Source organism: Haliotis cracherodii, unplaced genomic scaffold, assembly GCF_022045235.1.
Source record: "Haliotis cracherodii isolate W230 unplaced genomic scaffold, xgHalCrac1.p SCAF_4, whole genome shotgun sequence".
Lineage (NCBI taxonomy): Eukaryota > Metazoa > Mollusca > Gastropoda > Lepetellida > Haliotidae > Haliotis > Haliotis cracherodii.
The window spans coordinates 4,322,105-4,384,421 of NW_027266297.1; the positions used below are offsets into that span (position 1 = coordinate 4,322,105).

Sequence of the window (62,317 nt, forward strand, 5' to 3'; positions counted from 1 at the left end):
GACACCAAGCATCGCCTAGTTTCAGTGTTACAGATTGTCTCAATCCCTAATTATTTGATTTTATTGATGTTTACTTTTTTTAAATGATATTGTTAACTACATGCAATATGCAAATTGGAATAATCTGTAGCATCATGAGCCAAGCTTACAGCAATTCCGTTACAATGCTATAATTCCAATATAATTGCGGACAAAAAAAGACATACACATACATTTTATATTGGTAAAAATGAAACACACAAGAAGTGCTTACTCGATGGTGATGTACGCGCATCACAGTCGTGCTTTGGACCTTACATTTGCAGTGTTTCGGCGACAATGTTTTGTTGTTGTAAATCCAATGTTCAACTGTATACTTTCTTACATTTATATATATGTTTTCTGTTATAAACAGTTAAGTACGTTTATAACGAACTGACGGATATAATGAATTTATTTTTGGTCCTGGCCATTTGCTGTGTATGTGCTGTGCATATGCTTATTACGAACTACGGTCATAACGAACTAAAGTTAGTATTCCATTTGGGTTCGTTATAGCCGTAGTTTACTGTATTGCTTTCTGTGATTGATCTCGTCGACTTGATGTTGTGTCATGGAGATCTGTGGTTCAAAGTTGTCTCTTGATGTAAATATTCTTTTAAACATACAAGGAAACCAACTTCCACTCTTCTCCATCCTCGTAGTGTCTGCAGGTTTTTCTCCTTTTAACCTTGCCCTCGACATGTAGCCACGTTGAAGATAAGGCCTCTCTTGAGGTTATTCATGTCTCTTTATTACCGGCAAAAAAACATTGTTTCTTTTTTCTGACAATTATAATGCTTTGTTCCTTTCTGACAATATAACATTATTGCTTCTGATAATCATAAATACATTATTGCTTCTTTCTGACAATAATGAACGCATTCTTTTTCTGACAATTTATTAATACATAATAGTTTCTTTAATTATAATGCATTATTGTTTTTTCCGATAAAATACATTGTTTGTTCTAACAATTATTAATGAATTATTGTTTTCTTTCTGACAATTAAAATGCATTATTGTTCCTGACAATTACATGTGCATTAACTGTTCTATCTTACAAGCAAAATGCATTCAGTTTTCTATCTTTATAGAAACAATGAATATTTAGTGTAACTGGTGACTAATCATTAATTGTTCTATCATTTTAGTAGAGCAACAAGTCCCATATTAAGCACTAATAATGCAGACCACGGTGCGGGTGATCGCTGGGTGGAATTAGACGATTTCGCCCCTTCTATGCAATGATATATCCATCTAAACGTGTGTTAAAGGATGGCGAGAACCACTGGGTGACAGTCAATATAAAATTCCATCCAATAAAATCAGATCTTTTACTCCGATACGATACCTCTCTACATTGGAGGTCGCGTCAGGAGCAAGTTCTTATCTGATATTTGAGGCTTCTAAAATCTCGGTACGAATGAGCGAATCATTTAGACCAGCATATCTTATTTCTGTATCCCGAAAACGCACTAAACCAAAAGTTCCGAATGTAGATGCTGCGCCATTGGTGTGGACGGCGTTCTGTAGATTACGTTATGTCTGACATCTACACCCAAACGAACGTGCCAGCAAGCAATATCTGTGCTCAGTTTGGGTTTTCTTTTGTTAAAAAAGAAATTTCCGAATTGAGGTAAAGAAATGAAGTCGAATTATTTTAGAAGATATAATACACTTGATAATCGAGGATGACGCACGAGGATTGTTTATACAAATTCGCACAAAGTCAATGTCAAGTGCTTTACCTTGCAAGAACCTGATATAATAGTCCGTGTCAACCCCCTTTAGGTACGCAAGATAGCGACCTCTGTTAAGTGGTATTCCGGATGCAGCAGTGCAGTATGGGATGCCAGTATTTCAGTGTGGGGGTGGCGCCTCATATGTGACCACACCTTAAGCGCTTCAGATTAATTACATTGGCTTTAGGTAGTGTTTTTTTTAAGCTATTCCTTGCAGTTCGAAATATATATAGGGCTATTCATTAAATGTTCAGCGGTGAGATACAAGAGCTTATAGTGAAACGGTTTCTTTCTTTTGAAAGGAAGATATATGAATAAAGCTATTTTTATTAATTGTGTATTTGTTTCATGTTTTTGTCAATAATTCTGCTGCGGCGGATGTTGTTTACAGTCACAGTCAGCAATAATGAAGCGTCCTGTAAATAATCTGGTCTGGAACAGACAACCCAGTGGCTGACACAATGAGCAACGATCCGAGCCATCAGCCTTTTGACATGACATCAGTGGGGTGGGGTGAAGGTGAAATGGGGTTTAGTGTGTGGGGTGTGTGTGGGTGTGTGTGGGGGGGGGGGGGGGGGGGGGGGGGGGGGGGGGGGGGGGGGGGGTCGGGGTGGGGGGGGGGGGGTGTGTACTCCGAGCTAACCAGTCCTTGTTTAGCTTCTTAATTGCCGAGCAAGGGCAGGGTAACAGGGTAACAACAAGTACCATCTTTTAACGTCTTTTGGTTTGACGCGGAGAGGGGGATCGAACCCAGGACCTTCCGCTCTCGTCTCCTATCATGACGACACAAGAATCTCATTCAGCACAACAAGTATCGCCTTGATTCCTATCATGACAACACAAGGATGTCCTTGATTCCTGTCATCATAACACAAGGATCTCCTTGATTCCTGTCATCATAACATAAGGATCACCTTGATTCCTGTCATCATGACACAAGGATCTCCTTGATTCCTGTCATCATAACACAAGGATCTCCTTGATTCCTGTCATGACACAAGGATCTCCTTGATTCCTGTCATCATAACACAAGGATCTCCTTGATTCCTGTCATCACAACAAAAGGATCTCCTTGATCCCTGTCATCACAACAAAAGGATCTCCTTGAACCCTGTCATCATGACACAAGGATCTCCTTGATTCCTGTCATCACAACAAAAGGATCTCCTTGATCCCTGTCATCATGAACACAAGGATCTCCTTGATTCCTGTCATCACAACAAAAGGATCTCCTTGATCCCTGTCATCATGACACAAGGATCGCCTTGATTCCTGTCATCATAACACAAGGATGTCCTTGATTCCTGTCCTGACAACTCAAGGATCTCCTTGATTCCTGTCATCATAACACAAGGATCTCCTTGATTCCTGTCATCACAACACAAGGATCCCCTTGATATGTCATCATGACACAAGGGACTGCTTGAATCCTGTCATCACAGCACAAACAACACACTCGATCTGCAAGATTTATTTCTCATTTTCTTTCAAAGGTAAATCAATGAAATATGCTATTAGTTGCATTAATCAAAATAAACACACAATCTATCACACCTGGTGGCTGAGGTTCAGTCCTCCCTCCTCTCCATCCTCCAAACGTCGTCCACAGCACAAACTGGACTAAAACACCATTCAACAAAATAATACAAACAGTTCCACCCAATACTTCACCTCAATGACTCCAGCTGTACATGGAATGTCAAAACTCTCAACACACTTCATGTGGTTAGTAGGTAATAATCCACTTTGGTCACAAAAAACATCTTCAAAATATTGGTGAATACTGCCATACAAATATGATTTTTTTGATAACAACAAATATTTAAATCTACATTGAATTCTGTATATCTACATTTGATTTCCTGTCAACTTAAGTGGTATCTGCGCCCTCAGCATCTGCAGTCAACTGTTTGTTTGTTCGTTTGTTTAACGCCGCACTCAGCAATATTCTGGCTATATCACATCAGTCTGTAAATAATCGAGTATGGACCAGACGATTCAGTGATTGATATCATGAGCATCGATCCATGCAATTGGGATATGATGGCATGCATCAACCAAGTCAGCGAGCCTGACCACCAGATCCTCTTACAACAAGCATAGACGCCTCTTATGAGCAGCATGGGTTGCTGAAGACCAATTCTAACCCGGATGTTCATGGGTGTCCAGTCAACTTGAGTCCCAACCTCACAAGTAGACATTATTAGCTGCCATAAAACACCTGTGCTTTAGGGGTGGGGGGAACTGTGCAGCACAGGTGAGGTGGGAGTGCAGGTAGAAACGTGTGTGTGCGCGCTCAGAGGTCAAAGGTAATAGATCACTCTACCTCACTAGTCTCGTCAGTGTGTGTGTGTGTTTGTTTTTTAACGTTGCTCTCAGCAATATTCCAGGTATGAAACATTGAAAAATAAAAATGAAAAAAATAAAATATAATCCAACTGTATGATGGCAGTCTGTAAATAATCGAGTGAGTGGACCAGACAATCAGTGATTGATATTATGAGCAATGATCTATACCGCTATCAACCAAGTCTGATCCATTAAGTCATGTCTAACATTGGTTTGTTTGTTGTTTTACGCCTCACTAAGCAATATCCAGCTATATGACGGCGGTCTGTAAATAATCAAGTCCTAGACCAGACAATCCAGTGATTAATATAATGAGCATCGATCCACGCAATGGGGATCAATGACATGCATTAACCAAGTCAGCGAGCCTGACCACCCGATCGCGTTAGTCGCCTCCTACGACAAGCAGTCGCCTTTTACGGCAAGCATGCACCTCTTACACCCAGCAAAGGATGATGGGACCTCTTCACCCTTCATCCCTACAGATTCGGTCCTCATCAGAAATGAAGGAAAGGTTGTAATATTCATTGCAAACATTCACATTGGTGGGACTACCCAAGGTATCCATTGTGTATTAAGATGGTACACTTACCAAATATATAAGTCCAGTGGACAATTACAGCCCCAAACTGGCACTTAGAACAGTACGTCTTGAGATTTTAATAAAAACACATCTAACTGATCAGAAAGTGCATTTGTTTCATGGGCCTTATAAATATAAGTTTAACCTTGATAAATACATGTTTTGTTTCTGCCTGCCTACCCTGAGATTGCCCTTGCCACTAATGCATATTATCTTAAAGAAATGACATTCTTGTATTCAGCTTAGTTATTGTATTTGAACCTGATTCCAACTTTTTTCTCTCCATTCCATTCCTAACGAGAAATAAATTAAATAATAATACATAAGATATAAAATAAAATTTAAAAAATGTCAAGAACAACACAGCTAACTGAAGTTAAAATAAAGAGCTTCGTGCATACTAAAATAAAGAGCTTTGTGCATACTTAAATAAAGAGCTTTGTGCATACTTAAATAAAGAGCTTTGTGCATACTAAAATAAAGAGCTTTGTGCATACTAAAATGTCATATTGTAACAAGGATGAAATACTCATATCCCCTGCCAATATGACATGTCTGGTTGTGTGTAAGGGTTTAGCTCTCCAATACAAAAGCACTACCACCTTTTTCTGTCTAAGTGAAAGTCATTGCCATGGAAACCCAAACTATCAAAAGGCACCAGTTCACCATTAGACCTACCTATGTGGCAAGTTTGGTTAAGATATCTCTCACGGTTTTTTAGTTCTGCTCTGGAAACGAAACGTGATGGACAGACTGACAGAAGGACGGGAAGACAGAAGGATGGAAAGATGGAAGGACAGCACCCATTCCTATATCCCCCTTCCACTTCATGGCGGGTGATAGTAAAATGCACAACTAAAAGCATATTAAAATCATACTGATATGTATTTAATTAAAGGTATACTTTCACTAGATTATGCAAACAAAACAAATATAAAAATTCTGTTATTGAATTCATCTGACCTCTGGTACTCCCACGTAATGCCAGACTAGTCCATCATCTGTGTCTGATCTTCATTGTCAATACACCAAGAGGCAGAATGTACAATACAAAACACTGTCTGGCAGGACTTGATGTTAATTTCCTAAATAACAATTTTCAAACAAAATAAATTTAAAAAAGGAAATTTACAAACACATTTCAATTTATATTTATATTGCAATGAAAAGATGAATTGAGGTTGTTCCAGTTTCGCAACACAATATTGGGTATGACTTGACTCGTTTCATACATGAGTGAATTCAACAAAGTTGCACAATGATGATATCATATACATTCCTGAGCCGAAAAACATAAACTGGAATAAACCATTGTACAGACTTGTGTCATGAGGTGAATGCTGATTGGGTGCTGACATATAATTAAGTTTTTGGCCAATCAGTTGGCAACAAAGTCAGGTGACATGTCAAAAATGTGTCTCCCATCACAATGTTGTCAATTACTTCGTATGATAACAGCAGCTGCATTTCGATGGAGCTTGACAATGACCACACCTGACATATTAATAACGCTTTGAGTTGCATATTATAGACACTATTCATAAGACAATTACCATGTTTACTGTGGACATGTTTACTCACGGGGAAAAAAACAATAACAAAGGCAACAACCAGTCCGGTGAATTGCGTTAGATCAGTGCCCCTTTAAGACATCCACCTCTGATCCTACTGGTAAATATTATAATGGTACCAGTACCAATCTATCAGCAGTTAAACATTACAATATTTCAAACAGTAGTCTAAGAGATTAAAAATTACAAATACAAGACTAAAAATATATTTCTCTGCTTTCTGCACAATATGACACATAATTTAAATGACAAAGTTTCATAAATCACAGCTGCAAATGCAAAACCCTTATGGAGTCCAAGACACTTTGGTTTTATCACAGTACTAAGGAACAAAGTACTAGGCAATCCCACCTTCAGTCATCATCTTTATATACTCAGTTATCTCCCTTGCCTCAGGAGGACCAATCCTGTTTGCAAAATTAAGGTCACTTATTGGAATGGTGCACAGATATCTTAGACTTTTATTAATAAGAGTAACTATCACTCTTGGCATTAATGTAAAAAGCTTTAAGAGGGATTTTTGTTTTTGTCCACATTACTAAATTGTAAGGTCGGTGGATCAGAAACAAAGTCATAGACAATAAACCACTTATTTTCCATGTAACAGATTACAGCAACTCGGACAAGGATTTGTACAGAGACAGGATAGGGCTATTTGACATCCTGATTATAAAACATGAAGCATGGATGAAAATATCAGTTAAAATATAAAATCTCTACAGTAGTAATAAAACACATTGTTTATACTTCTCACACAGATCATTCATGCACTCTATCACAGTATCCGTGGTAACGAGGTCACAGACCCACCTTCAGAATTTGCTGCAGTAATTATAACAACGCCATCTTGAGACAATAAGGAACATCTGGGATAGCATAAATTTAGTAATTTCAAATCAGATATTAGTTCTCACTACCGCTAAACAAAGATCTGAGAACATCCTATTACAGGCCATGTCAGAATGACCTTTCACAAACTTTCACCGACCAATGAAATGACTAACAAGAAGTCAACATGAGCCAATCAGAAAGGAGCTTTCTTGAGCTATATGGCACTAGTTTCAAAATGGCAACTTTTATTCCAGTCTACGCTTTGAAAAACATCTTGACAAAACTCTTGACTCAAAATTTGAAAACTGAACAAAAGAACATTCTGGAATATCAAAAAGATGGCCATGATTGTATGGCAGTCCTTCCCAAGGTCAAAGTCCCCTCCCTTCAAATGTTTATCCTTTAGAAGTGAGAGATAGACAATGATTTTGAAGGAATCAGTTTACAGCCTGTAAATACGATTCGGAATATCCCATGTTAACCTTCTCGAGATGTCATGATTCGGAAACAAATTTCGACTGTAACTTTCCTGATCTGGTAAGAAACGCTCTGATTGGTTGGATGAAAGGTCATTCTGATGTGACCCATAATGGGATGTCCTCAGATCTTTGTTTAGCGGTAACGAGAACTATTATCTGATTTTAATGAGATTGTTTTATCACCCAAACTCCTCACTATCTGTAAACCTTCCCATCTCAAGGTAGAATAATTCGTAATTGGTAGTAAATGGAACGTCGCTTGTACAGAGGGCAATAACCAGTATCAATTACACACAAAGTTCTCTATAATACATTTCACTGAATTACACTGAATGCTATTGGCAGAATTTGGCAAGAAATATCTTATGATTCTGCTAGGGCTGGGACGAGTCTAAATTTACCCACCACCCTATTACCCAGCCCTACCTGGATACCCACTAAAGCTCTCAAGAATATGGTACAAAATGTCCGAAGGGAAATTGTTTTACCGCAGTCCTGGCCAAAACTATTTAGATACATGGATAAAACAATCTGATCATGTATACACTGAAGATGATGGACGCTTTTTCCTTACTCACACATATAAAAGTCAGAACAAATGATTGCATAGTCAGAAAGAAATGTGATCATTAGCTGTACTTGTAGTGTAACCATAGAGTTTTATTGTTAATGTCATTAGACATATCACATGACTAACCACGGGTCTGGGTAGTCGTGTGGGTAACCGGGTCCTACTCAGGACCCACCCGGGTTACCCGTCCCAGCCCTAGATTCTGCCCAAATGGAACTGTTTCCTCTGCTGTGGTTGTTACACTGTTTAGCTGAGTGTCGGTAGTAGGACCAACAGCCAGCTCTCAACCAAGTAAAGCCAGTCTCCTACTAGATACACACTCCGGCACATGGTACATGACTAGATAGACACTTATATCAACTTGGTAAACTTGGTCCCTTCCTTGCCACTAGTCTCAGGTCTTGTCCAGCCTTTTTAGCGACCATCTTGTCGTCGGCGTACTGTTGTAGGGCAACATGGCGGGAACGGGGATCCTCTGCAGGAAGTGGCTTACAGTTGCAGCTGGCTCGTAGCTTTATTGCCTTCAGAGAAAATGCAATATTATAGCACATACAACTGACAAGATTCCAATATGATGACCATTCACTAACTGTAACCAAGCTTATTAATCAATACTTTCAATCGATTAAATCACTAAAATAGAAAATACAAGAATTAATGTTTAAAATCAGATTGGAATTCTGGGAACAAATTTTAGAGACACCCAGAACAATATCGTATGTTAGAACATATTTACTGCTTATCAAATTACAGAATGATACATGCAAGAAATGGCTGAGTAAAGGGAAAAACTAACATTTTCAACATGGCGGGCTTGTTTAAAATCAGATCAGAATTCTGTGAGCACATTTCAGAGACACCAGAGATGGGATCATTCATAAAAAGTTACAGCTTCATAGGCCTTGTTGTTTCATAGGCCTTGTTGTTTCATAGGCCTTGTTGTTTCATAGGCCTTGTTGCTTCACAGGCCTTGTTCTTTCATAGGCCTTGTTGTTTCATAGGCCTTGTTGCTTCATAGGCCTTGTTTCGACTATGTAAAACTTGTGACAGACAATACGCCACGATAGATCTGGGATGTGTCCAAATTTACGACCCAGGTACCTGATACCCCATAACCTGGCCCCATCCAGGTACCTGATACCCCATAACCTGGCCCTATCCAGGTACCTGATACCCCATTATCTGGCCCTATCCAGGTACCTTAAAACCCAATTACCTGGCCCTACCCAGGTACCTGATACCCCATTACCTGGCCCTACCCAGGTACCTGATACCCCATTACCTGGCCCTATCCAGGTACCTGATACCCCATTACCTGGCCCTATCCAGGTACCTGATACCCCATTACCTGGCCCTATCCAGGTACCTGATACCCCATTACCTGGCCCTACCCAGGTACCTGATACCCCATTACCTGGCCCTATCCAGGTACCTGATACCCCATTACCTGGCCCTACCCAGGTACCTGATACCCCATTACCTGGCCCTACCCAGGTACCTGATACCCCATTACCTGGCCCTATCCAGGTACCTGATACCCCATTACCTGGCCCTACCCAGGTACCCGCTGCAGGTCTCAAGGGCTAGGTAAAATATGTGCAATTGGGAATTGTTTTACCAGAGGCCTGGCAAATAGCATCAAGAAATGCAAACATTTTTTACTTGTACTGTAGCCATAGCGAATTTTTGTCATTTAATAATCTACTAGTATGGCGTGACTGAGCACCTATTGGTATCTGGGTCCTACTCAGCACCCATCCCACCAGAGTACTCGAGTTACAAGTCCTGTGCCACGAAAAAAGCTCACTTGAACTTTCATTCATGTGCACTAAAGAAATTCCCGAAAGACAAGAAAGTATTGCTATGTTGTAAACTTTCCTCCTGGGATACAAACTCTGTTTGTCCATCGATCCGCCGACCTATTTCATTGAATCAGAAGGTTGTTACATAGAAAATTTGGCTGGGTGTCGACATTTTGGAGACAGCATGCTAAAGTTGAGTCAAGTCCAGATATCACCTGATGTCACCTCTCGCTTCAATCAATCATGATTTGTTTGTTTGTTTGTTTGTTTGTTGTTTAACTCCGCACTCAGCAATATTCCAATAATAATGATAATTGTAAAATACATATCGCACTGTCAGTCTGTAAATAATTTAGTCTGGATCAGATAATCCAGTGATTAACATCATGAGCATCGATCCATGCAATTGGAATACAATGACATGCATCAATTAAGTCAGCGAGCCTGACCCTCCCATCCCGCTAGTCGCCATTTACGTCAAGAATGGGTTGCTAAAGACCTATTCTGTAATGTTTTAAGCAGCTGATGGGCTGTGTCACACTAGATGATAAACGAGTGAGGACATAGTAGCGTAGACCATGCTTAATTATATTCTCTCGCTTCCATGACCTAAGGAGCATAACCCTCATGCCTCGTTACACAAAGCATACCACTAAAATACATATCACACTGTCATATACTCATGTGCTAACATGTGAACACTACATATTCTACCCCGGATCTTCACGGGTCTTCACGGGTCTTCAATCATGAAAGTACAGTGTAGATTGGTGGGAGGTCTAATCATAGCATCACGTCATTTGGACTCACAACCAACCTATAGCGGTGATGGAGTCCAGTAGGGCTGGGACAAGTCCAAATTTACTACTCGGGTACCCATCCCCCTATTACCTGACCCTACCCGGGTACCCGCTGTAGGTCTCAAGAGAAGGCAAACTGTTATCTTAAGACCCTAATAGAGGCCAGGTTTCTATTTTTTGGACACAGCGTTAATGACAGGCCAGCGTGTATTGGAGACCAAGCGTCTAATAGAGGAAATATGGTATCTAAGATGAAATCTATCTTGTATTCCATGGTAAAGTTCAGTCTACCTCTACTTGGTGTAGGAGCCGAATCCACCACAGATTTTTAATAGAGCCTTGACTTCTATTGTTTTGACAAAGCTAAAGACCCCGCATCAACTACAGGCCAGCGTGTATTGAAGACCAAGCGTCTATTAGTGGAAATATGGTACATAAGATAAAATCCATCTTGATTTACCCCGGTAAAGATAAATCTAACACCACCACGTGTAGGAGCAGAGATATCAATAACCTAAAGAACGGCATTACCTCTGGCACAAGGAAATCCAGATGCTCCGCTCGCTTCAGATTGGCAGGGTGAGTCGACAGCCATTCTGGGGTTTGAGCATCATCTCCGAAGTCTTCACTGATCTGGAATTTCTTCCATACAATGCTCCCTTCACGAACATCATAGCACGCCTGGCAGGACAAAAGAATCGATCAGTTCACGTGGAGACTTCAAATAAACTAATGTACTCTCTCATCAAAGTCATATCTTTTACTCCAAAACAATACCTCTCTGAGTTAAGATCTGAGAACACTTCCATAGGGGGGTCGTGTTAACTTTTTAATCAGCCAATCAGTGTCAAGGTGTTGAAAATCTTGGTAGGAGTGTTTGTTTGTTTGTTGTTTAATGCTGCACTCAGCAATATTCCAGTTATATAATGGCCGTCTGTAAATGAGTCTGGTCCAGACAAACCAGTGATTGACATCATGAACATTGATCCACGCAACGTGGATACGATGACATGCATCAACCAAGTCACTGAGCCTGACCACCTGATCCCGTTAGTCGCTTCTTACGACAAGCATTGTCGCCTTTCACAGCAAGCATGGGTTGCTGAAGACCTATTCTACCCCGAATCTTCACGGGTCTGGTTCGAGTAAGCAAAGCTTTCAGACCAGCATATATGTAATTTCTGTATATAGAAAACAATTATAAATGGGGAGATCTGAATGGAAAGAGCTGGTCTATTATGTTGTTGTGGATATCTATACATCCTGTAAGGTATAGCCCCATGTAATCTACACATGAAAGGGATTCTATCAAGGGTTTATTTCTGTTCTGTTTTGATCATATTTTGCTAAGATCGAAATTCTCGTTTTGAGGCGGTAAAGAAATGAAGTCGAATCAATTGATAAAGCTGACATCTGATTGGCTCCTGAACCCATGCATCCTTGATGTAGATTGGGTCAAAGTTCTCTCAGGGTTCACCTGATGTGACCTCCGGTGTCCTCGGATCTTCATGCACAGAGACCAAAGATCTCATTTTAGTGAGGTGGACTAGTGAATGTACTGGGTTACATCAAGCATCACAGCACTGTACATCTTTGGATTACTGACTAATATTTCTATCATTTTTGGTTTCCAAAAGTGATGATCCAGTCAAATTCAAATAACCGAACATCATCAAGTTGTTTTTATATCTTAGCAGTTGAATATATTTATTTTTGTCTGCTTCTGGTAGGTTGCAAAACCTATAATGTAATATTTCATTATCAAGTCTTACATCACAACTATTTGCAACATTTGCCTAAAAATGCGGAATTCATTCAATCTCATTAAAATCAGACCTCAGTTCTCGCTACTGCTAAACAATGATCTGAGGACAAACCATTATAAGTCATGTCAGAACGATCTTTCATCTGACCAATCAGAGCATCGCTTACCAGATCATGAAAGTGACAGTCGGAATGTGATTTCTACTCATGCAGCCTCGAAAACTTTACTCCGAACGATAGTTACGGGTTTAGCGACTGAATCCATACAATCTAGACATCTATTAGCCATTCCAGAATGTTCTTTTCTTCAGGTTTCAAATTTGTAATCGAGATTTTGTCAAAATATGTTTCAAAGCGTAGTCGCCAAATTCAAATTAGTGCCGTAAGGCACAAGAAAGCTGCCTTCTGATTTGTCATTCCATTGGTCGGTCAAAGTTCGCGCAAGGTCAGTCTGACGTGACCCGTAATGGGATGTCCTCAGATCTTTGTTTAGCGGTAGCGAGAACTAAGATGTGATTTTAATGAGATTGGGAATTCATTTATTTTGGAATCAGTTCAAGTTTTACTGCTAATCATGTAGTGACTAAAGTACTGTCGGAAATGCTAGAAAACTGCTTTTTGCCTGTTAAAAAAGGATATGATTTTTCACAGACTGTTGTTATTTAAATATCGAGTAACTTCCAATCGCCCTACCTTTGGTTTGAAGTATTTCAGTCACATAGACAAGTTTACAGGAGACAAATTCGACCGAAAACAGGAAGTTCACATTTATTCTGAGTCCGATGATGACTGTTGGAAACGGACTATAGAAATATGCGCATGAGACACGGTTACGTTGTCTTACATATGCCAGTCAGACATTGTGAGCTCAACCCTGTTGTGCCCATCTTGGCTAAGTGTAACAGGTTCGTGGCAAGACAAAACACATTCAAAAGTACAGATTCATATACATCATCAGCGGAGATACATGCTTCCTCAAGAAACCATCTGTAGAACAACAAATACTTCTGGATTCCAAAACTGCAACCTTCCAATACTCATTCCATTTCATAGCTCTTAACTAGTTCATCATGTTTCCAAGCAAATATATTGCAATACATATCCTAAATTGCTACCTCATCAACGCATGTCAATTAAGTACAATAACAGTAATATTTTGAGACCACCCCCAACTCGGTGACATTTGCACCTGGGAGAATGCATGGGACGGTGTAAGGTCATCACCTCAGGACAGGTGTTAGGTGATTACCTCAGGTTATAGGCCGTTTCATACATGCATGACAACAAAAGTTTATCATCATTTTACCTGTAAAAGTACATTAGACAGGTTAGATTTGGTCAATTCGCGTTATTTTGACATATGCTCTTTTGATAGTCCTATGACAGGTATTTATTACATGAAGCAAGAAAAGCAGTTTTCTCGCATTTCCGACAGTACTTTATTCCACTTTTTGTAGTTGCCAACAATGGCTGCTTCCATGCAGGCAGGAGCAGGCCATGTGCTCTTGAAAGAAAATAAATTTTACAATCAAGTGAGCCACTGAAGACTTTCTTGTATGGAACTGCCAGTCAAAACCAACCCAGACACTTATTTTCACTTTCTGTCATGAAAGAATGGAAACAATCAACTGTGTTTTCAAAAAGGAGATGTCAAATTCTAATTTGATACCTGTAAATATTTCAAATTTGAAACCTTGGGCTAATGTCGGAAATTTACAGGTATCAAACGTAGGTTAAATACCTATAAACTGTAGATACTCTCCTAAGTAAGTGACTTCACCCGATGACAATAACATGGCCTACCCTGGCAGCGAGCTGCATCCCCACTTTGTCAGCCTCCTTCTCCAGTTTGCGACTGTACGGCAAGCACAGCAGAATCTGCAACAACAGTGTCTGAGTCATGGCATGTCAGCTTAATGTGGGAGGAAAGCCTGAAATGATGTAGATCTTAAGACATTTACAACTTTGGTTAAACCTACGAGCACAGGCACTATCTCAAGGAATCATGATCAGCGCAAATCTGTAATTCCAACCCACAATCATAGGTTCCTGGAATGCCAAAGGGAGGCAACTCTGAACAGTAACACCTTAGAGGACAGGGCCACCAGTGCCCCCATCAAGAAAATAGTTAAGATCAGTTTTCAATGGGCTGTTATGTTTTCTGTGTTTTTAGATGTAAAAGTTGAAAACATAAATTTACATCAAAGCACCTATACTTGTCAAAAGATATATTTCTGGTTCCCTGATAAGAAATAGGATCAATTTTATGCATTAACAATGTTCCACTGAGTTATGCTCATTGAAACTGCAGGCTTATTCTGTACCATGACAGACATAATGTAAGTGTCGCAAGTTGATGTAACACTGTGTTGTAACTTGTCATAAATTATTCCATACTTATTAGTCGCTTTCTGATTTGAGAGCAAAAACGTATACTGGTAATCCAAATGACTTGGTAAAAGAAGCCGAACTGAGTTTGTTGTTTTATGCCAGCAATTCCCATTTCAACTGTAAACAAACCATGGCCTTAGGACTGTATCATATTTTGCTGACCACAATCATATTTGGTACACAGATTCAACATTAAAAAAAAAAAGCAATGGTGTTCGTAAATTTTTGTTGATATATTTTATTTTCTCAGTAATTTTTTTTCAAATCTAAACCTTTCTCAATGTGATACGTGTTAAGTAGCATTTGGGCTTTAGGGGTGAGCTATGAGATTGTAATCAGTATTAAGGGTATGGAGGGATTGGCACCCACAATCTTGGTAGCTACTTGAACCCAGGTCTCCCCAGGGCTCCTAGCTCACAACACAACAACCCGCTACTCACATCTAACACTCTGTTGTAGAACCACTGTGTCACCAGCGCGATGCCATCGTTGGGCATGATAGTCCAGATGGCGCCCATCACAAAGATGATCGCTACATCAAACAGCTGGGCCACGCTCATATTCTCTGCCTGAAAGAACAGTAACACTCTTACCACATCTCATAAGCATAGTCTGCGTTGATGACACAAACATCTAATTGTAGGTATTATCTTAAGACAGGGCAAGAAGTTACCTCGACAGGTTGTGTATAACGCATACACAGACACAATATGTGACGTGTGCGTGCGTACTGTCGTGTCTGGCTGTCTGCATGTATGTGTATGTAAGACTGGCACTGTCTTAAGTGTTGAGGCCCCCAAAATGGAACAGCACGACGACAATGCAAGTTATATCACATAGGCTGAACTTACCGCATGAGAGAGAAGTGTGTGCGCCATCTCGTGACCGAGGACTATTGCCATTTGGTCTTCGTTGGTAGCAATCTTTGTCATTCCCATAAACACAAAAATATGTCCATGCTGAAAGGGATAAATAGTTCCATGAATCCATGCAATATGCTTCAACATTTGAGACTATTTCTAAAAATTCATCATGAAGTTCATGTCAAAAATTAGAAACTTAATTTTAATTTATTTATAAGTTAATTACATTAGGATCCCAGATATGCATTTTTAGGGTAAAACTATCTTCTGTATCTTCCAGACTCATACCAGTTGCTTATCTCTTCTCATTCCCTAAAGGTAGTGGAAACTTCCTGTGCTGTGTTCCCCTAAAGGTAGTGGAAACTTCCTGTGTTGTGTTCCCCTAAAGGTAGTGGAAACTTCCTGTGTTGTGTTCCCCTAAAGGTAGTGGAAACTTCCTGTGTTGTGTTCCCCTAAAGGTAGTGGAAACTTCCTGTGTTGTGTTCCCCTAAAGGTAATGGAAACATCCTGTGCTGTGTTCCCCTAAAGGTAGTGGAAACTTCCTGTGTTGTGTTCCCCTAAAGGTAGTGGAAACTTCCTGTGTTGTGTTCCCCTAAAGGTAGTGGAAACTTCCTGTGTTGTGTTCCCCTAAAGGTAGTGGAAACTTCCTGTGCTGTGTTCCCCTAAAGGTAGTGGAAACTTCCTGTGCTGTGTTCCCCTAAAGGTAGTGGAAACTTCCTGTGCTGTGTTCCCCTAAAGGTAGTGGAAACTTCCTGTGTTGTGTTCCCCTAAAGGTAGTGGAAACTTCCTGTGTTGTGTTCCCCTAAAGGTAGTGGAAACTTCCTGTGCTGTGTTCCCCTAAAGGTAGTGGAAACTTCCTGTGTTGTGTTCCCCTAAAGGTAGTGGAAACATCCTGTGTTGTGTTCCCCTAAAGGTAATGGAAACATCCTGTGTTGTGTTCCCCTAAAGGTAGTGGAAACTTCCTGTGCTGTGTTCCCCTAAAGGTAGTGGAAACTTCCTGTGCTGTGTTCCCCTAAAGGTAATGGAAACATCCTGTGCTGTGTTCCCCTAAAGGTAGTGGAAACTTCCTGTGCTGTGTTCCCCTAAAGGTAGTGGAAACATCCTGTGCTGTGTTGCCCTAAAGGTAGTGGAAACTTCCTGTGCTGTGTTCCCCTAAAGGTAGTGGAAACTTCCTGTGCTGTGTTCCCCTAAAGGTAGTGGAAACTTCCTGTGTTGTGTTCCCCTAAAGGTAGTGGAAACATCCTGTGTTGTGTTCCCCTAAAGGTAATGGAAACATCCTGTGTTGTGTTCCCCTAAAGGTAGTGGAAACTTCCTGTGCTGTGTTCCCCTAAAGGTAGTGGAAACATCCTGTGTTGTGTTCCCCTAAAGGTAATGGAAACATCCTGTGCTGTGTTGCCCTAAAGGTAGTGGAAACTTCCTGTGCTGTGTTCCCCTAAAGGTAGTGGAAACTTCCTGTGCTGTGTTCCCCTAAAGGTAGTGGAAACTTCCTGTGCTGTGTTCCCCTAAAGGTAGTGGAAACTTCCTGTGCTGTGTTCCCCTAAAGGTAGTGGAAACTTCCTGTGCTGTGTTCCCCTAAAGGTAGTGGAAACTTCCTGTGTTGTGTTCCCCTAAAGGTAGTGGAAACATCCTGTGTTGTGTTCCCCTAAAGGTAGTGGAAACTTCCTGTGTTGTGTTCCCCTAAAGGTAGTGGAAACTTCCTGTGTTGTGTTCCCCTAAAGGTAGTGGAAACTTCCTGTGCTGTGTTCCCCTAAAGGTAGTGGAAACGTCCTGTGTTGTGTTCCCCTAAAGGTAGCGGAAACTTCCTGTGTTGTGTTCCCCTAAAGGTAGCGGAAACTTCCTGTGCTGTGTTCCCCTAAAGGTAGTGGAAACTTCCTGTGCTGTGTTCCCCTAAAGGTAGAGGAAACTTCCTGTGTTGTGTTGCCCTAAAGGTAGTGGAAACTTCCTGTGCTGTGTTCCCCTAAAGGTAGTGGAAACTTCCTGTGCTGTGTTCCCCTAAAGGTAGTGGAAACTTCCTGTGCTGTGTTCCCCTAAAGGTAGTGGAAACTTCCTGTGCTGTGTTCCCCTAAAGGTAGTGGAAACTTCCTGTGCTGTGTTCCCCTAAAGGTAGTGGAAACTTCCTGTGCTGTGTTCCCCTAAAGGTAGTGGAAACTTCCTGTGCTGTGTTCCCCTAAAGGTAGTGGAAACTTCCTGTGCTGTGTTCCCCAAGAAGAGACAGCTCACCTAAATGCATGGCCTGGTCACGTGGTTCCAGTACGCCTGTGCATGGCAGTTTCCACTACCTTTCAGGAATCAGAATCAGATAAGCAATCGGTATGAGACAGGATAAGGTAAAATAAGTAATATTTAAAGCATATACTGGAACTAAAAATACCCCAAAACTTGTACACCTCCACCACAGATATTCCAAAACTTCCAAAAAAGGTACTCCAAAACCTCTACAACAGGTACTCCAAAACCTCCACTACAGGTACTCCAAAACTTCCACAACAGGTACTCCAAAACCTCTACAAGAGGTACTCCAAAACCTTCACTACAGGTACTCCAAAACCTCCACTACCGGTACTCAAAAACCTCTACAACAGGTACTCCAAAACCTCCACAACAGGTACTCCAAAACCTCAAAATCAGGGAATTCCAAAACCTCCACAACAGGTACTCCAAAACCTTCACTACAGGTACTCCAAAACCTCCACAACAGGTATTCCAAAACCTCTACAAAAGGTACTCCAAAACCTCCACAACAGGTACTCCAAAACCTCCACTACAGGTACTCCAAAACCTCCACAACAGGTACTCCAAAACCTCCATATCAGGTACTCCAAAACCTCTACAAAAGGTACTCCAAAACCTCCACAACAGGTACTCCAAAACCTCTACAACAGGTATTCCAAAACCTCTACAAAAGGTACTCCAAAACTTCCACAACAGGTACTCCAAAACCTCCACTACAGGTACTCCAAAACCTCTACAAGAGGTACTCCAAAACCTTCACTACAGGTACTCCAAAACCTCCACTACCGGTACTCAAAAACCTCTACAACAGGTACTCCAAAACCTCCACAACAGGTACTCCAAAACCTCAAAATCAGGGAATTCCAAAACCTCCACAACAGGTACTCCAAAACCTTCACTACAGGTACTCCAAAACCTCCACAACAGGTATTCCAAAACCTCTACAAAAGGTACTCCAAAACCTCCACAACAGGTACTCCAAAACCTCCACTACAGGTACTCCAAAACCTCCACAACAGGTACTCCAAAACCTCCATATCAGGTACTCCAAAACCTCTACAAAAGGTACTCCAAAACCTCCACAACAGGTACTCCAAAACCTCTACAACAGGTATTCCAAAACCTCTACAAAAGGTACTCCAAAACTTCCACAACAGGTACTCCAAAACCTCTAAAACAGGTACTCCAAAACCTCCACAACAGGTACTCCAAAACCTCCACAACCATGACAACAGGTACTCCAAAACCTCTACAACAGGTACTCCAAAACCTCTACAACAGGTACTCCAAAACCTCCACAACAGGTACTCCAAAACCTCTAAAACAGGTACTCCAAAACCTCCACTACAGGTACTCAAAAACCTCCACTACAGGTACTCCAAAACCTCCAAATCAGGTTCTACAAAACCTCCACTACAGGTACTCCAAAACCTCTACTGCGGGTACTCCAAAACCTCTACAACAGGTACTCCAAAACCTCCAAATCAGAGAATTCCAAAACCTCCACTACAGGTACTCCCAAACCTCCACATCAGGTACTCCAAAACCTCTACAACAGATACTCCAAAACCTCCACAACAGGTACTCCAAAACCTCTACAACAGGTACTCCAAAACCTCCAATCAGGTATTCCAAAACCTCCACTACAGGTACTCCAAAACTTCCACAACAGGTACTCCCAAACCTCTACATCAGGTATTCCAAAACCTCCACATCAGGTTCTCCAAAACCTCTTTAACAGGTATTCCAAAACCCCCACAACAGGTTCTCAAAAACCTCCACTACAGGTACTCCAAAACCTCCACAACAGGTACTCCAAAACCTCCACAACAGGTACTCCAAAACCTCCACAACAGGTACCCCTAAACCCCACCTTCTTAAAGGCACTTTAAACCTTATCTCCACTTTGGGAACTACCACCATTTCAACTACTGCTTTCATGCAACTATGTCCTCAAAACCTCACCTCTACTAATACAGCAAAAAAAAAACTAATCTGCTGAATTAGCACCCCATCCTCAAGTACCCAGTGTACCATATCTTCATTTTCTACCTGGGTACCATTTGCTGCTGATGACAAACACTAGTACCTACAATGTAGAATCTGTTGCATTATACCATGTGATGACAAAACTTAACAAGATGAACGCCTGAGTTGGAGGTTCAGCTGTCTGCTTGGGAAAGGGAGGGGGAGTAAGGGGGGAATCTGTTATCATTCAAAATGTGTGACATGACTCCAGATATGTCTGTTCTCTAATGAGCATACCTGGTATGTCACAGTTAAACTCACCGGTACCACAAAGGCATTGACATCTGGGGAATCTACAACGCTTATCCGCCACTTATCAACATCCATCTGCATCAGATCGGGGTTACTTTCCACTAGTCTTGAGGCAATCTTGAGAATCTTCTGGAAAGCTGGGTGCTCCACAGGAACAAGCCGCTCTTCGTACCGGTCCAGCTCCTGGGAACAAAGATCACATATAAACTGTGTGGGCCAGACCATACTCTGTATCTCCTGAGCTCTCATGTCTGTAAACCTACACTAACCCCTGGATCCAATGCTGTGGTTCTCGCAAACCAAATTACGCATTCTTGATTTCCAGGAGCCAACTTGATTTGCTATGCTTCTCAGTCCAACGGACCAATCAGAACATGAGTTACAAACCAGTGTCAAGGTTGGGTTAGTGATATCAACACCATGACAGCCAGTCCCATTGATTACAGTAGAGTTTGTGTGAAATTCAACATAGAAAAACTGACTGACACACAAAATCTTTTGATGAAAAAGATATCTTCATTTCCATGAAAACCCATTTCCTTTCTCCTTCTCTCAACGTTTGATTGGTCAGTAAAATGTTCATGAAAATCAAGAGCGGATTTTTTTAGATTGCGAAAACCACGGGAATGGATCCAGGGTTTAGTGTAAATGCAAGCTCCAGAAATATAGACGATTGGGCCAGATTTGTTCAAAGGCACTGCAGCACTTTCTCAAAACTTATGTAGCAGACAGAGTGAACCAGTGTGGTCATGTGGACAAGGTGTCTGACCGTTTGATCAGAAGATCCGTGGTTTGAATCCCATCACAGGACTCCAACAAACACAGTTTTGAAGATGCCCAGATAAGTATTTGTTCGAGATGTTCCAAATATATTTTCTCTCTTTTTTTTCAGACCAGGCACTTGCATGATACTATTACAGATGACAGGCCCACTGTAACCCCTGCAAACACATGTCCCCAGCCTTTTATTCATATTCAACTGGGGACACAGTGAAGGGTTCGTCATCTCTTCTGTGTGTGCTAGTAGTGTGTCCACTGATTCCAATACATTTTGTGAGAAGAAACAAATTGCAATTACAGTAAACTACGGTTATGACGAACTCAAAAGGACCACTAATTTGTAGTTTGTAATAACCATAGTTCGTTTTAAGCATATATACAGCACATATACAACAAATGGACCACTAATTTGTAGTTTGTAATAACCATAGTTCGTAATAAGCATATATACAGCACATATACAACAAATGGACCACTAATTTGTAGTTTGTAATAACCATAGTTTGTTATAAGCATATATACAGCATATGTACAACAAATGGCCGGGACTAAAAAAAAAGTTTGTTCTACCGATCAGTTTCGTTTTAAGAGTGTTCATTATAAACATAGTTTTCTGTATTCTCTGCTTATTTCAGCAGTTGACTTAAGTAAGTCTGTTTCTTATTCTACCTTTAATCATCATCATCATCATTACTGGTTAAAAAACTAGCTGTCTGGCTATGTCGTAAAAGATGTCTTAGCTAGCTGTGATGACATAATGTTTGATGTGTCGTCCTTTGTTGTATTCATGCCACAACTGTACTTGTTTCAGCTTCGAGTTGCCATACTGAGAGACCAATGAAGGTCCCAAGTGACAGACACATATGTTTCAACAAAATAATTCTTTGGTACTTTTGAGCTTGTAAAGTTAAATTTGTTACATACAGTATTCATCGTAAAAAGCGCCTGGGTCGTTCTCAAAATTAGAAATATTTTGAGAATATAATTTTGGTGAGATAAAAAAACAGAGTTGCAAGATTGTAAATTTTGTGATTTATGCTGACAACCTAAAATGATATAAAAGAAGAATCTGTGCGTATTATACACGATAGATATATTTTTGGGAATTTAATTGCCCATAATTAAGGGTGCGTATTATACACGAATAAATTGTACATTGATCAATCGGAAGGGGTGCTAATTGGGATTGTTCACTAGCCAATATATTAGCAAATATAGCCGTGGGTGCTTATTAGAGTGGGGTATGTCAATAGCTGGGTGCACAAGCCCATCTAATCCCATTACAATCAGATCTTAGCACTCACTGGCCCGGGACAAAGGTAAGAGGACATCCGATTACAGGGCATATCAGAAAGTACTTTTGCAAACTTTGACTGACTAAGAAGTTGATATATGCTCAGAGAGCAGCTTTCTCGAGCTATACAACACAAGTTTCAAACTGGTGACTTCAATTCCAGAAAAAATATTTTGAAAAAGTTTTGATTAAAAATTTGAAAACTGAACAAAACCAAAAATCTGGAATGTCTAATAAATGGCTGATTGTATGGTTGTACTTCCCATAGGCTATGGAAAGTCTCATCCCTTTCAAATGTATATCCCATATGCTTGCTGTAAGAGGCAACTATGCTTGTCATAAGAGGCGACTAACAGGATCGGGTTGGCAGACTCACTGACTTGGTTGATGCATGTCATCGTTTTGCGTGGACCGATGCTCATCGTTCACTGGAAAGTCTTGTCCATACTCAATTATTTCAAACCACTATATTCATATAGCTGGAATATGGCTGAGTGCGGTGTTAACCAACAAACAAACAAACAAACAAACAAACCAACAAACATGATGATAACAGTTTCTACTTACCACCTGTGCTCTTGCCTTGGAGATCTTCATCATCTGATCATGAGTGAACATCATGAATCTCTTCCTGTTGGTGATGGGCGTGGCCACCATGTGGGACTGGTAGTAGTACCAGCCCCAGCCAGCACCTGCCCCACCCATCAGGGCAAACACTGGCCATCTCTGCTTCACACGTGTCCAGATACTGCGCTTCTCTTCCCTCGGTAATCTCTGCCACCACTTACGGACACCCCTGTGAAATAAATGCGTACACAAGAACACCTTTATAATCCAGAGTTTACAACTTCTAGAGAATCATGAACATAATTGTATTTTAAATATTACTTATATCTGCATCATAGAGCAACATTTAAGACAACCCTTACGACTTAAAATTCATGCACCTCACTTTGTCATTGGTAGAATGGAGATTAACATTGGTAGTTTAGAAGTAGAGCTATTATTAATTAATATCCCTGACTAGCACCATCAAATAAAATTTCAAGTAACAGCAATATAGAAAACATGTACTGCAGGCTTGATGTTCATAAATTCCTATTTCAAAATTGCAAAGACTCAAAATCAATCCAAATTCAATTCTGTATAGAGAAGAGGTTCTAGACATAACGGCAACAGTTACTTGCCTTCCAGTGAGCGCTGCCCCAATTTTCACGATTGGCTTCACCATTATCAGGAATATTGGTGGAATTGGTCTTCTTGGAGATGTCTGGAACTGGCGGACGTGGGAGAAGACAACCTGTGACCTCATCCCGAAATTGAGGCGCAGGTGCCCGACTCCTCGCGGCAAAACCGTTACCCCCGACCTCAACATCGCAACTAGAGGTAGCTAGGTCCCTCAAACCGGAGAAAGGACCCAGTTCGGCTGTTCGCCGGTTCACCTATTCGGACTCAAGTTCCTGGTAGTGGTATTGCAAACTCACGTGCAATAAAGAATCGGATTTCGTCAGACACGGATGCTAACAGTTGACGTAATATACAGAAAATATTATCCTATTAATCAAACGTGTCAACATGTCAACACTGAATAATTACACAAATCGTGTGTGGCAGTGACAACCATTCATTGCGAAATATCCATTCATAATGCCATGACTTTCATGACAGCTGATGCGGTCAAAGGGAGACCACTCTAAATTGATCCTGATTGAATATGTTTCATACCTTCCCTCACAAGGGATCAGGCTAAAACGGCACCGCGTCAAGACGGTACCAAAGTGGCCTTGCGAAGACGACGCCAGAAAAATCCATTTCACTTGTTAATATTTTCTGTATATTACTGTTAGCATCCGTTATTTGGTAGTGTAATTTATTGTTGACCAGTGATTGTAACTGTGTTACATTGTTTCCACTGTGATTCGATAGATGCTCATTCCGTTGTATATGGACGATGGCTCGCGTGTGGAGATGGTCATGAATATGCATGAGGGCGTCTATTTTTAGATACGGACTCCTGTTGTCTAGACTAACATCTAGTCTCTGAAATGAACATATTTTACAGAAAAAAAACAGTTGTTAAATTATAGATTTGCATGGGCTGTATTGGATATATTTGTTTCATGGTCTGTGTGACCATGAAATTCGATTATTTTTAAAATGACATTATTTGATTCACCTGATGAAGGAGTAAACATATACACCGAAACGTTGTGTTCCTCATAATAAAGAAGTTGACGTCCATAAATTCTCTTCCTTATGTGTATCACTTCTAAATGCCTTTCAAAGACGACATTATATGATAACGAGATTACTTCCCTGATATGTTTCCGTACCGTAAATACCATGCCTATATAGGAATAGGAAAATACATTACGTTCGCATCCTTCATATTTCTATTCCTAATATATAATATTTACGATACGAAAACACGTTCGGCTAATAATCTCCAGTTATCATATGAGTCCGTTTTCTTTAAAGCTTTTGGAACCCTTTTGGCACGGGGCCGTTTTAATCATAACCTGCCCTGGGAAAAACCACACAAACTCTACCACAGCGTCATCTCCGGGACTACAGTCTGTCGAGAGAGCAATTTAGGAGAGAAACGTCGCTGCATGAAGATTGTGGATCGCGTGCATTCCAAAAATATTTCTCAAGGGGAGTAACTACAGCAAGCACTTGTTCGGGTTTACGAAGGTAAAGGAGGTTTGTGCAAAGTCAATATCCAGGTATGTTTTCAGAATGTTGACAGACCGATCAGAGATGACCACAGATTGAAGTAACTTTAAATTAGTCTATGCTTACGCGGAACATTAATTGGCCACAGAACTGTGAATTCCGCACACGCATCTAATCATCAATTCATGATTGATCGCCACGACCAGAAATGACATGGTTTATGTCAAAAGGGAAGCATTCTATGGTATGGTTCGAAACTGAAACTGAACTAATATTATGTCTGGCAACAATGCAGTTTACCGGGCAACGCTCCGCCCGCTACAAACAGATGAATTACTGCGTTACAGCACTGTACCGTTACGATGGCTCACGCTCGAATGCACTCGCACTTGTCTCAGGGAGCTGAGACGCCTTGGCGATCTAACACCCCTCTTCGATCTTAGGAAGCTGACACGCCTTGGCGATCCAACACCCTTTTTTTGTCCTTAGGGTTAGCCTATAGTTAGGGCTAGGGTTAGCCATAAATTCTTATCTTTTCACAGTGTTGCATATAATTCAATGAGGGTCATCCTATTAGAGTAGTCTTTTTTGACCCGTTTCATTGCTCGATTGGTTACTCATTTTGATGGACAATGACAATGATTGTTTACTTAATTTCCCATGCATGTTAATGAGGTGCTAATGACCTGTTAAACAAGCACTAATTAAGAATTGACCTTCATTTTGTGTGAGTTCATTGGCGTATGAACCTTCATAGAGTGAGGGTCAAACATTGTATAAACGTCGTCGCAAGCTCCGACGTTCATAAAGTTTGGCCCTCACTCTATGAAGGTTCATACGCCAATGAACTCACACAAAGTGAAAGTCAATTCTTATAAACTTTTTATCACAATTTCTTACCTCAAAGGATGTAGGCCAAGATCTAAACACAATTATATTTAGTACGTGTGACTTCATGTTTACACTGACAGCCATACAACAACCAGCTATATTGCAGAGTAAAATAGTTCCTCAAAAAGAGAGGTGACATGGGCCTATGGATGCACAACTTGCCCTTCAGAAACATCTTACGCAGCACATGTGTTCAAATCATATCCTCATTAGATGAGAAAGGTCGGTAAAGAACTATCTCAGTAAGTCAGTCTCAATGACAGTCGTCGTAATACATGTACATCAAGTACAAGACGTCAAAATGGCCGACACGATAAACGTGAGGGGAGAGATTTCCGAAGTTGTTTATGAACCTGTGGCGGTTACATGTGTTAGTCTTCGTTGATCAACTAGCCGATCATTGAAAGGTGAATAAGGATGCGTCAAACAGACACTAAGGTAAATTCATAGATTGCTGGAGACGGTCAATGTCAGCCTAGGCATGGATCGAGTCAATACTACGATAGTTTAGATGTGGATTTCATCGTTTGTTCATTAGGATAGACCGCAGCGAGGATATTCGTGAACAATCATGCAGTCACGCTCTCTGACATTTCTCAATGTACACTGAAACGCTGAGACCAAGAATAAAGGTTCTAAATGATCAGAAAGAAAGGTTATGTATGTTTTCGTGCTAGGGAATTCACAGGGGTTTCCCCATGAATTTTACCAAGTAGTCCGTCAGTGTTAACGTCATTTCAAGAACACCGCCTAGTGAAAATCGTATGAACGTCAAATTGTGTCATTCATACACTGATGAACGTCAGTTTCGTGGTCATGTGACCGACCTCTCGTCCAATGGAAAAGCCGTATATCATGTAAACTTCAAATTAAAAAATTATTAACATGTGAATGTTTTCTTTGTCCAGTGGTAGAGCGTTGGCTAATTAGTGCAGTAATAGCGTGGTTCTCTATACATGTATTATCTTGGTAGTTAATATAAAATGGCTCATAAAGCACACTTACCAACCTATTACATATGTCGTATGCAAAATGTTTCTTGTTCTTTTTTCAACTTTTATGACACATCAATTAGGATTTATGGATGATGAATTTCTTTACTGAGTTTGGTAAGCAAAGTACCTGTCATTATCAACTAAAGGGGAGGCAATTCTAGTATATTATCACTCTATCACTATTCTATGGTTTATATCACTTCCTGTTTTGGATTATGCATAATCAGTATGCATACGACCAAAGTTGGGTCAAGGGACATCTCCCAAACAAATGGGCTCTTTTCTATCCAATTTTGAATGGAGGTGACAAAAAAAAATCATAAAAAGTTAATGTGTATACTTCCAAGTAGCTGTGACACATGCAACAAACACTGTATTCGATCAAGCGGTTGAATATCATGCCTAGTTTTGCATAAGCAAATACTCGACAGCAGATGTGGATATGAGATGTACCGACACCGCGACAATATGGAGCCCACAATAATACAGAGTCATACTATAATAGGCCCAAAATAGAGTATTGTTTCTGCCCCTATATAGTTCGGCCTAAAATGATTGGGAGGATGCAGTGTGAATGGTACAATCTTTGTATTCTTGAAGTAAATTAAGTGTGACATTACCCTGATATTAGAAGGTACTTTACACAGAGATTCAGAGATTCGCCTCCACCCCCTCCCACCACCACCGTTCTTGTTTTGAGTCTGTGCAGAGTTGCGTTCCCTAGTCAAGCCAGAAACCTATGATGATGGGTTCATATCTGAGATTCCCAAGATTATGATTCTAGGTTTGTCAGCACCTTTGGTTTGGTTTCATCAAAGTGGAAACTGTCCTGCATCACGTTAGACTTTGGAGCTGACCCACCCTGATATAACTGAAATATTGTTCAAAGTGGCTCTAAACCCATCTCACTCACACACTCTACATAATAGAACTGGGACGGTTGACTAGGGTACTCGGGTTGGATGGGTCCTGAGTAGGACCCAGGGACCCACAGGACTACCCAAACCCATGGTTAGTCACATGATATATTGTTTAATGACAAAAACCCACTATAGCTCAGTGCCTACGCAAGTTGCAAATGTTCGACATTCTTTCTGACATTGCACACATTCCTTTTGACTTGTATGTGTTTGAGTAAAGATAAAGCTACAGTCAACTTTATGCATGATCTGATCATTTCATACATGGCTGCAGTACAACAATTCCCAATCGGACAGTTTGTACCCAACTCTTGAGACCTACAGTGGGTACCCGGATAGGTTGGGTAATAGGGGATCAGGCACCCGGGTAGTAAATTTGGACTAGTCCCAGCCCTACTAAGCAAGTACATTTATTCGAATTAATATAACCACAGACTGTCGAAACTGAACTCTCTGTTAGCTGAGACTTGTGGTTTTATGCAAACTGAAGTGGGGTCACAACTCACTGGTGTTTTTTGTGAGCTTAAATGCAGGTTTGGGAAGATTATTTAGAGAAAATTGATTGTTCCATTGCCGTTGTATCTTTGTTAAAATAATATGTGTTGTATGTTTAAACAGATAGACCAGTGGATGTGATGAGAAGCATGATGCGCCTCGGCCTGTGTGGAGCTTGTAGGAACTTCCCCAACATTGGCTGGCTCTGCCAGGCACGGACATGGTCCTACTGCCTCATCCTCATTCTAACACTCAACATCATCTTCTACCTCAACAGCTGCTCCTTCTTCACCGACCCCGCAGACATAAAAAACTGGAAGCATGGTTTTGTCAATGAACTCCCAGACCACCATTTCATCTCCTTTAGGTCCCGATTGGGTGAAGACGTCAAGGACACTCTCCGAAGTTCTGTTCCACCAACTGTCCACTACTTTTGGTGTCAGACGGGAAGCTTTCAGTTCCAGCATTACCTGAGTGTCCTGAGTGCGTACAAACTGCTCCAACCCAGCGAGATAATATTCCACTACAACAGCCCACCAGAAAGAGATGATCTTGGTTATTACCAATACTTCGAAGACCTTTTGAGAGATTTGCCCAATTTGTTTCCAGAACCGTTGTCAGACAGTAGAGCCTGTCATGAAAATTCCCTCGAAGCACTGGAATATATTTCTGACATGTTAAACAAGCAGGGAGGTGTTGTCCTTGGTGTGAATGTTGTACTTTCTGAAAATATACTGCAGTTTATGAACAAACCAATATCTTTGAACCATGTGGAAATTAATTTTGCATCCACTGGTGTCCTGATGATGTCACCTAATGTGCTAACAGCCAACACCAAAACATCTATTTTAACTTCCCCGACAAACATCCAATGCTCCCCCAACTCCACCTTCAGGAACCATCATCATCCCTGTGCCGTCCTCTTGAGGGAACTCTTCCCTGTCCAGATCTTTCACCTGCAAAATGATTTTGGTGAGCTTGCACGATTTGTTGGATATGGTCAAAAGGAGTTACTGGTTGCCTCGCCTCAGAAAGACCTCATCCCAAACATTGTACACTATGTTTGGCTTGGAGATAATTACTTTACCTTCTTTAATCAGTTGTGTCTCCTCAGCGCTTTGTATATTCAGAAAGCAGAAAAGATTTACATTCATGGAAATAAAGAACCAAGAGGAATATACTGGGAAGAAGTCAAAAATCGGCCCCAGGTGCAGTTTATTTATCGAGATTTCCCTCATTTTGTGTTTGGAAACGAGTTGAACAATCCATCTCATGCCAGTGATATTTTGAGAGTTGATGTTCTACTTCGGTACGGAGGTGTCTACTTGGATTGGGATCTACTGTTGGTGAAGCCGTTGTCAGAAGGTCAGAGGAAGTATGAAGCACTTGTGTGTGTAGATTGGCCGCAGGCGGGCCATTACCCTGACACATTTAACATGGGCATAATGGCTGCTAAACAAGGAGCTACTTATCTCCAGTTCATGATGGAATCTTTCCGTCACTATGTGGACAGGGACTGGGCGTTCAATGCCATCCAGGTACCCTACAAGGTTTATGAACAACACCCGGACAGTGTCCTTCTTGACCGACACCTGCAGGTCATCTGCTTCAAAGGGTCCTGTCATCCAACATGGAGGGCAGGATACAAAGAGATCCCAGATGACGTTCAAGATGCTCCACAGTTTGACTGGAAGACAGAGGCGAACGGCATTCACTGGACATTCCCAGACCCAACTGAGTTTTCAGACAAGGAGACTCTGCTCGCCTCTACTGGCTTGTATGCAGACATAGGGAAGTATGTCCTACACCAAGTTGGTGGCTAATACTAAATACTGTATTCGACGTAATAAGCGCCCACGGCCATATTTGCTAATATATTGGCTAGTGAACAATCCCAATTAGCACCCCTTCCGATTGGTAAATGTACAAAAGACTTATTTATTCGTGTATAATGCGCACTCGTGTGTTATATGCACCCTTAATTATGGGCATTTAAATTCTGGAAAAATATATCTGTCGTACAAAAAAACATTTCAGGCTGTCAGCATAAACCATGAAATTTATCTTTCAACTCTGTTTTTTTCACCAAAATAATATTCTAATAAGAGCCCCCTATTTTTGATTTTGAGAGCGCCCCAGGCGCTTATTATGTCGAATACGGTAAACAAACATGTTTCTGGTTTCCTTGAACTCATCTGGAGCTTTTGGCCCTGAAGAACATTCTTGGTACTTTTCCTGGAGTTGCACTACGGCCGTTTTATCAGCCCTGTATTGTATGTATTTTATGCCACTTGTGGATATTTTAGGGTTGGGATGATACACCAAGTGTGCGATCCGATATGTATCGCAGTACCTTGCTCACGATCCAATATGTATCGCAGTACCTTGCTCATGATCCGATATGTATCGCAGTACCTTGCTTCACGATCCGATATGTATCGCAGTACCTTGCTCACGATCCGATATGTATCACAGTACCTTGCTCACGATCCGATATGTATCGCAGTACCTTGCTTCACGATCCGGTATGTAGCGCAGTACCTTGCTCACGATCCGATATGTATCGCAGTACCTTGCTCATGATCCGATACGTAACGCGATATACTTGCATGTGCACTTATCTGTGGTGCGTAAGCTATCTCTGTCAGAGCCAGAACTGCCAAATACCTGGCACACTAATGATTAACAGTTAGCAGTGTCAGGTATGGCGCAATGGATGAAAATATTTGCATTTTCAATACTCATTTTTACTTGTAATTAGTGTTTGGTGTAACATTTATTCAAGAAAACATTTAAAGTAAGAATCGATACTTTTTACTCAATGTGCGACTGTGATCGCTTCTTGTATCGAGAAGTCAAAAATCGCGATCCATCGATACATTGGTGTATCGTCCCACCATGGGTATATTTGTTGTGCTTCACTATAGATGAACCAGGTCAACGGATGGCCTGCCTCATCCCCATGCTCTTAGGCTCTGTTAAAGTACGATGTTAAAGTATAGCACGATCATGGTGCTAAGGTTGATTTGAGAAACAGCGCCCATGGACGCACATGCCAAGAGAGTCTCAGGACAACTGAAAATTGAGACGATCTTCAGTATTATTCTGCTGAAATTGAAAGTCATGTCAGTTATTTTGTGGGTTGTTTGAATATTCTCTGGGGCCTAAACCCAAAGGCTGTTCTGTGAACAAAGCCTATTTTCTACCCTTGCCACATCAAGGCCACTTTTCTTGGCTCGACCCTGGCACACCCTCGCATAGATCACAAGTTGTGCCTCTTGTCATGAAAACGCGATATCCAATCAGATCGCTGTTCATGTGGCAAGACTGGAAACAAAACTTCGATAAAAGGCTAGTGGATGCTCTTGCCTCAGGAAGATGGCAGTGAGGTAGAACTAGCCCAAGTTGTTATGGAGTCAAGTTCTTACAAATATTTGTAAATGTTGCTTTCTGAATATCATATCATGTATTGTTTAAGCAAGTATACACTTGCGATACATCGATTCATCGATGAAATGTGACACCAGTGTATTATAGATGTCTCCTATTCAAGGCCTAAGGCGGTAGATTGCATGATCACCAACCAATCTACAAAATGGCAATCACTAACCACTGGACAAATGTCCATCATATGATCACCAACCACTGGACTGGATGTGATGGACCATCATTGACTGTTTGTTTACTGTGGTATCCATCCTTTACAAAATGGCCACCAAGCCTCAGAAGAGAGCTTTTATTCATGGAGGTTGTGGTTACGCATGCCAACCAAGAATTTACTCCCTCTGTTCATGTATAACCCATTTGTGTTCTTCTATTTATAATATGACTACCGCTACACAAGATCTGTGGCCATCCCATTCAGGCCACATCAGAATGACCTTTCGCAAACTTTGACTGACCAGTGAAATGACTTACAGGAGGTCGACACTAGCCAATCAGAAAACAGCTTTATGACACTAGTTTCAAACTGGCAAAATCCTTTCCAGACTAGGATTTTTGAAAATATTTTGAGAAAGTTTGATTCAAAATAGAGAAATTCAACATTTGAAAACTGATCAAATGAAAATTCTGGAATGTCTAATAGATGTCCTGCCTTCTGTTTCAAGTGTTTATCTTGTTGAAGCAAGAGATAGATGATGATTATGATTGTATCAGTTGTACTGCCCATTACTGTCGTTAGGAATGCCCTGTGGTAACTTCTTCGAGGATGCAAGATTAGAAAACACATTTGAACTTCCACTCTCGTAAGTGTGACTTGTAATGGGATGTCCCCAAATCTGTGTTGCGGTAGCAAACACCAAGATCTGATTTTAATGAGATTTGGTTTACATGTTCATATTTAAAAACTTTGTTACTGTTTTGTACAATTGTATTATTTCTATTGGTTTAAATGATAGATTGCATTGGTGATGAGTTGGTTTGTGTTATCTACCAACTGTGACAACAACAATCCACGTTTCAACGCCTGGTACAAGTTTTTGTCACTTGAAGCTGAAACATTGTATTCCCATTCGTATACTGTAGTACAGAGTTGCGCCCCTTTGGCATGCCAGAATCCTATCCTATGGGTTTGAATCCAAACATTGGTCAGCACAGTACCCATCCTTCTGGGTTTCATCAAAGTGGTCAGCATGTAAGGTCTTTATCGCTTCCCACATTCTCCCAACACAAAGATGACACGCAATGATATACAAGTAACCATGGTAACTGACAAACAATTTAAAGTGTTTTTTATATCCCTCTCTCTCACTCACACTGCAGTACATGCTTAATTCAGCAGTTTTGGATCTGAATGTCTCGGAATACACAGAACATAACTATACCACTCACAAGAAGTTAAGGGTTTTATGCTTTAATATTACTTTAGTTAATATGTCATGCCATTAACTATAGTAGTATGAAAGAATCGGGTGAACCTTAACTTTGTTGTAGAAGTATATAATTGATAGGGCTGTGTATTAGTGAAACGTGTACATGCAGATCCTATTTTCTGCATACTAAAGAAAACATTTCTAATAATTTAATAAATGAACCATGGTATTAGAATTCCCCTCTCGTTTGCAAAGATGTCAAAGACAGCGTGTTCAGTCTCCGCCATTTTGTCGTCATGGATACAGTGATAATGTGAGAGCAAAATCACTGTCAAGTTTCTCAGATTTATGAATCGAATTCATAGGGAAACATATGTAAATTAGTTTCTGCTCAGATTTTAGGTTAAAAGGAAACAAATAATAATGAAACTTGTTACACATGTCAATCTCATTAAAACCCCGCTTCTGCTAAACAAAGATCTGAGGACATCCCATTACGGGTCATGTCAGACAGACCTTTCACAAATTTTGACCAACCAATGAAATGACTAACAAGAAGTCGACAATAGTCAATCAGAAGGCAGCTTAATCAAGCTTTAATCAAGCTTTACAACACAAATAACCATTCTGGAATGCCTAATAGATGGTCTAGATTGTATGAATACAGACATTGATACCCTATGTTTGTTTTTTTCAAGGTTGCACGATAAAAAAAATCACATTTCAACTGTCACTTTCATGATCTGATAAACGATGCTCTCGTTGGTCAGATGAAAGGTCGTTCTGACATGACCGCAATGGGATGTCCTCAGATCTTTGTTTGGCGGTAGCAAGAACTAAGATCTGATTTTAATGAGATTTTTACACATGTTTACCCAATATACCAGATAAAATATTGCAATATGTATCATTAAATAAGTGTAATGCATTCTTCGTTATGCCAGTTATACGTGCAGTCCTAATAATATACTGAACTGCAAAAGAAACATCACCATGGATAGATATATGAGAAACTTTATTTTTCCAAACACTGTAAACTTACTTTGAGACATATTAAAATGATGAAACTTGGCTAAACTGATCATCAAGGTTGAAATTAAAGTGTCAAATGTTCTTAAAGTGAAACACAACACTAGTCTCTGAGAAAATGGCATCACAAGTCAGTGTATCGTGTGTCTGCCATGTGCATTGATAACTGCCTTGCAACGTCAATACATGGAATGGCTCAGGTGGTTGATGAAGGCCATACACACTTGAGCCCACACACTGAGGAACGCCTGACGCAGTTCAGCTGCAGTTGTCGGCCTTGGTCGGATGTCATTCAGCCATCTTTGAATCTCGTCCCACAGGTGCTCAATGGGATTTAAATCTGGACTAAGGGTAGGCCACTGCATGGTTCTGATGCCATTCTGCTGGAGGAAGTCTCTTGTTGCTCTCGCAGTGAGGGCACGGGCGTTATCATGCTGAAACTCTTGGTTGCAGCGACATGCCAAATGAGGTATGGCATGTGGTCTCAAGACTTGATCAATGTACCGAAATGCTATGACACCATGGCCTCTGACGTCAGGTGGTGACCCTTGGTCTTCGACTATGTGGTCGGTCATCTGTAGTGTTGGTGGTCTGGTACCATTGCTGGAGCCTGTATATGGTCCTTACGTGGACTTGAAATGCATTGCCTACTTGCCGGGTGGTTTGTCCAGCTTGCAATCGTTCAAGGGCTTGGTGTCGCTGATTTCTTGTCAGTCTTGGCATGTGGTAGCAATTCAATAACGAATGGGGGCGGTCGGGTAGCCTAGTGGTTAAAGCGTTCGCTCGGCACGCCGAAGACCCGGGTTCGATTCCCGACATGGGTACAATGTGTGAAGCCCATTTCTGGTGTCCCCCGCCGTGATATTGCTGGAATAATGCTAAAAGCGGCGTAAAACCATATTCACTCACTCACTCAATAACGACTGATTGTTATCCCATCTGGGTGGATTTTTATGGGGCAAGAAATAGGGTAATGCATGTCATCTGCTTTGTTTTTTTATCATCAAATTTCATTTTTCTGGACAAGGTAATGTTTAATTTTAGAAACTTTGACAAAAATTACCCAGAAATTTAAATGACATCTTTTCATGCAATGTTACTTGGGGTGACGTTTCTTTTGCGGTTCAGTATAGATTTTACTCTTCACTGTCAGATGATATACTATTTGTGTTGTATTTCTTTGCATTCTTCTGCCAATTGTTTGTGTGGTACACTCATTTTGTTTTACATTTTCTTAACCCAATGGCATGTTGCGGCCACTAAAATCTTCCTATTCTTGTTATAAACATGATAAATATTATGATTGGTTACCTTGGTTTCATGTTGTAGTGGTTGTTGATCCCAGGTCTGATCCTGGAATGTAGTTTTTACAGTGACCTTCATCGAGCAATAAAACCATGCACCAACTTCGTTTCCTTTCTTCATTGTTGTGAGTGCCAATGTTATAAGATATTTGTTGATATTCAATGAGGGCATTGGCAACAATTGTTGGTGTACTTGGTTGGAAAATTTATGTTTTTACCCTATGTTCCTACTAAGATGTATTTATATTTTTGCACATCTCTGGTACTGTTTATTATATTCCATATGTTATTTTCTTCCTTAGATATTCATGGTTGTGAATTTTATAATGACTTTTGTATTTTATACTTCACCGTTGACACTTTGTGCCCAATTATATATTTAGCTCATGTTTGCATTGTGTACATTGTGTCGTGTTATTACAAGGTGTTCGTAACTTGTCCAGCGTTTTCACTTCGGAATTATTTATTACTATTAATTCCAATACTTGGTATTTCCAAGTTATATGTTCACTCATGTTTTATGAATCCCAATAATAAGAGGACCCGTGAAAATCGGGGATAGAATTGTCTTCAGCAACCCATGCTTGTCATAAAAAGCGAATGGGTTGTCAGGCTCAACTTGGTTGATGCATGTCGGCGTATTCCAATTGCATGGATCGATGCTGATGGAATATTGTTGAGTGTGGTGTTAAACAACAAACAAACAAAATCATTAAGATAATATTTCATTTTTGTTAACAATAGATATCAGTACAGCAATGACTGCAAACTGTGTGCCATTCTGTTTTGAGGTTTATGTAGTGTGTTGTCTGGTGGTCTTGAATTTATACATTTTGCTGAAGGAATCATTTGTTTGCTCACAATTCTGTAAATATAATTATATGTGTATCACCTACAAACAACGAATCTCACTGGGTTGTTTCATCTGATGAAGGTGAACTCCAGTCCCTTTTACTCTCTTGTTATTTTGAGCCAAGTAAATGCATTTTGTTTTAAAACTGTCGTATCGTGTTGTTTATTTATAGTTTAAGACTTTAGCTACCACAGGAAGATGATTTGCTTGAATGAACAAGACAGTTGGCTAGATGTGATCACATGACCCAGAGACTGATGCCTAGATGTGATCACATGACCTGAGTGGCTGAATGAGACCAATGGTTAGATGTGATCACATGACTCGAGTGGCTGAAGGAGATCGATGGCTAGATGTGATCACATGACTCGAGTGGCTGAAGGAGATCGATGGCTAGATGTGATCACATGACCCGAGTGGCTGAATGAGATTGATGGCTAGATATGATCACATGACTCGAATCTGAATGAGATCGATGGCTAGATGTGATCACATGACTCGAAGCTCAATGAGATCGATGGTTAGATGTGATCACATGATCTGAGTGGCTGAATGAGACTGTTGGCTAGATATGATCACATGACCCGAGCGGCTAAAGGAGACATTTGGCTAGATGTGATCACATGACCCGAGTGGCTGAATGAGACCGATGGCTAGATGTGATCACATGACCCCAGAGGCTGAAGGAGACTGAAGGCTAGATATGATCACATGACCCGAGTGGCTGAAGGAGATCGATATTTAGACATGATCACATGACCCAAGTGGCTGAAGGAGACCGATGGTTAGATGTGATCACATGACCCCAGAGGCTAAAGAAGGCAGATGGTTAGATGTGATCACATGACCTGAGTGGCTGAATGAGACCAATGGTTAGATGTGATCACATGACCAAAGTGGCGGAAGGAGACAGTTGGCTACATGTGATCAAATGACCCGACTGGCTGAAGGAGGCAGATGGTTAGATGTGATCACATGACCCCAGAGGCTAAAGGAGGCAGATGGTTAGATGTGATCACATGTCCTCAGTGACTGAATGAGACCGATGGCTAGATATGATCACATGACCTGAGTGGCTGAATGAGATCACTGGCTAGATGTGATCACATGACCCAAGTGGCTGAATGAGACTGATGGCTAGATGTGATCACATGACCTGAGTGGCTGAATGAGATCACTGGCTAGATGTGGTCACATGGCCCCAGAGGCTAAAGGAGGCAGATGGTTAGATGTGGTCACATGACCCGAGTGGCTGAAGGAGACAGTTGGCTAGATGTGATCACATGACCCAAGTGGCTGAATGAGACAGATGGTTAGACATGATCACATGACCTGAGTGGCTGAATGAGACCAATGGTTAGATGTGATCACGTGACCCCAGGGGCTGAATGAGACCGATGGTTAGATGTGATCACATGACCCGAGTGGCTAAAGGAAGCAGATGGTTAGATGTGATCACATGACCCGAGTGGCTGAAGGAGACATTTGGCTAGATGTGATGACATGACCCGAGTGGCTGAATGAGACAGTTGGCTAGATGTGATCACATGACCCGTGTGGCTGAATGGGATCGATGGCTAGATATGATCACATGACTCGAATCTGAATGAGATCGATGGCTAGATGTGATCACATGAGTCGAAGCTCAATGAGATCGATGGTTAGATGTGATCACATGATCTGAGTGGCTGAATGAGACTGTTGGCTAGATATGATCACATGACCCGAGCGGCTAAAGGAGACATTTGGCTAGATGTGATCACATGACTCAAGTGGCTGAATGAGACCGATGGCTAGATGTGATCACATGACCCAAGTGGCTGAAGGAGATCGATGGCTAGATGTGATCACATGACTCGAGTGGCTGAAGGAGATCGATGGCTAGATGTGATCACATGACCCGAGTGGCTGAATGAGATTGATGGCTAGATATGATCACATGAATCGAATCTGAATGAGATCGATGGCTAGATGTGATCACATGAGTCGAAGCTCAATGAGATCGATGGTTAGATGTGATCACATGATCTGAGTGGCTGAATGAGACTGTTGGCTAGATATGATCACATGACCCGAGCGGCTAAAGGAGACATTTGGCTAGATGTGATCACATGACCCGAGTGGCTGAATGAGACCGATGGCTAGATGTGATCACATGACCCCAGAGGCTGAAGGAGACTGAAGGCTAGATATGATCACATGACCCGAGTGGCTGAAGGAGATCGATATTTAGACATGATCACATGACCCAAGTGGCTGAAGGAGACCGATGGTTAGATGTGATCACATGACCCCAGAGGCTAAAGGAGGCAGATGGTTAGATGTGATCACATGACCTGAGTGGCTGAATGAGACCGATGGTTAGATGTGATCACATGGCCCCAGAGGCTAAAGGAGGCAGATGGTTAGATGTGGTCACATGACCCGAGTGGCTGAAGGAGACAGTTGGCTAGATGTGATCACATGACCCAAGTGGCTGAATGAGACAGATGGTTAGACATGATCACATGACCTGAGTGGCTGAATGAGACCAATGGTTAGATGTGATCACGTGACCCCAGGGGCTGAATGAGACCGATGGTTAGATGTGATCACATGACCCGAGTGGCTAAAGGAAGCAGATGGTTAGATGTGGTCTAATGACCCGAGTGGCTGAAGGAGACATTTGGCTAGATGTGATGACATGACCCGAGTGGCTGAATGAGACAGTTGGCTAGATGTGATCACATGACCCGTGTGGCTGAATGGGATCGATGGCTAGATATGATCACATGACTCGAATCTGAATGAGACCGATGGCTAGATGTGATCACATGACCCGACTGAACGAGACACTTGGTAAGACGATAGCATCCTTCCAAGCAGAGCTCCACCTCACTGAACAGTGATTAACTTGGCGTTAATCTTCTTAAAGAATATATTCTAAAAACACACTAATATAAGATATAACAGTCCAGCTTAACTTTACAAGGGGGCACGGGTATCCCAGTCGTCTAATGTGCCGACATTCGCTGTGCAGAGGTGCGTCCATTGGGCACGTCAGAAACCTATGACTGTGGGTTCGAATCCCGGTTCGCCCGGATTATGTTTCTAGGTTTGTCAGCACCATACCCGTGCTCGTGGGTTTCACCGAAGTGGTAGACGTCTAAGACCTGCATCACTTTCCCCCCACATTAAGCTGGCACGCCGTGATATAACTGGAATACTGTTTAAAACGGCGTTGAACCCAACTCACTCACTCATTATCTGAACAACCTGGTTCCCTTTCGTTCCTGCGACAGAATGGGACTGACTGAGGCAGAGCAAGAGCAGCGACACCAAGCGGAGGATCCGGTCTACCTATTGCAAGCCTATGATTAAACTGATTACACGGTATTAGAACGAGCCCAAATTAACCAAATATCGAACTAGTAACGATCCCTCATCCAACGGGTTGCATATAACATGGATAATCTCACACATAATTATACACAAGGAAAAAAACAGGGTTACAGTACTTTCATATACTCAAGTCATTCTATAGAATAACTTCCTGTATGTATTTTCAGACGAAACCCATTTGGGGGTTTTTGGGTTGTTTTTTTATAAAATGACAACCAATTTTTAAATTCAGATATCAACATCGATCATCTTATGGCCTGTTTAGTAATTGTTCCATTGCAATAGCTAACTAACTACCCTTTCCGCGGCTTCGTATATCTTTCCGCGGCATCATATATCTTCTTGTACCAACTACCCACAAGGTACAAGATGTTTCTAATAGATGCATGGGGTGAGTGAGTGAGTTTGGTTTTACGCGTCCTTTAGCAATATTCCAGCTATATCACGGAGGGTGATACCAGAAATGGGTTTTCCACATGCTGCCCCTGTAGGGAATCGAATGCTTTAACCAGTTGGCTACCCCATAGCTCTAAAGAATATACAGGGAAATTCGGGTGATATAAAGAGAAAGAAAGGGTGGATATTGTGGATTATACTAGCATCTCTCCATACATATGTCCTCTGGTCAACACAATGCGCGCCATATTTCGCTATGCAGAGTTATGTCCCTTATATGTGCCAGTATCTGCTAATTGGTCAGTCGAATACTCGATTCGCCTCCATTAAGATCCATGACATGCCAACGAAGTGGTCAACGTTTAAAGCTATGACATGCCTTTAGGCTTTAGTCACACAGTAAGCAGACAGATATTATTTAACGGAAAATATTGTTCAAAGCGGCGTTGAGAACACTCACCTACCCATCATGTTCCGAAAGCATAATTACTACAGAATGGCCGTAAATTATAACTCTGTGGCACAATTTCAGGGTGTTTTGAGAGAGTGAGTACGGTTTTACATCACAAATTGTACCCCGGCAGTTTATGAGAGTGTATTTATTTATTTATTTATTTATTTGTTTGTTTGTTTGTTTCATTATTTCAAAACATAACACTTCCTTTCTCTAACCGGAGGAGCCGAACGCTTTTTCTCAAGACATCCAGCTAATCCAGCGAAAAAGCGTACTGGTCAATAAATTATTAATGCTTCAAGCATTGTCCGAAACAATGTGATATAAATACGTCCCAGGTCTTCCAGAATATAAAATGGTAGGGCCTCAATATTATTGACGTGACCAGTCACAACAACAACACAGAGACTGGTACACACGCACCGCGACTTTAAGGGCGCACAAATTATGTCCGGCAGTAACTAACGGCCATCAGCTCTACCCTTTAACTGCTAATTATTGACAAGGCCTCGCGATGTATGACTGTCAGTCAACCCGTCACAGTTCCAAGTTTACTGTCCGTAAAACAACTAAACTGATTGATATGTTGATGAAATACAATTGTAATTGATCATTGCTGTGGATGGCAACAGTTTCGATGTGCACCATCAAGAACCAAGAGGTACATTGACGGGTTAATCCACTTTGATGTTGCCGAAGTACTCTTTTATCTCTGTATCACATTCTAAAGAGGAAAAGGCGGAAACAACTTCTGTTTTAGAAACAGTTTCCCGCTAAGCGTGCGTGACAGACAGTTGTCAATAAAAGACGTTAAGCGAACTTTTACCGCAATACACAAATGTTGATTGCCCAACGTTGGTTCAATATGGTGGCACTTCCGGTACGACTCTATGGCGTGTATGGAATATACCGTTAGCACGAAAGTGACTGTCGTTTCTGCTGTGGTTTACGTAAAACGAATTCACTTACCTTCGATGAGTTGCGGGATGACCACACCCTGGACATAGCAAAAAGGGCAGAATTCCGTTTTCGGAAATAGCGCTAGAGCCATGGCAGACCTAATCAACTTGTACATTATGCGGTGTCGTGATATACGACATTAACCGCTGCTGATGTTGACGATAACGATTTAGAAGTATTGTTACTTTTATGTGGGCAATTAATCGTATTTACGAGATGCATAGGCACAGGGTAACGTGGTCTCACTCTCACTGAGACGGTACACCAAGTCGCGGAATTGGCTTGTTCTGAAATCTGTCTGGATTGCGTCAATGGCAAGTGGTAAGTGTTGTTTTCTTGATACAAATTACATCATTTGCCTTCACCATTCCATGTCTTTTTAAACATTCACACTCTCCTTTTTTATGTAAAACTTTCCTAATTGATCCACACTTGACGGTTTTCATTTTGAAACCGAAACCATTTTTTTACAAGTAAATCTTTTTCAGGAATATACTTTTGTGTCGAAACAATAACTTTCATTTATCATTTAGTTAAAGTTCACATCAATTTAAAATATCCAATCTATCGCTATTCGTAGTGTATTAAGCAAGTTATATCTCCACTTCGTGGGTATTTGGACACTGTTACATGTATATACATGTAGATATATAAACAGAAAGTATATACATAAAAAATATTCTTCACGCTGTTCATCACATTAAGTTCTGTGAAATTGCGCCCTCTGTGTTCCTTGTTCTTGTTGTAGAATATACATTGATGTGATGGATTTAATATCGCCTATTAAATACTTCGCCATTGAATAACAATTTCTCGTTTGTTTAATTTGTAGCCACCATCAAATATGGGTGTCTTTTATTTCTGCTCAGCATATCTGTTTCCATATGTTTGTTTATGATTTGTTTCGTTGTCGAGTTGTTACGTTGGCAGGTGCAACCCGCGAAGATCCGGGTTAGGGTGGGTCTTCAGCAACCCATGATTGTCGTAAAGGCGACCGTGGTTGTCGTAAGAGGCGACTAACGGGGTTGGGTGGTCAGGCTCGCTGACTTGGTTGATGCATGTCATCATATCCCAATTGATCGAAGATCATGCCATCAATCACTGGATTGCCTGGTCCAGAACCGTTCATTTACAGACCGCCGTCATATACCTGGAATATTGCTGAGTGCGGCGTTAAACAACAAGCAAACGTGCATGTGCGATGTACTGCACGTACACTCTTCCAGACACATAACGACATGTGGAATCAGTCTGGTAATTAACTTGAAAAGATAATAACACAAACTTAGGTGGGGATAGGTCTGAACCTTTTGTGATTTTCCGACAAATGTGAACCCCCAATGTGTTCTATGGCACAGATACGGTCAGATGGAGGGGTCGGTTTCTTAACGTTTGGATCGTCTTCGGCCTCAGTGTGATGTCATTCGGTGTCGTTCCTGAAACCGTGATTGGTAAGTATAGGTTAAGACATCTTGAACGCTTACCCTGCCTGAAGCCCAGTTGCCTTGGCGCCGCTTTTCGCTATCAGGGGTTGTTACTTGGGTGTATCAGAAACCTGTTACCGTGGGTTCGAAACCCTGATACACAGTGTTCATGCTTCTTGGTTTGTCAGCGCCATATTCGTGATCGTGGGTTTCACTTGGGATCTACTCCTGCATCAAGCGGACTCTCCGTGATATAACCGAACTACTGGTCAAAGCTGTTCGAGAACACGACAGGGAGAATAAACCATGAAGGGGGCAACCTCAAGTGGTTTGTTCACCCTGTAGTGTTTTATTGTACGATAAACCACGACCACGAGTCGTTTATTACTTATAGGAGACATCAATATCATGTACAGCCTCTTTAAAGATGTTAATTTAAGAATTGAACGTCAGTTTGGATGGGTTCATTGAAGTGTGAACGATTTAAAAGCGATTTAAAAACCTCCTAGCTTCTTATAATTTCATACTTTGTAGTTCACTGGTCTCGCCGAATAATATCGTAACAATGTTTGCTTAAATTTGAAGTCCTCTGGTTTCGTGAACACATGCAATAATGTTATTTTGTCGGTATTTGCCGGCTCTCGGTCACATACGTTTCCCCACTCATACTCAGTTACGCAAAGAAAAATAGTTCTTTGAATATATACAACATCATCTAGAAATATATCAACATAATTTCTTTCTCTGAACAAATTTACAAACAATATTTGGGATAAATCAAATCTTAAAAATAGGTTACAGGAAGGTGAACAAAAATATAAACATGACCTCGATGCACCGAGGCGAGTTCAACCTTCAAGCGCGGATTTATTTATGACGTCACATAAGTTTGTAAAGAGGTGCATTTCGAGTCGAACGGGAGCATGAGGATGAAATTTATACTGTTGTTGAAAATGACGTTTATGGAGCAGTTATGGAAAACACCCCGACGCGTGAACCCTCTCATGGCACTAGTAAATTGGGAATATCACCGATTTATGATTGTGTTGCTTGTGTTTGGATAATCGCAAACCAATTCGGACGATGCGGAATGGACTGGTGGGGATTGAACCGAGTGCTCTGAAACGTGTGTATTTTGTGTTAATTTTCAACGTCAGGGTGTGTTATATTTGGAGTTTGGGATTTGTCGCGCGTGCTGTAATACTTTGCTTAGCTGGTGTTTCTTGTCACCTGAGATGGACCTACTGTATGACCTGATAGATCTACTAGCCTCATTTCTGTGCCCCGTCACTCATGTGCCGCCGCTTCTGGGCCCCGTTCCACAAAGCGATCATAGTGCTAAGTCAGTCGTAATGCCCATGCTTTAACATAGACGTACGGCAGTCGTAGCGCTAATTAAGATCGCTTTGAGGAACGGGACCCTGGGCCTTTGTATGCACGGAGAAGGTCGGCCAACTCAGAAACCGGAACAGTAGATTTCTAGTCTCCGATAACCAATCGGTAAAACAGGTAGGCCAGTTTTTTGTTTTTTTTAAAAAAAATAATTAAGTTTCATTCTTTACCTTTTCAATTATTTATGGTTTCTCAAAATCTTAGATTTCTTTCCCGATACGATAGTAAATCGGGTTTTAGTTTGGGATTGATCAGGAGCAGTCGCGTTTGCTCTGTGTCAGCGGACTCATCGGAGCAGGGTACGACATTGTTTTCATTGGTGCGAGATTCCTGTCATTTCCGAAAACAAGGCATCAAAGTCAAAATCGCACACTAAATCAATTTCGTCCACGTCAGTAGTTTTACAGAAATAATTTTCTTCACTGGCGTTATTAGTTTTGAAAGATAGCCATTCCATATATCCAAATCACCGCAAGGACAATCCATTTTGTTTCAAGTAGCAGCTAGACGACATCAATCACCAGAACCAACGCATTTATATTATTTATTTATAAGTCCGCTGAAATGTTACAAAACCAGGCAAAAATACTAAATTAATTATATTGCTGATAAATGCAGGTATTAAAAAGAAAATAGAAAAACGAGTTGATCGTAAACACTGATCGAGAATTCGGGGAAACCCCTGAAAGTAGTTCCGGCAAAAGTTCACACAATAAATTTCAAAATTTTTCACATCGTGTGAACTTTTTCTGTCCGTTCACAGGTGTGTGAACTCCAAATATCAGATCACGTGACTACCCCTTCAGCCAATCAGCATGAAAGAAACAGTGTAAACTTCAAAGTATGAAATTATTGGAGCATGAACCTTCATAGAGTGAGGGCCAAACTGTATGAACGTCGGAGCTGATAATTTTTTTATCACAATTTCTTACCTCAAAGAATGTATGCCTAGATCTAAACACAATTTTATTTAGTACGCGTGACTTCATGTTTACACTGACATCCATACAACAACCAGCTATATGGCGGAGTAAAATAGTTCCTCAAAAAGAGAGGTGACATGGGCGTATGGATGCAAAACTTGCTCTTCAGAAACATCAGCACATGTGTTAAATTCATATCCTCATTAGATGAGAAAGTTCTGCAAAGAACTACCTCATTAAGTCAGTCACAATGACAGCGCGTCGTAATACATTTACATCAAGTACAAGACGTCAAAATGGTCGACACGATAAACGTGACGGGAGAGATTTCCGAAGTTCTTAATGAACATGTGGTGGTTACATGTGTTAGTCATCATTGATCAACTGGCGGATCATTGAACGGTGAATAAAGACGCGTCAAACAGACACTCTTTGTTCTTTGCGATTTATCGCGTAGCTATCTTATATAAGCTGACGATCATAAAAGAAGTTTACGTTCATGGAAGGTCAGTTTGGTGATAGTAGTGTTCGACAGAACGTTTCAATTAAAAATCGTCGCAAGTTGCTTCGTTTTGGCAATACTGCACGTGTAAGATGACGTTGCGAGGATAACTTGCAATGAACGTGAACCATAATATCTATGTAAAGGTATAAAAACCGTGGCATGGCAAATGAACGTCATCAGTCAACAACAAAGTACCCGAGAGGGGGTGAAACGGGTTAACCGTCACGTCCAGGATTATTGCCCCTATATAGCGACGTGCATGCATGTATGTGTATGGCTGCTTGTACTAGTCCGGACTGATGCCGATTTATAGTGCCAGCCCACTTAGATACCATGCCGAAGTTTAACATGAATACCCCACTCAGACACAGTATACTGACTCCGAGCCGACCAGTCCTTGTTTTAGCCCCTTAATGCCGAGCGCCAGACAGGGTAACAACAAAAACCATCTTTTTGTACGACGCGGCCGGGGATCGAACCCCAGACGTTACGCACTCTGGGTGGACGCTCTACTACTTGACCTTAGAGGAGGTAAAATACCCGAGAACATCGCAAGGCTAACTGCAGAACAACGAGCGAGAGCAATTAGTTTTGGGCAGTATGGGACAATTTACGCACCAGTCGCAAGAACCACGACGATCACCAAGTTGTCACAGCGTTATAGGAGGACTGACAAAGGTGCTGCGACGTGGAAGAACCGGCGTCACATCCGCCATTGATGACCACTATATCCGCACCTAGCAACTACGTTACAAATTCCTCACTGCGACCGACTGCGCATGGGCAGGTCATCAGTCTCCACACTCTACGTCTCCGACTTCAAGCAATGCAGCGGAATGACAATGACGATGTAGTATCGGCTTCAGCGTTTACAATGTCGTAACTGGCAACGTGTGTCATTTTCTGATGAGAGCAGGTTCCAGCTGCACGGAAAACACGGACCGACCGACGTGTGAAAGTAAGAACGGCTCTCCTTAATACATTCAGGATGCTGTACCGTTTAGGTCAGTCGACAAAGGACAGAGGACAAACTGGTTGTCATCGATGGAACCCTTATTGCCCAGTGTTACACTGACCTCGTGTTACATTGACCTCGTGTTACGTCCCGTGGTGTTACCGTCCGCCAACCCACGGTCTTGTTTCAACAGGGCAACACATGACCTCACAGCTCGTGTTGTACAACAGTGTCTGGCCACGACCAACGTCAGTGTTCTGCCATGGCCAGCCCTTTCACCTGACATGTCACCAATCGAACATCTTTGTGATCATCTTCACCAGAGCGTCCGTTGCCGTCCCACTCCTCCAAAGAACAGAAATCAGGTGGTACAAGCATTGAGAGAGGAATGGAGGGAAATTCCTGATGACGCCTAACTGAACTGAACGTGTACACGTCTGTATGTTTGTACGTTGAGGCCATACACATTATTGACGCATTGACATTCATTTAGTGACGGCAATGATCATGTTAACTCACATAACGTCCTGAGTCTAATCTGTGAAATCGCCCATTTAACCCTAGTGCTGTGTGGGATCTGTGATTGTCAATATTTATTGTTTTTATATCGTATATTTAAGAAATACACGACGAGTGGGAGTTGTTTATCGTAGGGTGATTAAACCATGAGAGGCGTAGCCACGAGTGGTGTATTCTCCCTGCATTAATTCATTGTTCGATAAACAACGACCACGAGTCGTTTATTTCTAATAAGAGATATCAACATTATGTAACAGCCTCTTAAAAAAGCTTTAAAAATATTTACCCAGATTTTATCAATGATGACTCTCTGAATAGAATCCGACCTTGGCAATGTCGGACAAGTCCACTTTATGGACAGGTGGGTTAAGTTTGGTATTTCCCGCATATTCTCCCAATCCTCACGTCGATTATCTGTACCTTATTTCCATATACCGATTGTCATATCTCTCCCACTATTGGGTGCGATCGGTCAGCCACTGCTTTTATCTGCGTAACCCAGCTACATCTTTGGAGACATATTCACATGATACATCCCTGTAACAAATAACGTCATTTCCACCTGTTTCCTAAACGGAAAGAATACCTTCGAGGAAATCTCTCTGACGACAACGATGACCTCAAAGCTGCCGTGAATTTCACTATCGAAATGAGGAGTGTATTGAAAAACAGGGAGATTATGTTGAATAATAAAATTTAAAAAATTGTTGGCTTTGTTTCTTAGGCTTAGAACGTTTTGACCAGCCCTCGTATATACACATCATTAAAACTACGATCAAGATTGAGTAATAAATTTCTCTTGATCATTTCTGATCGCCTCTGTGATCTCGTGCTAGAGTGTCCCGGAAGTCGGGGTTCTCGATCCCCAGCCACGTCTTACCAAAAGACGTTGAAATATGGTACTTGTTGTTACCCTGCCTGGCGCTTGGCATTAAGGGGCTTAAACAAGGACTGGTCGGCATTAGTCCGGACTAGTACAAGCAGCCACACACACACACACACACACGTGCATGCACGTCGCTATATAAGTGCAATAATCTTGAACGAGAAGTTAAACCCCATTTCACCTCACCTCATCTTTATCACTTCTTTATGGCAGCCGTAGCCTCATGTTTAAATCGTTCGCTCGTCACGCCGAAGTCACAGGTTCGATTCCCGACATGGGTGCAATGTGTGCTGTATTATGTCCAAAAGCATCGTAAAATTAGCTTTCACCATGATTTTATTTTGATAATACTTGATTCTGATCCATCTGGTCTATCCCAATCACAATAACCACCCTTGATTGAAACAGTTGATTTGACGACCACATTCACGTAAACAGTCGCCAGAAATCTATGACCGTGAGTTCGAATCCCGGTTCGCCCCGACTATGTTTCTGACTACCCGTTCTCGCGGGTTTCACCAAAGTGATAAACGTCTGAGACCTGCATCACCTCGGGCTTATTCTCCCACTTCAAACTGACACGCCGTGATATAACTGCAATAATGTTAAACCCACACTCACTTGCTCTATATGGACGGTGTTATATTGCCAGATTCAAGTACGGGCAATTGGACACAAAACCCAGATATTAGTTCCGATGTTACGGATGCCAACATGACGTTGATGCCGACGGGTGATGACGTTACCGACAACAACGTCACTGCAGATGATCAGACAACAGGCATCAACATCAAAGCAAGCGACTACGTCGACACAACTCCCGCAGCTTCGGTGGCGGACACGGCCTCGTGAGTATACAAACGTAATATATGCTGACTTGGTTGATACATGTCATTGTATCCCAACTGAGTGGAACGATGCTCATGATGTCAATCAGTGGATTGTCTGGTCCAGACTCAATTTTTTACAGACCGCTGTCCTACAGCTGCAATATTGCAAATTACCTTTCACGAGCGAGAGCTAGTCTGTGCTAAGGGACAGTCGCGATAGATGTGGTGACGTCACTTCCGAAAGGACGCTGTGGTTTCAAATAGTACCAGGCCATTTGTCCTAAAAGAACGGAACTATAGTAACCTGGATTATTGAGGATGTTTTTGGACCACTATATCAGATTGATTTAAGATTGGAGCAAAACTTTTCGAAATTGTTATGGAAGCTGGACGCCCCTATTTGAAGTAAGCCGAGGGGCAAAAGAAAGTATGGCGAGTTTGCTTTTCCTGTTATTGAAAATTGAAAGAACTGTTGTTAAATATGATTATGTCTGTAAATCATCATTCCTGCAACAGTTTGTAAACTGTACTCTGTGACTGGTTAATTATATATTAACATAAACTGGCTCAATTAAGACTGGTGTAAAAAATGATTTCGAAACCACATGACGCCTACTATGTTTGAAATGTTGTCAACCGAAAAGAGCAAATGTATTGATTTTCCAAAATACCCATCAGCATTTGTTTTGTTTCTTAAGTTTTGAAGTTTTTAAATGTAATTATATTTTCAAAAAAAATAAAAATGAGTCTGACTTAGCGCCAATACAGTTCATTTTTCAATATAACATCGCTAACTTAGATATTTTCAATTGAAATTCAAACATGTGATAACTTTGAGGGTCTAGTGAAAGTTTTGAAACTTGATGTAATTTTACCCATTGTCGTGATCCTTATTCAAATATTTGGCTGTGGTTTTATGTCTATTTGTATTTGTTAATGTTGACATTATAGGTACACCAATGTTGACGGGATATGTAATGACGTCACAACAGTGATGACGTCACAATAACTCTTTCTTGACGTCATGTTGACATTAATTATTATTTTTAATATTATCATCATTATTTTACAATGACCTCGTACGTCCACAAGCAGCAACGACACCGATGGCTTAGATGCCCTGTGTAGTATCTTGGACGAGTTCCCTTCGCCTAACTTCTGGTACAAGTACACACGGGACCAGGCCACGGAGGCACTGTGCAAGTGCGCCGGCATGTGTGTGGCTGCCTCAACCCAGAGTCCCGAGGAGGTGGCGGCCCAGATGTGGGAGTTGTCCAACGTCCTCTCGGACACAAACTGGCCAAGGTTCCTCGCCGTCACCATCGCCTTCTCCGTCATCTTTCTCACCGGATTCATAGGTATGAGCGGACATATGTATAATCTGTCACAGACCATCTTCCACTGTTTCCACTGGACTTTTGTAGTCAGTTAACACTCCCTTACCTCGGGACTACAGCGATTTATGGGGTAGTTGTTAATAAGACGCTGTCTTATTTTCTTTTTGGATGTTGTTTGTTTTCATTGTTTATGAAGACGACCAAAGCATCCATCAATATGAGCAGACACTAGGCATGTGACGAGCGCTGGACAGGGTGGAGCCGGGATGGCTTTAACAGAGCTCACCATATACATATACCTACCATATACCCGACCATCAGGGTGGAGCCTCTCACACAACTCACTACCTTATACCCGACCATCAGGGTGGAGCCTCTCACATAACTCACTACCTTATACACGACCATCAGGGGGGAGCCTCTCACACAATTCACTACCTTATACCCGACCATCAGGGTGGAGCCTCTCACACAACTCACTACCTTATACACGACCATCAGGGGGGAGCCTAACACACAACTCACTACCTTATACACGACCATCAGGGGGGAGCCTCTCACACAACTCACTACCTTATACACGGCCATCAGGGTGGACCCTAACACACAACTCACTACCTTATACACGACCATCAGGATGGACCCTAACACACAACTCACTACCTTATACACGACCATCAGGATGGACCCTAACACACAACTCACTACCTTATACACGACCATCAGGGTGGAGCCTGACACACAATTCACTACCTTATACACGACCATCAGAGTGAAGACTCTCACACAACTCACTACCTTATACACGACCATGAGGGGGGAGCCTAACACACCGCGCAGTAACATATACACGACCATCAGGGTGGAGCCTCTCACACAACTCACTACCTTATACACGACCATCAGGATGGAGTCTAACACACCACGCACTAACATATACACGACCATCAGGGTGGGGTCTAACACGGCGGCGCTAGCTGCAACATACAAGACGATTTTAAGGACCATTCAGATCTCATTCACTTTGGCCTTTACATGAAGTAATCATTCCTGAAATAACATTCAAAGTGTTGTCAAACCTACACACTCGCTGCAGGCAACGCGATGACGATAGCATGCCTGACGTGCTGGTTGAAGGTGAAGTCGTCCACGTTCCTGTTCATCCTCAGCCTGGCTTGTTCGGATATCCTTCTCCTCGTGGTCTGTCTTCCCATGAAGGTACTTTCCCTGTCCTCCCATAAGGGTACGTTCACTGACTTCCCATGACGGTCATTCCCTGTCTTCCCATGAAGGTACGTTCACTGTCTTCCCATGAAGGTACGTTCACTGTCTTCCCATGAAGGTACGTTCACTGTCTTCCCATGAAGGTACATTAACTGTCGTCCCATGAAGGTACGTTCACTTTCTTCCCATGAAGGTACGTTCACTGTCTTCCCATGAAGGTACGTTCACTGTCTTCCCATGAAGGTACGTTCACTGTCTTCCCATGCAGGTACATTCACTGTATTCCCATGAAGGTACGTCCACTGTCTTCCCATGAAGGTACGTTCACTGTCTTCCCATGAAGGTACATCCACTGTCTTCCCATGAAGGTACGTTCACTGTCTTCATATGAAGGTACGTTCACTGTCTTCCCATGAAGGTACGTTCCCTGTCTTCCCATGGAGGTACGTTCACTGTCTTACAATGAAGGTACGTTCACTGTCTTACCATGAAGGTACATTCACTCTTTTTCATGGGTTTTACTTGATACATGTGTGTTTTCATGGGTCGTACTTGCTAAATGTGTGTAGTCATATTCTTTACATGTGTGTAGTCAGGAGTCATACGCCCTCCATGTGTGTAGTCAGGAGTCATACGCCCTCCATGTGTGTAGTCAGGAGTCATACGCCCTCCATGTGTGTAGTCAGGAGTCATACGCCCTACATGTGTGTAGTCAGGAGTTATACGCCCTACATGTGTGTAGTCAGGAGTCATACGCCCTCCATGTGTGTAGTCAGGAGTCATACGCCCTCCATGTGTGTAGTCAGGAGTCATACGCCCTCCATGTGTGTAGTCAGGAGTCATACGCCCTACATGTGTGTAGTCAGGAGTCATACGCCCTCCATGTGTGTAGTCAAGAGTCATTCGCCCTCCATGTGTGTAGTCAGGAGTTATACGCCCTACATGTGTGTAGTCAGGAGTCATACGCCCTCCATGTGTGTAGTCAGGAGTCATTCGCCCTCCATGTGTGTAGTCAGGAGTCGTACGCCCTACATGTGTGTAGTCAGGAGTCATTCGCCCTACATGTGTGTAGCCAGGAGTTATACGCCCTACATGTGCATCATCCAGTACTCATGGTTTAGAATCCCACAGCCGTCTTGATTATGATTCTAGATTTGTCAGCACCATGCCTATGCTTAAAATAAACATCTGAAACCTGCATCCGATATCAAGCTGACGCGCCATGATACAAATGGAATATTGTTCAAAGCAGCGTGAAGCCTAGCTCACTCACTCACTCTAACACGTTGTCCTGCATTCTCCAGGCCCTAGAACTGTTCTATCTGAATGACCTACTGAGCGGCGTCGCGTGCATTATGACGTACTTCATCCGGGACTTCAGCCTCGCCTGCTCCGTCCTAACCCTCACCATCATCAGCTTTGAGAGGTGAATATTCTTTCGTCTTTTCATGGCGTCCTGTAAATAATCCAAACTAGTGGTTAATATTATGAGCAAGCCCCGGGGTACAACTACATGCAATCATGCAGCAATTCCCATAGCACGACGCCCCACACAAAATCAAAACTGAGTAAGAAAACCAATGGTTGATATTATGAACAACGGCCCACGTCGTCTGAATACAACGACGTGACACAACCAGGTCACCGAGGCAGAGCACCCGATCGTCAGTTCAGAATCCCAAGGACCCGTTGATACCAGCGTCACCAGGGGATACGACATGCTTGAGGGGCAGTAAGATAGCCCTGTGGTTTAAGCCATGTCTACACACGCCATGAGTTTAAATCCTCTCTAGAGTACAACGTGTGCGGCCCATTCTGGGTGTTACTGATTATGCAGACGTTTTAACGTCGACCCAACCAGCACGTTCCCCGTGGTAATCCGGGTTAGATCAATGTCTCAGTTTGAAGTAAAAGATGACCTAATTGGATCGAGAGGTCGGTGACTTGGCTGATTGCTTGTCGTTGTATCTCGATGGTTGCTCATGTTTTCAGTCACTGGTTTTCAGTCACTGGTTTGCCTGGTCCAGGCTCGATTATATTCAGGTCGCCGTGATATCACTTGATTATTGTTGTTATAATCGATCAGTACGCACTCAAACTGCACGTAAATGCCTCTAACCAATCTCTAAACTTCATATTTAATAATATGAAACTTCTTATCATATCCACGTCCATTTGGACGTGATTCACGTGTCAGTCATACATCGAGTTTGTACTGAAGACATCAAGGTTCCTTGAATGCATTCTTGTTACAGATTCTACGCAATATGCTATCCCCTCAAGGCCCAGTTCCGGTGCAGCACGCGCCGCGCACGAATACTCATTGTGATCACGTGGTTGTTGTCCGGGTTACTTTGCTTCCCTACAGTGTTTATCAGGGTGTGTAAGTCCAAGTATAGCGTCTCGTTTAGTGTTTAATCCAAATAAAGCCTTTTTAGAGAAGTGACATCTGATTGACGCAGGAACCCCACTTCCTTCATTTAGGTCGGTGATCAAAATTCGTGTCAGGGTTAACATGACACGACCTCCTACCGAAGGCATGCATCAGTCTGATCTGATCTGATTTTAATGAGAATTTTATACAATTTGATTTGAAAATAACGGGAATAACCCAGTTATGTCGTGTCGTGTGATAGTCACGTGCACGAAACGTTCAAATATGGATTCCGGCCACAGCTAAACAAAGTCCTATTTCAAGACGAGCCAACGGATCGGACTCCAGCAACATTAACGCTTTGAAAAACAATAATCACCACTCAGTCCTTCTCTTACCCATTACAGAAGAGCTACTACAACTCTCTCACCTACTCGTACATCTGTATTGCCATTTCGGAAAACTACTTGTGGGTACAGCTGTACTCCATCTATATGTTGGTACTGCTCTACCTGGCCCCCCTCGCCGTCATGAGCTACACCTACACCGGCAGCTGCCTTGCGCTCTACCGCAGCGCCGTGTCAGCGAGGAAGATGCAAGGAGATGGAAGGTATTGGACATACATCCAGGCAACCTGGGTGTCAGCGAACGATCCAGGGTAGCCGGATGTGGTTTTGGATTCTTTTCATTCGTTCCCAATCGCGTCTTTCCGTAAGCTAAAACATTCTACACGACTTTTCCCGAAATTACACGATTAGTCACGACTGGGATTCATTTTCTGTTTGTTCATTCGTGACCAACTCGTGGTATTCCGGGACAAGCCAAATGGAGACTCGTGCCTCTTTCGAAGGATTCCAAATATTGGCATAAGAACACGCGAACTACTTGAAACAAGAACGATAACTCTTATTCTACCCTCGCCTTATTGTAATATTAAAATGTAGGTGCTACAACAATTCTCGCTTGTTTCTTTTGTAACAGTATTGAACCTCTCTGATATAAAACTATGATATTTGTATATTTAACATGAAAATACCAAGGTGGTTTTCGATTAAAAATAATTTCCTCAATGAATTTCTTTTCGAGGCATTTAGAAGTAGGGGTACTAAATAAGGATAAGATATATGGATGAATAACCACAAATCAACTGTGATCAAGGCTAATGCACCCCCTGCTTACCATCGACTCGTCAAAGATTCCAGTTAGTCGTAATCCTCTTGTTTATATTGCTGGCTTCACCTTTAAGGACTTTTTACCTCATTTCACCCGCTTTGTCTACATCACAGGCTACTCACTTTATAAACTCTACTCCATACTTGTACACATGCTTCTCACCCGTACCCTGTACTGCACTTGCTTGATGACGGCGTTAGACCCTACACCGGAACGTCGTTCGCAATTGTAATAGAAGTTAAAGGAATGTGTTCATCCATATCTATATCTTATCTTTACTGAATTTATTAAAATTATTCAGTTTAGTATCGAAAATTATATTTTGTTTTTATTGCTGGAAGCCGCAACTTCAAACGTATTTATTTCAACAGTAAGTCTGTCTTTCCATGGACAGTAAACAAATAGTAGACACAGTTTATGCGTGTTCATCACAATAACATTATCTAAGAATGAGTGAGTATGGTTTTACGCCGCTTTTAGCAACATTCCAGCAATATCACGGCGGGGAACACCAGAAATGGGCTTCCCCAATCAATGTGGGGAACCGAACCCGGGTGTTCAGAGTGACGAGCGAACGAACAACCCAGTGATTGATATATTGAGCATCGATCTAAGCATTTGGGATACGATGACATGCATCAACCAAGTCAGCAAGCCTGACCACCCGATCCCGTCGCCTCTTACGACAAGGGTGGGTTGCTGGAGACCTTTTCTAAACCGGATCTTCACGGGCGTGGTCCTTGACTTGGCATTACAGATTAACTATAGTAAGATGAAAGAATCGGCTGGTCCTTAACTATTTTTTACAAGTATATGTGAGGGTAAGAGTTTACTTTTAGAATTTTCGAAATAATTCGTTTGAATCGAGTACATGCGTATTGTGCATATAATTGTCCTTCGTGTATAATTGTAATCTTTGGTGTAGATGATGGTTGGGCATCCTCTTTGGGAACACTCCAATGAATGGAAGTCGCACCTAAGGGGATTTCGTTCCAGGGGTCTTTTGTCTGAGGGGGTTTTGTCCTAAGGGATCCAATGAGGGCTTTTGTCTTTACACCCGCCGGCCAGATCGATGACATTGCGCAGCGCGTCCAGCAGCGGGAACCCGTTTGACGCTGCCGGATGGGGAATCCCCCTACTGGAGAATACGATTTCGCGTGTCGTTTAAATTGTCTTTCTTCCAATTTTCAAATTTAATTTTGGTCAAGTATTAATGATTAAGTACGCCCTAAAGTATAAAACTCTGCAATGTAGCCAAGAAGACCCAATATCACATTCAAGTTAGACGCAAGACAATGTAAACAAACGCACGTGTGCATTTGAATCTCTCATCCACAATACATGATCCTACACGTGGCAACCTCAATTTATGCAACACAATTCTGTTATTCATGTATCTTGCAGTGTACGTCCGACAATGTATATTCACCAATGTCTTAAACACATATTGCCATTATTGATTTAAATTATCGGGATTGTATTGATCAAAGTACCCGAATCCTGCCGCGAATTCTGATTGGCTTGCTACGTTTCAACTTATGACGGGGCGGTCGGGTAGCCTAGTGGTTAAAGCGTTCGCTCGTCACGCCGAAGACCCGGGTTCGAATCCCGACATGGGTACAATGTGTGAAGCCCATTTCTGGTGTCCCCCGCCGTGATATTGCTGGAATATTGCTCAAAGCGGCGTAAAACCGTACTCACTCACTCACTCAACTTATGACCACCATCGAAAGGGGAACGAGCCGTCTAGTAGTTTACGGAAAGAAGCGAGTGGTGACGACTACAGTTTGCTGCATCTAACATGGTTACCTCATTCCCGTAACTTCTAAAATAAAATCCCGGCTTGTCTCGGAACAATTTGAGTGGTCACGAAGGGAATCCTTCACTGTTCTTGCTATCGTAGCATTTAGAAAGTGTTATTTGGTGTCTTGTTCATCCATTGCTACGATATCAATGTTAAATTTGAATAGCTTTTAGCATTTAGTATGTGGAATGACACACGGACTTGGTTTTGACTAGTTGTATATTTATCTAACTATGCCGTATCCATATATCTATCAAGAGAACATTTTTAACATCTCGCAAAATGATTGTGAAATTAGAAGTACATACCTCCAGCAATACCTGCTCAAATGAATCCCGAAATAATTCCTTTCAAAGTTGAAACATGTCACCTATAGCAGCCATATTGGAAATGACACTTTTGTCCATCATGCTGTTGTAAGTGCAGCATACCATTGAGAAATTTGAATCATTTAATGTGCGATATGTATTGACTGTATAAAATTATGAAGTGATTTGTCATAATTTTTGGTCAATTTGAAAGCGTTTTGGTGAGAAGTAAAGATGTAAAAACACGTAAAAATAATTCAAACATATTTGATTAACGTCTTAATTATACAAATAAATGAGCATTTATATACACACACCCACACCCACACACACACACACACCGCCACAGAGGCGGTTGGGTAGTCTAGTGGTTAAAACGTTCACTCGTCACGCCGAAGGCCCAGGTTATTAGAATTTTGCTAAAAGCGCCGTGAAACCATACTCTTTTACACTGATGTATAGGACCAAGTCCGAGGTGACCACCACTGACAAAGTCAGCAGCAAGGATGCGTCGTCAGCGCCCAGTTCAGGGGGAACTGACAAGGCGAAGGGGTCGGACAAATCGGGGGAGGACAAGTCAGAAGGAAATATTCGGGCCCGAATAAAGGTCAGTACACGTGAACAGTAAAACAATGTTAATACGGAAAACGTTAATCAGGAACCCTTGTTTTCCGATTTTTTCTCCTTGGACTCTCCAGGTATACTGGTACCAATGGGTCGTGTTCGTGGTGTGTATTAACCATTACTCATATCACTGTTAGACCAACAGGTGATGGCGATGTTCAATCTGTGTAAGTCATGTGTTGCGGCCATATTTGCAGATGTTTGATCAATGTTGGTAGTGTGATACTTATATCATTGCTGCTAGCAGGTGATGCAGATGTTGGTGGCGATGCTGGTGTTGTTGGCGTGCTGGAACCATTGCTTATACCGTCATTGCCCTACAGGTGATGCTGGTGTTGTTGGCGTGCTGGAACCATTGTTTATACCGTCGTTGTCCTACAGGTAATGTAGATGTTGGTGGCGATGCTGGTGTTGTTGGCGTGCTGGAACCATTGTTTATACCGTCGTTGTCCTACAGGTGATGTAGATGTTGGTGGCGATGCTGGTGTTGTTGGCGTGCTGGAACCATTGCTTTTACCGTCGTTACCCTACAGGTGATGCAGATGCTGGTGTTGTTGGCGTGCTGGAATCATTGCTTATACCGTCGTTGCCCTACAGGTGATGTAGATGTTGGTGGCGATGCTGCTGATGTTGTTGGCGTGCTGGAACCATTGCTTATACCGTCGTTGTCACCCAGGTGATGCACATGTTGATGGCGATGCTGGTGTTGTTGGCGTGCTGGAACCATTGCTTATACCGTCGTTGTCCTACAGGTGATGCAGATGTTGGTGGCGATGCTGGTGGTGTTCGTGGTGAGCTGGGGCCCGATGCTGTTCTACCAGGTCCTCAAGGAGTTCGGCATCAAGCCCAGACAGAACGAGGACATCTATCGCTTGACAGTTCAGTGCCTAGCCTTCTTCAACAGCAGCCTCAACCCTTACTTCTACATGGCCATGTCCTCGTTAGTACCCGGCTTCATCATGCATTCTTCAAATAGACAGAACATGCACCCCACGTGACACGTGACATAGCCTACCCATTGACTGTTTGCATTGGATCACCTTTACGAAACAGCACAGACTGTCCTGTTATTCTAGCATCTGGCGGATTTATAGTTTCAGAACTCTAATACACTCGACGTGTCCACGTGAAATACGTGATGTATAGCTTCTCCCATGAAGGTGCCACACCCAGGGACACGGGCCGGCGTCGGCAAAGGTTCGCGTGTCATGGCGCGCCATGAGCAAATAATGTTCCTTATGAACGTTCCAAGGTCAAAACACGTCGCGCATCTTGTTACCGTGTTCTGCCAAGGATAGGCTAAACCGACACAGCGTCAGAACGTACCAAGTTTGTTGGACTAAAACGGTACCAGTCTACCAGATGTATGTTATGGCACACACAAAGATCTGTACAGAAAACTTAATTTATCATTCTCCATGTGCTTTTGTCCACGAAAAGCATACAATAATATGAGACTGATAACACTTGTTTCATCATTCTCAAATTTAAGCAAGGACTGCATCTCAACATTCGCACCTATATTATTATATTGTTTATTATCCCTACAATATCATATTAACAGTCCGTTTTCAGCAGGATACTTGATAAATGGAGCCGTCTTCGAAAGATCATGATTTCGTTTTGTTTGGTGGCGCTTTCACTATATAAAAGGGAATTCCCTTCTATACCAACCTCCTTAATGCAAGGGTGTAATTTCAATACTCGTGTTTCTTTGATTTCCCATGAGGGCAGACAACTCTTGACATTTCTTTGAGGGGAGATAACTCTTAATAACTCTTTCACAACAACACGACCACTCCATCCATCAAGCTCATCACCACTGGTTCCGTACCCAAGTATATTTAATTATTTTAGCTATAAAGAATAGACAATAATAAAATTCAAGTGCCGACATTGAAATGATTTTTAATGTGTATATCAATCCTGAATGAAATGACACAATGCCATGTGCGAGATACGCTAAAGTGTTACTTTTACACGCGGAAAGCGCACGTTAAATCTCCGGTAAACCAACCAACGTGATTCAGAGGCCATTTGTAATATATATGTTTTTAGACAGTTTCGGCATCAGTTCCGGAAACGACTCGGGAGATGTCTTGGACTGAAGGCGCTGTCTGGTGGCGATACAACTGTGGCAACATCGTCTACCATGTCGACGAGATACCAGAGCAATGTCTACTCCACAGATGCTTCCGGAAAGTCACCTGCATAGCAGCAAGACATGGCCCACGTGGTCTGCACGTGAAGGTATGATGAACAAAAAGCTAATGTTAAAAGGTATAGACTGATATTTGGAGGTGAGGTGTCGCGTTCAAGATTATTGCACTGAAAAAGGCACGCACACGCACGTGTGTCTGCTTGTACTAGTCTGGACTGATGCCGATTTTATAGTTCTAGCCCACCGAAATACCATGCCCCAGTGTAAGATGAATATCCTAACCAGACACAGTGTACTCCGAGACGACCAGTCCTTGTTTTAGCCCCTTAATGCCGAGCGCCAGGCTGTGTAAGAACAAGTACCATCCTTTAGTGTTTCTCGGTATGACGCGGCTGGGGATTGAACCGCCGACCTTCAGATCTCCAGGTGGACCACTGGACCACGGAGGCGATCAGAAATGATAAAGAGAAATTTATTACTCGATCTTGATCGTAGTTTTAATGCTGTGTATATACGAGAGCTGGTCAAAACTTTCTTAGCCTAAGAAACAAAACCAACAATTGTGACGTTTTTTTAATTATATTTTTCAACATAATCTCCCTGCTCCCCAATACACTTCTCATTTCGATAGTGAAGCATTTCAATTCCAGTCAGGAAGGCGTTTTCTGAATCCACCCTGAAAATCCCATTCACGGCAGCTTTGAGGTCATCGTTGTCGTCAAAGAGCTTTCCACTAAGGGGTGACGTCGTCCGAGGCGCCACATTTCGCTGTGCCTGAAACCCGTGCTGTCCAGAGCGTTAACGACAAGTCACGCAGTCACTGATATACCCTGGGTTGGGGCAACGTTGTCCCGGTTGTCCGAGGAACCGTGTAGAGTTGCGTTCCTTAGGTGTGCCAGAATCGGGTGAATTGGCCTGATTTACGAATCATTGTTTGTCAGCTCACTTGGTCTCGAGTTCACCAAAGTGGTCAAACGTCAAAAACGTGCATCACCTAGGGTTTCCTCAAATATCAAGCCGTGATGTACTGTTCAAAGAGGCGTTAAACCCATTTAACTCACTCACCACACTCCAGTTTTATTATCAAGATGAAGCAAATGAAACCGATGATCAACATGAGAATCGATTAACGGATGTTAACAGTGTGTGACCTGGTTGATTGTGTAATATCGGCGCCGGTCGTTGGTCATGTCATTCACCTTCGTTTTGACTGGGCCAGATTATTTGCGTTGTGAGTGAGTGAGTGAGTGAGTATGGTTTTACGCCGCTTTTAGCAATATCCCAGCAATATCACGAAGGGTGACACAAGAAATAGGCTTCACACATTGTACCCATGTCGGGAATCGAATCCGGGTCTTAGGCGTGACGAGCGAACGCTCTAACCACTAGACTACCCCATTTGCCCTTGTGAAAAATCGCGACGTGAAACGCTGACTCACTGAAAGGGTGGCGCATTGACTATATATCAATCTGTAATTTGTAATCCTGTTCTTTGCAGACACTGTGATGGGTGTGATGATGTTCTCGGAGACGTCTCAGCGACGACACGACGACGGATACACAGTAGCACAACGTCACTCTCTTAGGCTAGCAGCAGCAACACTGTATTTCATGGGTTACAGCTCCAGTCGCCGTGCCCAGTTGCGTCTCTTAGACGTGCCAGGAACATATGATCGATTAGTATTAGTTGTCTTTCTTGGTCTGTCAGCACCCTATCCGTGCTCGTGGGTTTCAAATCGCTACGTGTATCAGATAGCATCACATTGACTGTGTAGCAAACCTGTATAGCGAGAGTGTATAGAAAGAGTGTATAGCAAGACTAAGACTGTATAGCGAGTCTGAAATCAAAGACTAAAGGGGCATTCACACGGTACAACTAGTTGTATACAATTTGCTGTACGAACTGAAGTTGTATACAACTAGTTGTACCGTGTTAGTGTCCCTTAAGACAATATTGAATGGTAAAAGTGACTGAATATATTTGGTCTAACGCCCCATGGCCTACAGTCCTCAATGGGTACAATGTGTGAAGCCCATTTCTGGTGTCCCCCGCCGTGATATTGCTGGAATAGTGCTAAAAGCGGCGTAAAACCATACTCACTCACTCACTATAGTCCTCAAGTCTGGGATTGGAACAAAAAATCAGATAAGGGACACAACTCTGCATAAGATGTGGGAACATTAGATGACTGGGACATTCGTCACCAACGCCACTATCCTCCCGTACCATACCCAGACATTCCCGGACTGACCCGTCCATGTGCTTATAGAATTAATTATGGATTGATATATATTTTGAATGGAATGTATGTACTTATGTATGTATTGTGTTACGTGTAACATTTCTTGAGAAAGTT

The 62,317-nt window shown here is 41.9% G+C and overlaps 3 protein-coding genes across 4 annotated transcripts; 2 read left to right on the forward strand and 1 right to left on the reverse strand.

The window, feature by feature from the left end:
- Positions 1–4,918: 4,918 nt before the first annotated feature.
- Positions 4,919–24,034, reverse strand: LOC139478645 (metalloendopeptidase OMA1, mitochondrial-like). Its single transcript, XM_071261205.1, has 8 exons — positions 23,541–24,034; positions 22,921–23,149; positions 20,289–20,462; positions 15,756–15,863; positions 15,345–15,473; positions 14,317–14,391; positions 11,281–11,430; positions 4,919–8,668 (listed from the first exon to the last, which is right to left on the reverse strand). Exons 1-8 carry the CDS (start codon positions 23,726–23,728, stop codon positions 8,504–8,506), a joined length of 1,218 nt encoding a protein of 405 aa, XP_071117306.1. The 5' UTR covers positions 23,729–24,034; the 3' UTR covers positions 4,919–8,503.
- A 967-nt stretch (positions 24,035–25,001) lies between these two features.
- On the forward strand, positions 25,002–30,309 carry LOC139479969 (uncharacterized). Of its 2 annotated transcripts, none has more exons than XM_071262922.1 (2): positions 25,002–25,047; positions 28,454–30,309. In XM_071262922.1, the coding sequence occupies exon 2, from the start codon at positions 28,471–28,473 to the stop codon at positions 30,151–30,153; it is 1,683 nt and encodes a 560-aa protein (XP_071119023.1). In that variant the 5' UTR covers positions 25,002–25,047; positions 28,454–28,470; the 3' UTR covers positions 30,154–30,309. The 2 variants fall into 2 exon arrangements, with proteins under 2 accessions (XP_071119023.1, XP_071119022.1); XM_071262921.1 differs by having other exon boundaries at positions 25,011–25,079.
- Positions 30,310–41,832: 11,523 nt separating this feature from the next.
- LOC139478397 (QRFP-like peptide receptor) lies at positions 41,833–60,014 on the forward strand. The gene is made up of 11 exons (XM_071260841.1): positions 41,833–41,842; positions 42,880–42,972; positions 48,778–48,973; positions 50,051–50,313; positions 51,389–51,510; positions 52,821–52,942; positions 53,772–53,895; positions 54,298–54,500; positions 57,638–57,782; positions 58,552–58,739; positions 59,858–60,014. Exons 1-11 carry the CDS (start codon positions 41,833–41,835, stop codon positions 60,012–60,014), a joined length of 1,623 nt encoding a protein of 540 aa, XP_071116942.1.
- The last annotated feature ends 2,303 nt before the right edge of the window (positions 60,015–62,317 follow it).

Bases quoted from the DNA above. Each gene is read 5' to 3' on its own strand.
- LOC139478645 (XM_071261205.1), bottom strand. From the start codon at position 23,728: ATGTTGAGGTCGGGGGTAACGGTTTTGCCGCGAGGAGTCGGGCACCTG. The intron at 15,864-20,288 runs GTGAGTTTAACT...TATCCCTTTCAG, and splicing joins TCAATGCCTTTGTGGTACCG to CATGGACATATTTTTGTGTT. The intron at 8,669-11,280 runs GTAATGCCGTTC...TTTTCTCTGAAG, and splicing joins TGGATTTCCTTGTGCCAGAG to GCAATAAAGCTACGAGCCAG.
- LOC139479969 (XM_071262922.1), top strand. From the start codon at position 28,471: ATGAGAAGCATGATGCGCCTCGGCCTGTGTGGAGCTTGTAGGAACTTC.
- LOC139478397 (XM_071260841.1), top strand. The intron at 52,943-53,771 runs GTGAATATTCTT...TTCTTGTTACAG, and splicing joins ACCATCATCAGCTTTGAGAG to ATTCTACGCAATATGCTATC. The intron at 53,896-54,297 runs GTGTGTAAGTCC...TACCCATTACAG, and splicing joins TCCCTACAGTGTTTATCAGG to AAGAGCTACTACAACTCTCT.